Consider the following 72,089-nt stretch of genomic DNA (forward strand, 5'->3'; position numbering starts at 1 on the left):
AGCTGCTCTTATAACGGGCTAACCCTAGGGTTTACGTGGGTCGTTTGGGTTGGGTTTGGTCAACCCAAGACCCGAACCATATATGATACTTCGGTTTGGGTGAGATAAAATAACCACCCGTTATACTATTGGGCCGGTTTGGGAAAACCCACTAATTTCTGATTTGGGTTGGGTTGAGTCGGGTAGTGGGTTACCCAAATTATATTTTTGTTTATTTTCTTCTTAATATTAAATTAACAAATGATGAATCCCCTTATTTTTTCATAAAAATTACTCAACTTTTTTTTTTAAAAGTTGTGTAACTTATTTTCACTATATTTTAGCGTCATAAAATAATAAATGATAAATCAAATAATAAATTTAATTTTAAGTGCCTGATAATGATAGAAAAATAGTAATTATTTTTTATATTTGTGTATAAATATATGAATGACTATACAATTCAAATAACTGAGTCTAAACAATGCATTATCTCACCTATTTTTGATATGCCAAGGTATTAAGAGTAGAATTGTTGAAGGCTTGCACCACCAAGGAAGAATTGGTTTCAAACCAAAAGAATTACATTTAAGTTTATAATAGCACTTTTGGATGGTGGTTCGGTTAGTGATTTAGTAGCATAAAGAAAATTTTTCATATGCGAAATTACGTTTATAATAACATGTGCTTGTGCACGTAGAAAATAGAGAGAATTTGAAGTGGATTTCAACAATTTTACATGAAGATCTTGAAGACTACGTTGAACACAAATAAAACTTCATTTCAAACATGTAAAAGGTAATAAGTAACAGTTATACACATTCTATTAGTTTTTAATATTTATTTGACAGTATCAAGGATCAATTTGATAGTTAAAATAAATAAATCAGGGGATGATTTGATAGGGAGAGACATATTTCAAGGACCATCTTGTTTTTTAATGAATAATCCAGGGATCGATTTGACAATGTAACAATTTATAATTACTTTCATTTCAATAAATAAAAATGTCAAAAAAATATCAATTTTTTTTTTATCAATTTCGTCCATGAATACGTGACTTCTGAGTTGTCAATTCACATAAACACTTTGTTAGAACAAGGATGGTGCATACAAGTCCTCTAGGATTTTGATGATAACAAAGTATTGAAGAACAATAGAAATACTAACATATGTTCAAGTGTGCAAAATCTATCTATCATGAAGAAAGAACATATGAAGAACATCAGAAGGAACTGGAGAAGCTTATAAGACTTTGATGGAAGATCAAAAAGAAGGTCAACTAGAAGTCAACGTCCTTTGAAGAAGGATGCCTCACAGAAGTTGGAGAGTGATCTGAACAGATTCTGTGAAGGTCATCAGTCACAGAAGCTGACTGGCATCCTTGGATCTGAGGGACCCATAATCCACGTAAGATTTTGTCTTATTTTGTTAGTTGTCTCTATCATAGTATCTGATAGAGCAGTTCTTTTGTCTTATTTTTTCTACGTGTGCAACCGGACAAAGGACAACAAGAACAAAGAGAATGCAACAGATAATTCTTCTTTTAGCAAAGGAAATTCAAAGGACTTTTCAACGGAATTATCCATATTAGGCGAAGGACCAACATTATTAATCAAAGTTTCTCAACGATTCTATTTACGTTGGCACTCTTCTCCAACGTCTCTCAAATCACTTCCTATAAAAGGAGATGAAGACCTGAAGAATAAGTAACAACACTCTGCTATTTTTCTGTGTCAAATCTTTGTCAAATCAAATAACACAAAACACTTAGGATTTTAGATTTGAAGTTTATATCTTAGAAATCCTTTAGAGTCTGTTCATTTGTTCAGTTTACAATACCATTATTAAATCTAGGGTAAGAACAAATTAACTTGTTTGCAGTTGTGCAAACATTTTAGAAAGTCTCTAGCCTGCATGCTTGAGCATATAAGTCTCTTGGTGAAACCTTGAGCACCTAGAAAGTCTATTGGAGTTGTCCTTAAGCAAATGAAAGTTTTAAGCAGTTGTGCTTAAGTAAAGGGAAGTCTCTTGGAGTTGTCCTTGAGCAGGAAGTCTTTAGGTAGAGTCCTAGAGCATAGAATTCTCTTGCAGTTGTGCTTGAGCATTGAGAAGTCTCTTGGAAGTGTCCTTGATAAATTTGTAATCCAGTATGATTATAGTGAATTCCCTTGGAAGTGCAAGGAGATTGGACTACTGCTTGATTGTAGGAGGTACCGGTTGTGTATGCTTTCTCTTTCTCTTTATCTTTGTGCTATGAACTTAATCTACTGCATTCAGACTCTGTATACCTCAGACTCCGATCAAGTCTTAACACTCAGAAAAAGAAACAACAAAAAGCCAACACATATTTCTATTGCTTTTTTCCCCTGTCTGCTGCATTATTTTAAGGAACTTGTTGCATATTATTGAAGGAAATCAGCTCTTTACCCAAATCTTTCTGCTCATTCCCAAAGTAAATGTCCATATTGCCCCTGCGTGAGTTAACTTGCGCTGCGTGAGTTAAGTCACGCTGCGTGAGTTAACTCACGCTACGTGATGTTATTTGCCCAGACAGAGCCTCATTTCCTCATTTCCAATCAAATCTCTCTCAAATTACCCAAATCCGAAATTCCATCAACTTCAAATCAAACAACACTCCAACAACAAGAACAAGTAAGTTTTCACTTAAATTATGTTGGTATGATTGATTTTTTCACTTAAACTAGAATTTATTAGGTTTAGTGTTTTGCAAAAATTTTTATTTTTTTTGCAAGAAATGATAGAATGTTACATGTGAATGACTTATAGTGCTTAATTGTTATAATGTTTAGATGTTTGCATGATTATGTTAGATTTTTTACACTTAGATTAGATTTTTTTAGTTTTAGGGTTTAGTTTAAATTTTGATTTTTTTGCATGTAAATCACTTATATTGCTTAATTGTTTAGATGTTTGCATGTTTATGTTGTAGTTATCATTTTTAGGGTTTATGTATAATTTGCGCTCCAAGTGTTTAATGAAATGTTTGAATGAGTTTTTCATTGATTGTTTTTAATTTCTTATTGTGTATATTTGAAGCAATGGTCGGGTGGATCGACGTTCATGCACAATTCAACGGCGGAGAACCTCATAGGTTGAAGGTTCGGTGCCTTGGTGTAACGTTAAGAGGTCTCATGGATGAACTGAATGAATTCAACCAAGGAGTCAACCCCGGAGACATAAGGAGGGTGGAATACGTTCGGTATAAACGTCCATCACTCGACGAGGGGAGAGTATAATTCAAAAGCATGTTTTAGGAGCACAGCATGTTCCAGTGGATCGATATGCGTGTAACGTTGCTGGGATGAACTGAAGATATCATCAAAAGTTTGATTCCGCCAAAAGTTCGTGATTAGGTAGGGAAATGCACTTTCCAACTACAACAATTGTCTTCCTTTGAATGGGGTAATTCAAACTTGTCAAACGACAGTTCTCAAGCATTCACCCAGAAGTTTTATTATTCATTTCAAAAGATTAAATTCTTGTTAGACTGGTTTAAATGAAGGTATTGAAGTGTCAAGGAATGCACCTCATTCTTTTGACATTTGAATACCATCATTTAAACCAAGCATAACAAGAATTTAATCTTTTGAATGAAACAATAAAATTTCCGAGTGATTGCTTGAGAGCTGTTGTTTGGCAAGTTTGAATTTGCCCCATTTAGTGGTAAGACAATTGTTGAAGTTGGAATGCACATTCCAACTACAACAATTGTGTTACCCCGAAATGGAAATTCAATCTGGCTAAACGCCAGTTCCCAAACATTCGTCCGACATTCCCATTGTTCATTTCAAAAGATTAAATTCTTGTTAGTTTGGTTTAGATGAAGGTATTGAAGTGTCAAGGAATACACCTCATTCTTTTGACAATTGAATACCATCATCTAATCCAAACTAACAATAATTTAATCTTTTGAATGGAACAATAGAGATGCCAGACGAATGTTTGAGCCCTAGTGTTTGGCCAGTTTGAATTTATCATTTCAGAGGTAAGACAATCGTTGTAGTTTGAAGGTGCAACCCGAATGTAATGTAATGTAATGATAGGACATATTTATGAACATATATAGTTGACATACATGTCGTTTATCTAATGTAATGTACCTTTTATTCGAATTTATTCAATACACGATTTTTATTCGAATTCACGCTGAATTTATTCTAATTTATTTATTTACTTTATTGGAATTTATTAATTAAATACGCAGTCATAGAACAAATGCAAAAATTAACAAAAGTGTGTAAAAACCATTTACAATGCATGAACAAACGGCCACAGTAGCGTGACTGAACTTAGGCAAATTTTAACACTAGCGTGAGTTAAGCCACGCCAAGGTTAACACTAGCGTGACTTAACTCACGCCAAGGTTAAAACTAGCGTGACTTAACTCGAGCTAGGTTGGCCGGTGGTATGTGTTCAAGAACATGCTTTTTTGAAGTTGGTCAGTTATTCCACCTTCAATTTAACTCATTTCTACACGTTTTTTCTACTCTTTTGACTGCATTCAGTACTAATAAAACCTATGGTACCCATTTCTCACTATAAATACCCCTCCAAAACTCACTATTTCCCCACACCATATGATGATATGCTGTCATTACGTAATTTTTAGGACTTATTTTGACAATTTAATAGAGTTCCCAAGCAACTATAAGGGTCCAGAAGTGTTAAAACAGCAAGAAAACATCAAGAGCTTGAAGGCTTACATCGCGGCGCGTTTACAGGCAGCGCGACGCGATTTTGAGGAACATAGAGACATGTTTTTTATCTGCTTATATCGTGGCGCGATTGTAAGACAGTGTGACGCGATTGAGAAGAAGGACCTGGAATGACTCGAGGTTTTTGGATCATCGTGACGCGATTGTAGGGTAACGCGACGCGATTTGACAACTCAGGAAAATATTTCCTATTTAAACAGAAGTCTGTCTAAGAAACAAGGGTTACGATTTTGGAGAACAAAAGTACGATTTTGAGACCTGAAGACTGCTGGAAGGGCGATTTCATCATCCTTTACTCAGTTCATGTATGTTTTAATTATTTCATTGATTATGCTATTTGTAAACTCAATTATGAGTAGCTAAATCTCTCAGAGATTAGGTCAGAGATGAATCTATGTAACCCTAATTGTTCCATGTTGCTGTGAAACTCTATTACTTATTAAAGATATTCTAGTTTTTATTCAATTCAATTGTTCTTAATGCTTTTTATATCCTGATCAAATATAAACATGATTTAGTGAGAACGAATGACTACTGACCATAGCTTTCGACTTAGACCTAATTGAATTGTTCTAATAAACATGGTTAGTCTAGGAATGGATAATCGTTTGTTAGTGATATTAGGTTAACGTGCTTAAACCTTTGATGATTATTAGACCACCTAAGGAATTAGGGGTTGTAGTTTAAGAAGAGTGTCCTAACTCAAGGGATTGATTAGGGCAAATTTGTTAACTATCGTGAAACTAGAGAATCATTAGTAATAATAGGTGCAGTATACCAATTAGGGGAACCATAGAGGATTCGACAGACCTGATCTCATCTCTCTCCATATTTTCTTAATCAATCTTTATTTTCCGTTATTTGATTTCATAAAATCAAACCAAATCTTCTGCCTAGTGGCAAACTAAAAATTACCTTTATACATCCTATTTCTATAACGCGATTGAATTATTGAGATTAAAAACAGTCCTCGTGGGATCGATATTTTTACTACTTCGATAGTTATTGGTACACTTGCCAAACGTCTATCAAGTTTTTGGCGCCGTTACCGGGGACTGTTGATTTATTTCAACAAGGCAATTACGTTATAATTTAGAATTTATGCAATTTAATTTTCTGTTTTTAAAATTTTTCTGTTTCGGTATTCATTTGATTACTTTGTATTGTGTAGTGCTACTAAGGTATTTTGCTGTTTATGCGAGGTAAAGTGAGCTCCGACGATCTAGAGTTTGATCTAGAAATAGAAAGGACTGCTAGAGCATTACGGAAAGCTATACGGTTGCAACGGTTGTCTCAATCGGTGCCACCTAGTGCACGAATACCGTTACCGGAGCCAATCTCTACTGAATCTGAAACAACTGCTTCTCCTAAATCTGCTATCATGGGAGAACCTGTACCACCAAGACCGAAGCTAGGAGACTATGGGTTAGCAACTCATCGTGGTCAACTGACCCACACTTTTCAACCAGCTAACCCCGTTGCCTTCGACATCAATACCACCGTTCTCAACGGTTTGAGAGACAAACATTTTGATGGGACTGAAGCTATGAGTCCACATGAACACTTGAGCCGCTTTGCTGAAACTTGTGAGTTTTGTGTGCAACCAGCCACCGTGACTAATGCACAAAAGAAACTCAGGCTATTTCCTTTCACCTTGACGGGAAGAGCGAAAGATTGGTTGCTAACGATACCAAACGGGACTGTCCAAACATGGAAAGAGTTAGAGCTGAAATTCCTAGAGAAGTATTTCCCTACGTCTAAATATTGGGAAAAGAAGATGGAGATTTCTAACTTCAAGCAAGGGGAGAGTGAGTATGAAGATGACTCAAGGCAACTTTGAGGAGATGAAGAAAAGTCAAGAAGCTGAAAGAAAGAATAATGAAGCCTCCAGGAAGATGCTTGAAACTCAACTTGGGCAATTAGCTAAGAAATTGGCTGAACAAAACAAAGGCGGATTCTCAGGTAACACTAAAGAAAACCCTAAGAATGAGTCTTGTAATGTTATTGAGCTGAGAAGTAAAAAGGTGTTGACACCTTTAGTTCAAAAAAGTTCCAAAGAAAGTTGATGAAGTAGTGGTGGAGGTGGAAGAAGATGGCGAAGTTGAAAAAGAAAGTGAAAATGGTGTAGTTGAAAAGGAGAATTATCAAGGAGTAGTTGAAAATGAAAAGAAGAAAAAAATAGAGGGAGAAAAAAGTGAGAAATTGATAGATGAAGATTCAATCTTGAGGAAGTCGAAGAGTCAAATATTGAAGGATGGAGATAAACCACAAGTTATTCCAACTTATGTGAAGCTTCCCTACCCTCACTTATCCAAGAAGAAAGAAAAGGATGAAGGTCAATTCAAGAAGTTCATGCAACTTATCTCACAACTCCAGGTGAATATTCCTTTCAGTGAAGCTCTTGATCAAATGCCTTTGTACGCCAAGTTCATGAAAGGCTTATTGACTAGAAGAAGGAAGCCTAAAGATGATGAGAACATAGCACTTTCTGAAAATTGTAGTGCCATTCTCCAAAAGAAGCTACCACCAAAGCTAAAAGATCCCGGTGCTTTTACTATCCCTTGCTCCATTGGACCGGTAAGTGTTGGAAGAGCTTTATGTGATTTAGGGGCAAGCATCAACTTGATGCCTCTTTCAATGATGAAGAAGCTTGAATGTGGTGAACCAAAACCAACAAGAATGACCATTACTTTAGCTGATCGGTCAATCTCTTATCCTTTCGGTGTACTTGAAGATGTGTTGGTCAAGGTTAATGACTTAGTGTTTCCAGCAGATTTTGTGATCTTAGATATGGTTGAAGATGAAGAAATGCCACTCATTCTAGGAAGACCCTTCCTTGCAACCGGTCGTGCTTTGATTGATATTGAGATTGGAGAGCTGATGCTGAGATTCCATAAGGAGCAGGTAGTGTTTAATATCTTTGAGGCAATGAAGCACCAAGATGAGAACCCCAAGTGTTACCGGATTGACGTTGTTGAAGAAATAGTTGAAGACGACTCTCGTGAACATCAACCACCACACCCTCTTGAAAGAGCAATTGTGAATTCTATAGAGAGTGGTGAGTCCGATGAAGATCTTGAAGTGAGTGATTGTGTCAAGCAACTTGAGGCAAGCAAGCAAGATTTGGGAACGGTAAAAATTGAAGAGCTAGTAGGTAAAGACTATACAGATGCACCTACCTTGAGTGGAGAAGGAGAGAAAAATCCAGATTTAAAAGAACTTCCTTCTCACTTAAAGTATGTTTTTCTGACCAAAGATGCCTCTAAGCCAGCAATCATCAGCAACACCTTGACGCCTTTAGAAGAAGAAAAATTAATGAGGGTGTTAAGGGACAATCAAGGAGCTTTGGGGTGGAACATTTCCGATTTAAAGGGTATTAGTCCAACTTATTGCATGCACAAGATACACATGGAGGCTGAATACAAGCCTGTGGTTCAACCTCAAAGGAGACTTAACCCAACAATGAAGGAAGTGGTGAAGAAAGAGGTGCTGAAGTTACTAGATGCAGGTATGATTTACCCTATCTCAGATAGCTCATGGGTAAGTCCAGTTCACGTGGTGCCTAAGAAAGGAGGAATGACGGTGGTGGCTAATGAGAAAAATGAATTAATACCTACCCGCACCGTCACTGGTTGGAGGATGTGTATTGATTACCGGAGGCTGAATACCGCAACAAGGAAAGACCATTTTCCTTTACCATTCATGGATCAAATGATTGAAAGATTGGCTGGAAAGCCCTTTTATTGCTTCTTGGATGGGTATTCGGGGTATAATCAGATTATGGTGACTCCAAAAGATCAAGAGAAGACTGCCTTCACTTGTCCATTTGGTATATTTGCTTATAGGAGGATGCCCTTTGGGCTGATAATGCGCCGGCGACCTTTCAAAGGTGTATGCTCTCTATCTTCTCTGACATGATAGAGAAGAACATTGAGGTATTCATGGACGACTTTTCTGTTTTTGGTAAGTCTTTTGATCATTGCTTGTTCCATCTAAATGTTGTACTTAAAAGATGCACCGAAACTAACTTTGTTTTGAATTGGGAAAAATGTCATTTTATGGTAACCGAAGGTATAGTTTTGGGGCATAAAATAAGTGCTAAAGGCATTGAAGTGGACCAAGCCAAGATAGAGGTTATAGAAAAACTTCCCCCACCTGTTAATGTTAAAGGGGTAAGAAGTTTCTTGGGGCATGCCGATTTTAATCGACGTTTCATAAAAGATTTTTCAAAAATTTCCAAGCCCCTCTGTAACCTCTTGGTCAAAGAAACTGAGTTTAATTTTGATTCTGAATGTTTAAATACTTTTTCTTTGATTAAAAACAAGTTGGTGACTGCACCAATAATCATTGCACCCAATTGGGATTTACCTTTTGAACTTATGTGTGATGCAAGTGATTATGCTGTTGGTGCAGTCCTTGGCCAACGAAAGAACAAATTTTTCTATGCAATTTACTATGCAAGCAAGGTTTTAAATGAAAATCAAATTAACTACTCAACAACTGAAAAGGAGTTGCTTGCGGTAATTTTTGCATTGGAAAAATTTCGTTCTTATCTAATAGGCTCCAAAGTAATTGTTTTTACAGATCATGCAGCTCTTAAATATCTCTTGACTAAAGGGGATTCAAAACCTCGACTGTTGAGGTGGATCCTATTGTTGCAAGAATTTGATCTTGAGATCCGTGACAAAAAGGGAGTCGAGAACGTGGTAGCTGATCACCTCTCAAGGCTGGAGAATGATGAGGTGACAAAGAAGGAGAAGGCCATCAAGGCCGAGTTCCCATATGAACAGCTGTTTGCTATTGGAGAAAGGCCCTGGTTTGCTGACATGGCGAACTTTAAGGCCGGTAACATAGTTCCTGATGATATGACCTATCCTCAGAGGAAAACGTTCTTCAAAGATGCGAACCACTACTTGTGGGATGACCCTTATCTGTTCAAGGTAGGTACTGACGGTTTGATTAGACGTTGTGTTGCAGGTAAGGAAGCACATAGTATCATGTGGCACTGGCATAGCTCAGCTTATGGAGGCCACCATAGTTGAGAAAGAACAGCTGCAAAAGTTTTGCAAAGTGGATTCTGGTGGCCCACCCTTTTCAAGGATTGCCACGACTTTGTTGCAAGATGTGACAGATGCCAAAGGACAGGTAACATATCAAAGAGGAATGAAATGCCCCTAAAAGGAATCATTGAAGTTGAACCATTTGATTGTTGGGGTATTGATTTTATGGGTCCATTCCCTTCCTCTTACTCTTATCTCCATATACTGGTGTGTGTAGATTATGTCACAAAGTGGGTTGAAGCGATACCTTGTGTTGCTAATGATGCCAAAACTGTTGTCAACTTCCTTCAGAAGAATATTTTCACTAGGTTTGGAACCCCTAGAGTCTTGATCAGTGATGGAGGGAAGCATTTTTGCAATAATTTTCTTGAAAATGTGCTCAAAAAGTATAACATTAAGCACAAAGTTGCAACTCCCTATCACCCACAAACTAGTGGTCAAGTAGAGGTTTCAAACCGACAGCTGAAACAGATACTAGAGAAGACAGTTGCGTCAAATAGGGAAGATTGGTCTAAGAAATTAGATGACGCACTGTGGGCATATAGGACAGCCTTTAAGACTCATCTTGGGTTCTCACCCTATCAGTTAGTCTATGGGAAGGCATGTCATCTTCCAGTCGAGCTAGAACATAAAGCATACTGGGCCATTAAGGCCTTAAATTTTGATCTAGTAGCTGCTGGTAAGAAAAGAGTCTTGAAACTTAATGAACTTGAGGAGATGAGGCTTAGAGCGTATGAAAATGCGCTCATCTATAAAGCCAGGACTAAAAGGTATCATGATAAAAATTTAGTGTCTCGGGATATTAACTGTGGGCAACTAGTTTTGTTGTATAATTTCAGGTTGAAGCTGTTTCCTGGAAAGCTCAAGTCAAAGTGGTCGGGACCGTTCTTGGGTGTGTCACCATATGGATCTGTTGAACTAATGACACCTGAAGGAGATCGAAGTTTCAAAGTGAATGGACAAAGAGTTAAGCCAAATCTGGGTGGTGACCTACCAAAAGGAAGGGTGGGACTTATTCTAAAGGACCTCTAAGGATCCTTGGCAGTCAAGCTAGTGACGGTAAAGAAGCACTTGGTGGGAGGCAACCCACTAGACTTTTCTTTTTAGTACTTTGTTTTCTTTTGTATCGTTTTTATGTATTGTCAAATGTCCGTGAAGTTGTTATTCCCCGTTTTGTAATGTACTTGCACTTGTTTATTATTAACGAATTTGTTTGCTAGTTGACTCTTTACAGTTTAGTAACAATTGTTTGATCAAGTGATATTCCAAAAGTTCATATGGAGGAGTGACTTGGTATTTCAAAGGCGAAGTGTACGGCAGTTCAAGATAGGTAGTCACAACTCCCAGAAATCTCAGCCATAAGGTTCATTGCCAAATTTTATTTTTCAATTTACTTATATTAGATTATTCCATGCAACTACATTTCTAGAACTTGCATTGTTTCTTTACTGTTGATTGATCTTTGTCATATACACACTGAGGCAAAAGTGCTTGGTGTTGTGAGCCTTTTTGAAGCCTACCCTGATATTAATTGTTATTTTTTTTTTCCTTTTCTTAGCCAAATTGAGCCGGTAGGTTTAGATCTTTTTGTTCGGTGACAAACTACATTATAAGCTTAAAGACTTTTAGGATTTATCCTAAATTGTATTTCTGAGTTAGGCATTGTAGAATATTGCTAAATAATAAGTTTGGGGTTGCTATTGGAATTTGCAACCAACTAAGTTTGGGATGGGGGTACTAGAAAATAAGAGAACAAAGAATGAACTGAATCGTGAAAAATACACACAAAAATGGTGTATGAAAAAAAAATGATGAATGAAAATGAAAATGAATGATGAAAAAAAAGGGACAAAACATTGAAAATCCGAGTAACTTCAAACTCGATTGTCCCAACTGTTATAAATATTCTCTAGTACCTTTGTATTAATTGTTGTTCCATAAGGTGAATAAATGAAGGATTGAATTTTGTGCTTTAACTTCGGTAGGAATGCCTAACTCAAATTTTGTGTAGCCTACTTATCCAAATATTATCCCACCTTCACCTAAGCCCCGTTATAACCCTTAAATACCTCAAAGTGTGCATTGACATTGATTTTGATTGACGTTTATAAACTTTTCAAGCGTATGGTAATATGTAGATTGCACGTCGACTGTGAACCCTATTAAATTTGTTGCGTGGGGTTGTGAATTGGTGGATGCAAACAAGTCAAACTAGCTCATCTTTAGCTAGTAAGGTGTTGAACTTTTGGAAGTATTATTTGATCAGGTTATTGTTATTTTACTGTCGACTGTCAATGTGCAAATGAATTCCTTGAGGACAAGGAATGGTTTAAGTTTGGGGTTGTGATGACATGCTGTCATTACGTAATTTTTAGGACTTATTTTGACAATTTGATAGAGTTCCCAAGCAACTATAAGGGTCCAGAAGTGTTAAAACAGCAAGAAAACATCAAGAGCTTGAAGGCTTACATCGCGGCGCGTTTACAGGCAGCGCGACGCGATTTTGAGGAACAGAGAAACATGTTTTTTAGTTGCTTATATCGTGGCGCGATTGTAAGACAGCGTGACGCGATTGAGAAGAAGGACCTGGAATGACTCGAGGTTTTTGGAGCATCGTGACGCGATTGTAAGGCAACGCGGCGCGATTTGGCAACTCAGGAAAATATTTCCTATTTAAACAGAAGTCAGTCTAAGAAACAAGGGTTACGATTTTGGAGAACAAAAGTGCGATTTTGAGACCTGAAGACTGCTGGAAGGGCGATTTCATCATCCTTTGCTCAGTTCATGTATGTTTTAATTATTTCATTGATTATGCTATTTGTAAACTCAATTATGAGTAGCTAAATCTCTCAGAGATTAGGTCAGAGATGAATCTATATGTAACCCTAATTGTTCCATGTTGCTGTGAAACTCTATTACTTATTAAAGATATTCTAGTTTTTATTCAATTCAATTGTTCTTAATGCTTTTTATATCCTGATCAAATATAAACATGATTTAGTGAGAACGAATGACTACTGACCATAGCTTTCGACTTAGACCTAATTGAATTGTTCTAATAAACATGGTTAGTCTAGGAATGGATAATCGTTTGTTAGTGATATTAGGTTAACGTGCTTAAACCTTTGATGATTATTAGCCCACCTAAGGAATTAGGGGTTGTAGTTTAAGAAGAGTGTCCTAACTCAAGGGATTGATTAGGGCTAATTTGTTAACTATCGTGAAACTATAGAGGATTAGGGCTAATTTGATTAGGTGCAGTATACCAATTAGGGGAACCATAGAGGATTCGACAGACCTGATCTCATCTCTCTCCATATTTTCTTAATCAATCTTTATTTTCCGTTATTTGATTTCATAAAATCAAACCAAATCTTCTGCCTAGTGGCAAACTAAAAATTACCTTTATACATCCTATTTCTATAACGCGATTGAATTATTGAGATTAAAAACAGTCCTCGTCGGATCGATATTTTTACTACTTCGATAGTTATTGGTACATTTGTCAAACGTCTATCACCATACCTTCTCTTCTCCTCCTCACTCTTTCACCTTTATAGTTTTAGTTTTTTTTTTTAGCTTTTTTGGGGGCCAACTTAGTGGTAAAAAAGGGTCAAGGAAGGGGGTAAAATAGACCAACCGACTTGAGGCACACAGATGTCAACCCTTGGGAGTAAAAGTAAATTTGTTTCTTATTACCCCAAAACTTTTTACCATGGGTAAAAAGACTCTTTCTTGGGGTATAAAAAGAACCACATTTACATTTACCCCCAAAGGGATGATGTCTTTTTGCCCCAAGATGTTTGGTCTCTTTTACCGCCAACCTTGATCATCTGTTACCCCTAAGTTGGTCTATTTGTACCTCAAAGAAGCATATTTACACTATTCCAATAAAATGTATCAAATTATGTATTATGTAATTGTATCAAAGTATTAATAAAATGAGGTTTTATTATGTAATTGTTGAGAACTTATATTACCATTTATATTATTAACATTGATATTATTTATATTACCATTTGAATAATTATTTATTTATATTACCATTTGAATAATTATTTAAATTTGAAAAAAATTGCAAATTATGTAGCGTGAGTTAACTCATGCTCCAGTATTTGTGGATTAACACTGGCGTGAGTTAACTCACGTAGCTTATGTTAACTCACGTAAATTATTCACTGGTGTGACTTAAGTCACGTAAGGGCATTTTGGTCAGTTCACCTGGAAATGAGAAAAACCGTTTGGGTAAAGAGCAGAATTCTTGTTGGAGCTCTATGCTCATGTGATCATATATATTTGGGCCTTAATATTAATATCAAATTACGACGATTGTTGCTCTTTTGACCCCTGTAATTATTCTTTATCTTTAAAAACAACTTTTCAAAGTTATTTCCTGAACCTTTAAAAACGCAAAAACTATCGTTCATGAGTTATCTTCCGAATAATTTGTATAAAATCTATTGAAAGTTGGTGTCTAAGGCAATGCCTTACGTGTCTCGGGCCATGTATTGATGAGTTTCACACCACAATGTAGTATGAAAATTGTTTTTCTCACATCAAGTTTTATTTAAAAACACATGGAAAATACCACTCTACCCTCAAGTGCAGTTAACTACCATTCGGTAAGCGAGTTGTAGTTAACTACCGATGAGTCAACTGCAGTTAACATCAGCTGGATTAGCTGCACTTAAGAGCAATTCTTGGCAGAGTATCAAGTGCGTGTAAAGAAAAGTGAACTAGAGGTTAAATGTTTTCACGATTTTTTGCACACATATTTAGGACGTAAAAACAACATCTCCCACAAAAAAAAATGAATTTTTCGACAAGGGACGGATTAAATATGAATTTTTAATGCGCCTAAAAATCAAGAAACCAAAACATCTAAACATCGACCTAGAAATCAAATTTTGAGCTATTTTGTTTTTACAGACACCTCTATAAAAATACATATAAAGGATCTAAAAAGTGGCGTAGCATTTTGACTAAGCCTTGATTTATTTTGATTTTTCGACCGAAACGCCTAGTGCGCGTCTGGAAAAGTGACTTAGAGGTTAAATTTTTCATTATTTTTTGCACGCATGTTTAGGACATAAAAACATCTGCCAAAAAAATTAGAATTTTCAAATAAGGGACGGAATAAATATGAATTTTTAATGCGTCAAAAACTCAAGAAACCAAAACATCAATCTAGAAATCTAATTTTAAGCTGGTTTTTTGCAGACACCTCTATAAAAATACATATAGAGGATTAAAATGTAAAATTCTTGAGTAGTCTACCTCCCTTCGAACGAAGAATCCTCTAAAATAAAATTTTTAATAAAAAAAAGTAAAGTTCCGTTGCATTTTGAATAAGACTCAATTTATTTTGATTTTTCGACCGAAACACGCAATATCACAATTGATGCTCTGTCAGGAACTATGCTTAAGTGCAGCTGAGTCAACTGAAGTTGGCTCATTGGTAGTTAACTACAGCTCGCTTATCGAACGATAGTTAACTGCAATTGGAGATAAAATAGTATTTTACATGTGTTTTTAAACAAAACTTGATGTGAGGAAAACAATTTTCATGTACTCATATACTTATCGCACAATTATTACACTTTTCTTTTAATTTCTAAATTTAACATACCCAAATATCTAGACAATAGCAAAAAGAAATGTTAATAGTTAAGAGCAATGTTCCACAAATTGAGGGTTAACTCGTTGAGTTTACCGAGTTTACGTTTTTAGGTATCAAAATTGTGTCAACTCGGAGGTAAACTCGATTTCTGGTAAAATCGGAATGTTTGACGAGTTTGACTCGAGTTAACTCGGTCAAACTCGGGTAAACTCGAGTAAAATCGAAATGTAAGTCTAAATTTTTTTTTGATAGTTTTAGTAACAATTTTATGAACTTGTGAAACTTGCCTTTTTGGATGGTTAAGACTTAAGAGACTTATGATTTTGCAAATTTATTTTGTATTTTGATGTTTAGTTGAACATAATGCTTTATTATGGTGGTTGAAAACCTTTATAATTTAGTCATATTTTGCACTATTGGACTATTTACAATATTATTTTGTATTTTGATGTTTAGTGAACATAATGCTTTATTATGGTGGTTGAAAACCTTTATAATTTAGTCATATTTTACACTATTGGATTATATTAGTTTACATTTGTCATGGAAATAATAAATTTTATTTAATTTTTAATTTTAGGTAAACTCCTATGAGTTCTCGAGTCGAGTTTACGAGTCGAGTTTACCTAGGCAAAACGAGTTGAGGTAAACTCTCGAGTTGTAAAACCTTGATCAAGAGCAACCATTCCTTCAAAACTTTATTTCGCACACTCCATTTTAATTCAAAACTTTAAAGCATTGAATTTATAGATTCTCATACTTATATATCGTTCAACCATTATTTTTTTTTTTGTTTTTTTGTTTTTTAATAATATGAGGCTTCTAACTCGCATTTCACACAATAAATTAACTATAGTTTTGTATAATAATATAACAGACGACAATCACATAATTGTATCATATGATTTTGTCCTTATGTATAACTTATTCCTTTCAACTGTACCACAAGAATAATAGCATAAATCATTCAATCATACAAATATGACAGTCAATATGTAAAAAGACTTTTTTTTTACTACGTACTAGCAAAAGACGTGTGCATAAGATTATATAGGATACCAACCAAAATAATAGGAAAAGGAATAAAGTTGTACTTTGGTTGTACAAACCAAATTCAACTCTTGGAGTTCTTTCAAAAAAATAAAATAAAAAAAGCAACTCTCAGAGCAAAAGTGAATTTAGAATATTGATTGCACATATATCCTACACATGGAGCATGAAATTCGCACAACTTCACATATAGAGCATGGCGCACTCAGAAAAATAATTCGGGTGTGTTATTAAAAAAAACTATACTATATAAGTTAATTATGTAAACTATACTATATAAGTTAAATATGTAAATTATATTGCATATACAAGATTTAGGTTGTAACTTCTTTAAAAAAAAATTAGGTTGTAACAAAAGTAAAATTGATTGGTAATAAAGAATAAAGATTGATAGACATCCTTAATGTGTACATCCCTTTGTACCACTCGCGAAAATTTCAGTTAACCAAATATATGGTCTGTGTGACCACATTTTTTCAGTTGCGTGACCGCCACTATTTTTCCACTTAGATAACCAAATAAATTCTGGAAAAATAGCGGTCACGTAACTGAAAAAAATGTGGTCACACAGGCCATATATTTGGTTAAAATTTTCGCGAGTGGTACAAAGGGATGTACGGATCAAAAGTGTCTATCTATCATTGCTCGGTAATAAATAACAATTTAAAATCAACAACAATCTTAACAAAACACACTTCATGAGTTTAAAAGGCTTTTTTTTTCTTCTTTAGTCTTCTCTGTTTATAAAAAAACATGGGCTAGCTTAACTTGACGGTAGGTTGAGACATAAAACCGGGCAGCACTTCAGTGCCATAGTGATATGGTGCCTGATAGATATCTGGCAAGTGTACCAAAAACTATCGAAGTAGTAAAAATATCGATCCACAAGGACTGTGTTAATTTCAATTGTAGCAAGCGCGTTATACGTTAGGATGTGTAAAGTTTGTATTAGGTTGCCCTAGGCAGTAAGGTTTGGTTTTAATCAGATTTGATTAAAGTAGAAAGAGTTTGAAAGAAAATTATATTGAGATGAATGGTTAAGCCGGTGAATCCACTATTGCTTTATATGAAAAAGTCTTCCTCTCTCTACTCTCAATTACTACTCAGTTTTTACGATAAATTAACTAAGTGGCTTTGATCAATCTCTCGCATCAAAGCCCTTTCCTAAGTTATAACCCTATTAATCTCTTAACGTGATTGAATAACCGCGGAAGCAATTTTGGAACGTTAATTCATGTATCATAACCCTCAATTTCCTATCTCTAGGCTCCTAGTGTTGAGTTAGACAAAATTACTATTTCAGGATTAAAAGCTAGGGCTAGTAGTCATTCAATTCCTAAGATCAATTCATGTGACTGCAAGAAGCTAGGGCTAGTAGTCATACAAAACAATAATCATGAAAAGCAATAAACACAAGTAATTCTGAATAAAAACTGAATAGCATTGATTATAGAGAGAGTTCAACTACAAAATCATATATTACAAAAGTTTCATCATGGCTTAACCAAACTAAAGGTTAAGCTACTCATAGCTAAACAATCATAAGAAATAACAAGAGAAAACATACATAAATCTAACCAACGAGGTGTTGGTATGAGATTCAGGGCTCGTTCCTTGGTCTCCTGTCGTCCTTAGTGCTCAAAATTGCAATAATAATCTGTACCAAAACCCTTGCTAGCAGCTGCATATTTATAGAAAGAAATTAGGGTTTCAGAAAAAGCCCATCATCGTGCCACGTTACGGGCTGGTCGTGGCACGATGCTTCATTTATCCTACGTGGCAGCAGACAAAATCAACCATCGTGGCACGTTGCATATTGCTTCATGCCACGAAATTTCCAGAGCTGAATCCTTTGTCCCACACTTCCTTCAACATGCCACGAAAGTGATAAACGTGGCACGATGCTTGTATTTTTAGGCAATTTTCCTTGGTTTCTTGAAGTTTCTTCTTTTGAGCTCTTGTTCCTGTTTTGGCTTGATTCCACCATGAATTCATTGCAGTTGACTCTCTAAATACTATAATAAAGACCTAAATATGACTAAATAACTAGTGTTGATGCACTGTCATCACAACCCAAAACTTAAACCATTCCTTGTCCTCAAGGAATCAAATTTGCGAATGGAAAAATCGCAGTGAGATAACAACTTACCAACCAATGATATGCTTAAAAAGTTCACTCCTTTCCGATGTAATGATGTACCGGATGCCTAGATCTTTCCTCCAAATCCACAACTCCACGCAATTGTTTGAATAGGGTCACACAATCATCATGCAGGTCTGCTGTATTACCATAAGCTTGAAAAATTTCTAAACTATCAATCAAAGTCAGAGTCAAGTACACACTTTAAGGCCTTTCAGGGTTATAACGGGGCTTAGGTGAAAGGTGGATATAATTTGGGAAGTAGTGTTATAAAACAATGAAGTTAAGCTCATACTACTTGGATATCTTTGATAACAACACAGAAAACCAATCTCCTTCCTTTCAAATTTAAAACAGAAGAGTACTAGAGAACTAATTCTTTTGAGACATATAAACATTGTTGGTCTCATACACAAGATTCTTTTCTTTTCATTCATTTTTTTTCCTGCACATTTTCAAGTGCTTTTCAAGAGACAAAATATAATATTTAGCCATTTTCCTTCTCTTGGTTCTCTAGTACCCCCACCCCAAACTTACTAAGTTTCTAATTCCAGAAGCAACCCCAAACTTGAACATTTCACAACCTAAATAGCTTACTTCAAACAAATAACTGGGACATGTAATCCTAAGGTCTTCTAGGTTTGTAATATGGCTCGTCACCGAACAAAAGTGATCTATACCTAATGGCTCAAATTGGCTTTACAAAGGATAAATAATTCATAAATCAAGGTAGGCTCAAAAAGGCTCAAGGTACCAAGCACTTTGCCTTAATGTGTACAAAACAAGACCAATCAACAAATAGAGAAATATCGCAAGTTCTAGAAACAGCAGTTGCATGGAACACTCATATATGTAAAATTGGAAAAATAAAAATTTGGCTATGGACCTTACAAGTTGAGATATCTGGGAGTTGTGGCTACCTATTTCCTTTGCCGAACACTTCCCTTTGAAACAATTAGGCATCATCCTCCTTGAACTCTTTGGCATATCATTGGTATAGCACTGTTATGAGACTGATAAATTTCCACAAACAAACAGATTCGTTAATAATAAACAAAGGAAAGCATTACAAACGGGGGCAATAAAGTCTAAACAACGACACCAACATAATGTTCAAACAGAATGAAAAGTACATCAAAATAAAAAGAACAAAATAGAGAAAGCTGAAAAGTAAAATTGGACTCCAAATCCATCACTGCTCATCATCATCAGTGGCCTCTGGATCACCCTGCAAGCCGGCATAAAACTCATTCACGCTCTGATCACTAGCTGCCTTCCCACGAGCAAAGTCGGATCGCAGACGACCCTCTCTCTCACCAGCACATTATGGTCAGATTTCCTATAGGTAGGTTCTTGTGGCAGTGTGGTTGATGGTTGGTTGTTGGTTGTTCTGGAATGTTTGTTGAATGCAGAGGTCATTTGTGGAGTTAAGGTTGACGGTTTTTAGATTTTTATGAACTTCGATGCTTTTAAGGGTAATGAAGATGAAGATTTGTTAGTGAAGGGTGAAATTGAGGGTTAGGGGACGAATGAGAGGAGATTTTTGGCAAGGTTTTGATAAGGGTAATTGAGAAAATGGTGAAAAATTTGTGAGATGGGTATATAAGGGAGAGCAATCGTGCCATGATTTTTAGCTCTAGGTAGCATCGTGTCGCGATCATAAACCATCGTGCCACGATCATAGTTTCTCCAGCAAACATGCCACGATTTGGAAACACTCGTGCCACGAAATTTCCAGTGGCTTCCATCCTGATTTTAGTTTCCAAATCGTACCACGATGAGAAACTGGCGTGCCACGATCATGAAAAAAAAATTTTTGCTTTCAGCTTTCATAAAAATCTTTTTGTTGTTTTTGTTTTGTAAAATGCAGTAAATAATCATAAATAATACCTGAGCGGACCTAAATCCAATGGGTTGCCTCCCATCCAGCGCTTCTTTACCGTCACTAGCTTGACTTATGATGACCCCTAAGGATCATTCAACACCACTCCCGCTCTATTCTTAGGGAGTTCACCTTCATGGTTCAGTTTCAGCTGTTGTTCTTTACCCTTCAAAGTTTCTTGTATACCAGACTTCCTCAGCTTCATAGTTTCATAAGAAGGCTTGTTCCTTACCGCCCCTTTGTTATAATACCTCCTAGCTCTTTCTATTGTATCAGAGAAATTGAAAGCATACACCATTGAAAGGTAACTGGCCCATTATCCATCCCAAAGGGGATCTTCTTATAAGCAAATATACCACATGGATCAGTGAGAGTAGTCTTTGTCATATCGTTCCAAGTTTCCGATCCCCCATACTTGTTGTCAATGGTTTCTCCAGATGATTGTTGCTGCTTTTGTTCCATGCTTGCTTTAAGTTGTTGAACACACTTCTTCTCCTCAACATCTTCAACCACTTCTTCACTCTCTATAGATTTAACAATTGCTCTTTCCATAGGTGGCATGGGTTGAGGCTCATGGGAGTCATCTTCCACTATTCCTTTAACAACGTCAATCCGGTAACACTTTGGGTTCTCATCTTGGTGCTTCATTGACTCAAAGATATTGAACACAACCTGCTCCTTATGGAATCTCAACATTAACTCTCCCTTCTCAACATCAATCAATGCACGACCAGTTGCAAGAAAAGGTCTTCCTAGTATGAGTGGTATTTCTTCATCTTCAGCCATATCTAGGATCACAAAATCTGCTGGAAACACCAAGTCATTAACCTTGACTAGCACATCTTCAAGTACACCGAAAGGATAAGAGATTGACCGATCAGCTAAAGTAATGGTCATTCTAGTTGGTTTTGGCTCACCACATCCCAACTTCTTCATCATCGAAAGAGGCATCAAGTTGATACTTGCTCCCAAATCACATAAAGCTCTATCAATGTCTACCGGTCCAATGGAACAAGGGATAGTAAAAGCACCAGGATCCTTCAGCTTAGGTGGTAGCTTCTTTTGGAGAATAGCACTACAATTTTCAGAAAGTGCTATGTTCTCATCATCTTTAGGCTTCCTTCTTTTAGTTAACAAATCCTTCATGAATTTGGCGTACAAAGGCATTTGATCAAGATCTTCACTGAAAGGAATATTCATCTGGAGTTGCGAGATAAGTTGCATGAACTTCTTGAATTGTCCCTCATCCTTTTCTTTCTTCTTGGACAAGTGAGGGTATGGAGGCTTCACATATGATGGAACAACTTGTGGTTTATCTCCATCTTTCAAGATTTGACTCTTCGACTTCCTCAAGATTGAATCCTCATCTATTAATCTCTCACTTTTTTCTCCCTCTATTTTTTTCTTCTTTTCATTTTCAACTACTCCTTTTTCACTTTCTTTTTCAACTTCGCCATCTTCTTCTACCTCCACTACTACATCATCAGCTTTCTTTGGAGCTTTTGGAACTAAAGGTGTCAAAACCTTTTTGCTCCTCAATTCAATAGCATTACAAGACTCATTCTTAGGGTTTTCTTTAGTGTTACCTGAGAATCCGCCTTTGTTTTGTTCAGCCAGTTGCTTAGCTAATTTCCCCAATTGAGTTTCAAGCATCTTCCTGGAAGCTTCATTATTCTTTCTTTCAGCTTCTTGACTTTTCTTCATCTCCTCAAACTTGCCTTGAGTCATCTTCATAAAGTTCATCATAGTTTCCTCAAGAGCTTAAGGCTTTCGTTGTTGTTGTTGTGGAGGAGCAAGCATTTAGGAGTTCAAAGTGTTGTTATTTGAGTAGCTTAGATTGGGATGCTTGTTGATTCCTGGAGTGTAGTATTGATTTTTCCTTTGATATCCTCCCATGTAGTTGGCTTCTTCACTAGATCCTTCGGGCACACACTCACCATTGGGATGTTCCTCCCCACATAAATCACACTTGATTGCAGCTACTTGTTGTTGCTTGTGAGCCAAAGTGAATCCTTGAAACTCCTTAGTTAGAGCCTCGATTTGCTTGTTCATGGCTGCCTGATTAGCTAGGATAGCAGTTTGCTCACTCACCCCACCAAACACTCCTCTTTCTTTCTTTTTCGCTTCAGCACGATATTCATTACCCGCCATGTTTTCGATTAGGGCTTGAACTTCATGATCAGTGATGACACTAGGTCATACAGTTCTTTTATCTCAGTTTTTATGTAATTTTAGTTGAGTTCAGGTGTTTTTGGCATGAGTTTGAAGCTAGAAAGGACAATTTTATAACTGAATGAAGCAGGAAAATCGTAGCCCGATAATTGGCATCGTAGTCCGATTTATGGATGGAAGTTGGTGCTGTGGCTACGTAAAAAATCGGACTCCGATGTGCACACATCGTGCTCCGATTTGGAGGAGCGTTTGACTTAGATTATGCAGTCAATGATGCATCGGACTCCGATAGAACAGATCGGGCTACGATTTGTCGAGCCCATAATTTTTTTGTTATAAAAGGCAAACTGTTTTCTGTGGAGAGGGTTCGAAATTTTGGAAAAGGAATCATACTTTTGGAGCTGGATCACTGAGCAAACGGTGGAATACCACCAAAACTCATAGCCGGTCACCAATTTTCATGTAATGAATTCTCTTTTGTATTTGGTTATTTGTGTTTTGATCATGAGTAGCTAGATCCAATTTGATTAGGTCAAGAGATGAGTCTGTACTAGCTTACATCATTGTAACCTGAAACTCTTATTGTTTTATGAATATTAATCTAGTTTATTCAGTATATCTTGTGCTTAATGCTTTTATGATATTGACACTATATAATCGATCTTAGGGTTTACTTGACTACTGACAATAGCTTGTAACTCAGACATAGATATGCTGTTCAATCTAACGGACAATCTAGGGATAGAGAGTTGTTAGGTTGTGACAATTGGATTAACGGACTTTATAGCCTTTGATAATTATAGGTTCACCTAAGGAATTAGGGAATTATAATTAGATAAGCAGATTTAGGATCAAGGGATTGACCTAAGTTAATTTGTTAATTCGTCGTTGACTTTGTAATATTCGTAAAACATATGAATCAGGTTGCTAGTAAGTGAAATGCAGATGAATCAAATGACCTAGTCATCTCTCTAAATCGATTTTAAACCAAAGTTATTTTCTTGTTATTTAAAATTATCATTGCAATTAAACCAACTGCCTAGGGCAACCCCCATATTTAAACATCTTAACGATAACATTCTTGTTTAGTCGAAATCATAACAGTCCCTGTGGATACGAATTATTTTATTACTTCGATATAAATTAGTACACTTGCTAATTTTTTATCAATCAGTTTTGCTCTTAAGACTACCTCCCGCGGAAGCATCTAAGAACATCCTAGTGTTTGGTGTCACCCCCTTAGTAAAGATTTGGAGGTATTGTTTCTCCGTGAATTCATGATTAGGGCATCTTTTAAGAAGCAAATTGAATCGCTCCCAAGCATCATACAACGACTCACCTTCTCCTTGCTTGAAGTTAGAAATCTCCATCTTCTTTTCCCAATATTTAGACATAGGGAAATATTTCTCTAGGAACTTCAGCTCTAACTCTTCCCAAGTTTGGACAGTCCCATTTGGTATTGTTAACAACCAATCTTTTGCTCTTCCCGTCAAGGTGAAAGGAAATAGCCATAGTTTCTTTTGTGCTTCAGTCACGGTGGCTGGTTGCACACAAAACTCGCAAGTTTCAGCAAAGTGGCTCAAGTGTTCATGAGGACTCATAGCTTCAGTCCCATCGAATTGTTTGTCCCTCAAACCGTTGAGGACAGTTTTCTTGATGTCGAAATCAACGGGATTAGCTGGCTGAAAAGTGTGGGTCAGTTGACCGCGATGTGTTGCTAACCCATAGTCTCCTAGCTTAGGTCTCGGTGGTACAACTCCTTCACCTTCCATAGTTGCAGATTTAGGAGAAGCAGATGTTTCAGATTCAGTTGAGAGTGGCTCCGGTATTTGTTCTCGAACACCCGGTGGAACGGAATGAGATAACCTTTGCAACTGGGCAGCTTTCCGAAGTGCTCTAGCAGTCCTTTCAATTTCTGGATTAAATTCGAGATCGTCGGCGCTCACCTTACCTCGCATAAACAGCAAAATACCTTAGTAGCACTGCACAATACAAAGTAATCAAATGAATACTAAAACAGAAAAATAAAAATTGCAGAAAATTAAATTGCAGAAATCCTAAATTAAACGTAATTGCCTTGATGAAATGATTCAACAGTCCCCGGCAACGGCGCCAAAAACTTGATAGATATCTGGCAAGTGTACCAAAAACTATCGAAGTAGTAAAAATATCGATCCACAAGGATTGTGTTAATTTCAATTGTAGCAAGCGCGTTATACGTTAGAATGTGTAAAGTTTGTATTTGGTTGCCCTAGGCAGTAAGGTTTAGTTTTAATCAGATTTGATTAAAGTAGAAAGAGTTTGAAAGAAAATTATATTGAGATGAATGGTTAAGCCGGTGAATCCACTATTGCTTTATATGAAAAAGTCTTCCTCTCTCTACTCTCAATTACTACTCAGTTTTTACGATAAATTAACTAAGTGACTTTCATCAATCTCTCGCATCAAAGCCCTTTCCTAAGTTATAACCCTATTAATCTCTTAACGTGATTGAATAACCGCGGAAGCAATTTTGGAACGTTAGTTCATGTATCATAACCCTCAATTCCTATCTCTAGGCTCCTAGTGTTGAGTTAAACAAAATTACTATTTCAGGATTAAAAGCTAGGGCTAGTAGTCATTCAACTCCTAAGATCAATTCATGTGATTGCAAGAAGCTAGGGCTAGTAGTCATACAAAACAATAATCATGAAAAGCAATAAACACAAGTAATTCTGAATAAAAACTAAATAGCATTGATTATAGAGAGAGTTCAACTACAAAATCATATATTACAAAAGTTTCATCATGGCTTAACCAAACTAAAGGTTTAGCTACTCATAGCTAAACAATCATAAGAAATAACAAGAGAAAACATACATAAATCTAACCAACGAGGTGTTGGTATGAGATTCAGGGCTCGTTCCTTGGTCTCCTGTCGTCCTTAGTGCTCAAAATCGCAATAATAATCTGTACCAAAACCCTTGCTAGCAGCTGGATATTTATAGAAAGAAATTAGGGTTTCAGAAAAAGCTCATCATCGTGCCACGTTACGGGCTGGTCGTGGCACGATGCTTCATTAATCCTATGTGGTAGCAGACAAAATCAACCATCGTGGCACGTTGAATATTGCTTCGTGCCACGAAATTTCCAGAGCTGAATCCTTTGTCCCACACTTCCTTCAACGTGCCACGAAAGTGATAAACGTGGCACGATGCTTGTATTTTTAGGCAATTTTCCTTGGTTTCTTGAAGTTTCTTCTTTTGAGCTCTTGTTCCTGTTTTGGCTTGATTCCACCATGAATTCATTGCAGTTGACTCTCTAAATGCTATAATAAAGACCTAAATATGACTAAATAACTAGTGTTGATGCACTGTCATCAGTGCCATTGTGCCATAGGACCAATCAAATTTTGACACGTGGCACTGGTTATTAAAGTAATAAAAAAAAACAGAAAATGGAAGTTTTAAAGAGAGAAAGCAAAACGCATAGCAACACATCACAAACAGTCTTCCCCCTTCTTTCTCGCGACGCCTCTTCATCCCAAATTCACCACCATTGGTTTTCTTCGCCGTCCACCACCATGACCTACAACCGCCGCACCGTCGAACATCAATTTGGCAACCTCTCTTTTCCTGTGCTGGTTTTTTTGGTTCTGCTATAACTGAATTTCAAGTCTGTTATAAGTGACTTAATACCACTTTCTCAAGTATGCTATAACAAAATTTCAAGTCTTTTACAAGTGATGAGATTTGAATTAAATGGTGCTGCAATATTGCATTACAAGACTAAGTACTCCTATTCTATATTGGCCCAACTTTGGTTAGCAGAAGTAATTCCTAGCTGCTTATCTGATGTAAGGCAATGCCAAATTGTTGATAATATGCATTATGAAAGTGATTTTGGGTATGGTTTGACACAAGCAAAATACAATCCTCCACACAGCTATGCAGCACACAAACAGAACCAAGCAATAACATAGGTAAACAAATTAAGGCCCACACACTACTAATAAGCAAAGGAACCAAAGAGCACACTAACTAACAACAACAGAACAGCAGCACCATTGTTCTACAATTGATTCAAAACAGCACCAAACCATTGTTTTCAATCAAGAGTAACCATTGTTGTGAAGAAATCATGAGAAATCATAATACTCACCAAAAAATAAATTGAAAATGATTTCATTGATGGATAAAACTTAATTTCATATACACATTGAGATCCAAATTACATAATAGCTTAATCTAAAATACATGTAATCAAAATCAGACTTAATTGAATACACATAACGATCTAAGCCTTCTTTGGAGACTTTCCATCTCAGTAGCAGCTGTCCAGTCTTCCTGTTCAAATTGATGTTCGACGGTGCGGCGGTTGTAGGTCATGGCGGTGGACGGCGAAGAAAACCAATGGTGGTGCCTTTGGGATGAAGAGGCGTAGCGAGAAAGAAGGGGGAAGACTGTTTGTGATGTGTTGCTATGCGTTTTGCTTTCTCTCATTAAAACTTCCATTTTTTTTATTACTTTAATAACCAGTGCCACGTGTCAAAATTTGATTGGTCCTATGGCACAATGGCACCGTATCACTATGGCACTGAAGTGCTGCCCCATAAAACCTGATATGCCTGACGTAGGGTAGGCCATAAAACCCTATATGTCGGTCCGAGCTTTTCAAACTACTAGTTGAAACAGATCACGATACTTTGCACTCTATTTATAAAATCAAACACTAGAATAAGTAATGGTGTAAGAACTTACAAACATGTACAATTTGAAAATTAATTCCAACATGATAAACCGCTAATTTACATAATTTATCACCTAATGCAACATAATTGTCTGTATTTATCACCTATATGAATGCAAAATATTTGCCTGGTCCTTTTATTATGTCCAACTCGTTTTGTGAACTATTTATACCCCTTAACCTGGAATCAATATTGGATTCATAACCCTTTGATATAAGCAAAGGGAATAGTGCATAATTCTTAACCTAAGGATCTTTGATTGGTCTGAAGCAAAATGCGATTTCCCAACTTCATTATTGATCTTGAAGAAAATCAAGCTAAAGCTTGGTTACATAAACTCAAATTTATTTTATCAACAATGATTTTTATACATTTCCAAAAGTTGGTGAAGCAAAACCACTGCAAGTGTGATTGGTTGTATGGAGAAAGTGGAAAATAAGAGTGCGTGAGAAGAAAGAAAGAGAGAGATGAGAAATAAAGGTTTGAAAAGAATAAACAAATAAATGGAACAAGATGGGAAAGAAGGACACTGGTATTTAGCTATATAGGCGAACGAAGCACAGTCAGGCGGTATATTCAACCAAACATGTCTTTCATCACATGTATTGCGGTAAAAAAACGAATTCTAGTGTGATTTTTAACAACATATGTCTGTAAAAAGTTATGCCGACAATGATGGGATGGATGGAGCTCGAGAAATCTATTACAATGATAAAGACAACAGGTTGCATGGACGACACATCTAATGAACATACAATGATCTAGAGGCGAATAACAGAATAGATTTAGAAGGGACACAAACCAGACTCGACAAAAAAAATTATCGTCACTCCCAATCAATGGTCATAAGAGGATGTTGGTACTTGAGATTAAGTGGCCAAAGCGTCGCAATAGAAAAACAATGAAGTCTTATCACACAACAGATGAAGTTGGTTACATGATAAAATAATGATATTGTGCTATAGGCTACATGACACTGAACCAGGCTACTTGAAAAGATGACACTGAAGAATATTTATCAGAAATTATATTTTTGACAACACAAATGTTGTCATGACGCCATATAATGACAATGTTGTGGGTTTTTTTTCTTGAACTTTCCTCTCTTTCATGTCCGGGAACGGTTTTGAATTTGTTATGTTCAAATTGTTCAATATTTATTCACTGAAAAACAGGGTACAACATCGAAAAGGAGTGAGTAATATTTGTAAATTTGCGAGTCAACAGCTAAAACATCAACAATCAATGTAAATATACAATAATATGGTAAAGGCATAACAATATTAGGCTACTGCAGCACACATTGTTTCTATCTTCCTCTAAAACCCATTAGGCCTGCAGCTATATGGTTTCTATCTTCGTCTAAATCCCTAGTTATGGAAGGAGCATTCCAAAAACTTGTGTAGCTCTATCACCTGTAGGTTGGCTAAACTTAACTGCTCACTTGGCTTACTTGTGAAACACGTCGACTTAATTTCTTTTTCTCTGTCTGAATAAATTCAACAATTAATTTGATAGTTGAATCCGGTCTTTCCAAATGAGGAATATGCCCACAATCGGGTATTTGGCGTAGAATTGCATCAGGTAACTCACAATGTAGTTGCTGCAAGAATAAAAGTTTAAAGTCAACTTTAGTTGCAGCATTAGTGTCAAATATTGCTATGTAGCAGTCCAATAAAGGGAAAAATATATCAATATGTTTCACGACCATTACTTTCCAGGATAAAAGTATTGTAGATTTATTGTTAATCACATGCTATAAAAGTAGAGCTACATGATAACTAACCACTGCAAGCTTATTGCTGACAATGCGGTCATTTTCACCCCATATTATCAGTGTTTTCTGCTTTACCTGTTAAACAAATTCAAAAGATCTTATTGAAAAGGAAATCGAGCTTGATGAAATAAAATGAAATCTAAGGTGTGGAAAATAATGAAATAAACTTCTTCATTTAACTAACTTGGTTTTTCAAGTATACAAAGCATGTTTTTGACATTAACTAACTTGTAGAAACTTCTTCATTTTTTCAAGTATACAGGCATGTTTTTGACATTAACTAACTTGTAGAATTGTTTATTTTTCTATGAAAACTGATACTTATGTCAAGCTCAAATTTCATCCTCAATTGATTAAGACATAATTTTTATTGTTTTCCTAACTAAAAGGGGCTATGTTTTCACTTTGGTTTACTGTACATCTAAATTGAATCAAGAAGCAACATACAAGTAGAAAAGCTACCATGCAACTTCAGCTTGTGTCATCAATAGTGATCAAAGTAATGACGAAAACATTCCATACAACCCATGGCCTGTTTGTATTAGATTTGGGTAAAAGTGCACGCAGTTTCAATGATGTGTTGGATTGACTCTCAGATTCTCAAACAACACAAGCAACTAGTGTATATAGCACTTACATAGAAATTTCAAATACTATTGACGAAGGATATGATTGCAAAATTTATAAGCATTTTCATTGCAATATATAAAGAACCTAAATTAACCGGTGAAATTATAATCATGTACAGCTAAAGCCTCATGCTTACAGAAATAAGTTTTTGATTTCATTAAGAATTAAGGAAAAAAACATAACGACGACTAAGCCTTGTCGTACTAGGTAGGGTCGGATGCATTGACAACACAATCACAGTACTTACCGAAGAAAGTACAGTTAAGAAATATGATGCTTTGTGTTACATAAATTTTCTAATGCTGCAAAATTGACAAGCAGTCAACAAGCAAGTGACTACTGTCATCATACCCCATGGTAAGAAGATCCGATGCGAAAAAAATCATATTTCAAAGTATTCATTTGTTTCGAAGGTGATGCACTCCAAAATCTATATAATTAACATAAAATGTTGCATATACCTTTCTTATGAGGGGTGCAATTTTGTAACCGCCACTAGTCATAAAATCAACAGTAGCATCATCCCACCAAGGCAATAAGCAATGCAAGCGGCCCACCTATAAAGAGGATATATGAAAAATGTTAAAACATATTGGGTTGTTAAAACTCTCGGCTATCCTATTACCAACCAAGCACAAAGTACTTGACCACGTGATGTCATGTTATCAAAGGGAACATGTGCATATTGTCCCAATATGAAGACAAAATGTAAACAAAATACAAAAAGTAGTAATTTTACAGACATGAAAACTCACATTAGTCCCGTCAAGGATGGTGCGTAAGGACATGTTAGTAAAGGTCAAATAGTTGGCATATAAGCGTAACGGAAGGCTCTTCAATAAATATACCTGATTCCAAACAGTGTCAGCATTGAATTATAATGACGATGATCAATATTAGCTGAATGTTTTAGTAAGATGCGGAGATATTTACCCCAGCATAGGCTACCGATCTAGGTAAGGTTGCTAAGTTTCCAGTTCCCTCTGCATATACACTAGCGTCAATCAAAATAAGTTTTTCCACCTGAAAAGATGAACTGCAAATAAATCACTAAAGTCATTTCATGAACTTTATTTTAATGAAATCTTTCCAAAAACTGTGCCGTGGTGGATATTAAGACGTGAAATTATTGGATGGCACATACAGCTTCTGGATAATTGACAGCAAAGTCAATGGCAACAGCAGAGCCGAGGCTTGGTCCAACCAATATCATTGGCCTTCTGATGTAGGACTTCCAAAACTGTTATAGAAAAATACAACTCACCCTCAACACAGTGTGAAACAATGCAAAGAAAAGAAGAGATGTTGAAAGAAATTGACCATCGGTGAAGACAGCCAATTCTTCAGATGATAGTTTATGAACAAGTCAAAGCCAATAATTTAACTGATTCGATACTATGTAGCACTGACGCATGTGGTTACACTCAATCAATTCCATTCAATTATCTTGAATTAAGTGTCATTGTCACTGTTGTGTCGGGTGCTCGTGTCTGTGTCAGTACTTTATAGGTTTGATCAACACTCGGGGATACAAGAGATACATTTAAGTTAAAAGAGTACATAAGAACCTGATAGAAGTGATTGCGTTTTGATACCACGTCACAAGGAGGAAGATTTTCTGATGGATAAAAGAAAATTTTGAGTTGAAAGATAAAAGAAGCCTTACAGAGTAAAGGAACAAGTTGCATTAAGCAAAGTAATAGAACAAACCTAAATCAGAGAAACCCCAACCAAGAATGTCAATAGCCCAAGTCTCGAAACCAGATTCTTCAAGCAATGGATATCCATATCTCCATTCTAAACATGAACTGAATAAATAAGACAATATAAAATTCAGGATCAACTTGAGCATAAAATGTAAAAACTAATTTTGTCTCTTGCAAATTTTGAGCACCTATCGAAACCATGTAGAAGAACAATTGGAGGTTCCTTGTTCTGCACCAGTGGCTTGACACAACTGCTCATGATGGGATTTTCAACAAAGCTAACCTAATCATATCATACGAAACAAATCACACATTAATTAACAGCAAAAATTAATTGCGGGGAAAGTTTATTCTTACTACAAACACAAATCAAACATTCTTTTCGAGTGATTGCTATTCGAAATAAAATTGGCAGATAAGCCGTTTTTCGACCAACAGAAATTGAAATGAAGATCATTAATCCAAAGAAATAGTAATTTTGTTAATTGTGTATAATATTTCCACCAACCAACAACAAAATTTGATAGTTCCACCAACCAACAATAATTCCAATTGTACTAAGGATATATATCTTAACAACTTGGATTAGACACATTCTACAACAACAAAATCAGTTTTATATAATGTTTTGTACGGAATTTCGGAGACATATGTTTGCTGAGTGCTGACCCACAATAAATAACAACCACCACCACCACAAGAACAAAAAAAAATGCACAATATTACAGATTCAACAAATTTCCAGGTCTTCAAATCAAAAACTTTCAGTCACTGATTATTTTGAAATAAAAAGTTACCATCAGAAATTTTACAAGACACATTTTTTTTGATTTATGATCCGGTCTAATCAGAAAACTTTCAACAAACAACCAATCATTGTCCTGTTTGCAACTGCGGCCGGACAAGCATTTATTTTTTCCACACTAGAATGTCTCAGAATTGACCTTACAACCACTTTGTTAAGGTACACTCAACAACCACAAAAATATTCTGTTTTGGGAGATATGTGTCTAAAATAAATAAATAACAGCAACCACCACAATCAAACAAGCTAAAACAATACCCAACCACTTAGCAACAATGCCAAAATTTAAAAAATGAAGAAATGATATTTGTACAATAATTTTAGTGATAATTTTTGAACAAATCTCCTGCACACTCAAATTATGTTTGAACAACCCTCTCTCATATTCGGGTTATGTTCTTACTCTCGCTCTTCCATTTTCTCTGTCTATTGTTTTTGATCAATTAGAAGAGAGAAAAAGAATGTTGTCATAAATAATTACTCAAAAAAAAAAATGTACCCAATTACAGATTCTACAATTATTTTGAAATCAAAAGATACCATCACTATTTCAGGAATAAAATAAGCAAAAAAGTAAGTGTATGTTTGGTTCAACTTTTACATGAATTGATTCCGTAAATTGATTCTGGATAAAAGTAAGTTAAATGTAAAGTGATTTATATTTGGATGTGTTTGGATGTATTTATGTAAAAGTAAATTTAACAACGAATTTAAGGCTAAAATCAATTGTAGAAGCCAAAAACTACAAATTGTAGCTTCCAGTAAAATCAATTCTACAAGCAAAATCAATTATACTTTAAATCATCCAAACATCATAAAATCAATTCTACAACCTCTAGAATCACTTTTGATCCTCTAGAATTGAAAGCAAACACATGCTTAAATCATACAAATCAGTGAGCAGAACAAAAAGTAAATGTACGAAAATCAGAGTAACAACAAAGTGAAATGAACAAGTACATAACACTTAACTTCAATTTATTATTATACCGTACACACTTAACTTTATAAAAGTGAACTTTACACAGTAAATTTTTAATATTTTTTTAATTAAAAAAAACAGTGAGAGAGAGAGAGAGAGTATTACAGGGACAGGTAATCTCTGAATCCGCATTGCGAACTTTCGAGCAAAAGGGTCTTTGATTGTGTGAATTTCTTTGGGAAGAAAAGGAGGGAAAGGTTGTTGAGAAGAAGAAAAAACGGTGAAAGGTTTGAGTTTGAGGGTGTTGCATTTTCTAAGAGGTAATGAAGGAGAAGAAGAAGAAGAACCAAAAGGTTGAGAAAAAAGTGAAACCATAGTTAATGCAAGAGAAAGGAAGGAAAGGTCGGTGTTTTAACGTTTAGCATAATAAGCAGAGTGAGGGAGTGAGCAGAAGAAAGAAAGATGTCATGTGTGTCAGTCATGCAAGGCAATGCCAAGTCAATTTGAATTCGTCACCCGTCCCCTTCTTCCTTAACTGCCAGTTACTGTACTACTATTGCTTTTAAAAATACTATTTAATGCCCTTGTATTGTGTTCATACTTGATCTAGTCCTTGTTTTTATTGTGTTAATGCGTATAAACTATGAATAAATTTTTTTTATAAAATTTTAATTTTGATTAAAATTATATGAATAGATAATAAATATTTTGTACTTTTATATTGTAACACACTATATTAGTCTTTGGGTTATTACATGTTTACTTCTCTGTAATATTAGTGATCTCCGGTTTATCCCTTGTATAAAAATTTGTTTAGATTTCAACCTTGTAATTTGAAGATTCTTTGATTTTGGACCTTCATGACATCAAATTACAAAACTTAAGGTACTTTTACCCCCTTGTAATTTGAGAGAAATTTGGTTTACCCCTCAGCCATATCATTGATATTTCAATTTACCCCCTGTTATATCATCGATTTTGTACAATCAAAATTCATGAAGGTTGCAAACCAAAAATCTTCAAATTACAAGGTTGGAATCTAAACAAATTTTTTTACAGGGGGTAAACTGGAAATCACTAATACTACAGAAGAGTAAACATATATTAACCCTTATTCTTTTTTAATGATAACAATATAACAAATATACTTGTCAAAAAACAATATAACAAATGTAATATAAATTCTTATCTTCTTGAATGATACCAATAAAATAACAATGAAATTTGTTTAAGACTATAATTGAAGATGAAAAAAATCAGTTTAAAACTGTGTGTGTGTGTGTGTGTGTGTGTGTGTGTGTGTGTGTGTGTGTGTGTGTGTGTATATATATATATATATATATGGGTTAATTAAGTTTTTAGTCCCTATAAATATTCACTGTTTTGTTTTTAGTCCCTACAAAATAAAATCACACTTTTTAGTCCCTGTGACATTTTCCTTAAGCATTTTAGGGACCAAAAATGTTGATGGAAATTTTTGACAGGGACTAAAATGCTGATAGAAATTTTTTATAAGGACTAAAAATGCTAATGGAAAATTTTATAGGGACTAAAATGTGTGATTTTATTTTGTAGGGACTAAAAACATAATTCTGAATATTTATAGGGACCATTTACTTAACTAACCCTATAACTATATATATATATATATATATATATATATATATATATATATATATATATAGTTTTTAGAGAACGTGGAGTCTAACATTTTTTTCTCATTAATCACGATAAATTTTCATCAACATTTTTGAGCAAAATCACTATTTTTAATCTTTGTAAAAACTTTCGTCAGTATATTTTTCGTCAAAATTTTTTAGATAAAAATGTTACATGGACTAAAAAAATACAATTTTTTAAGGATTAAATACAATTCATAATTTTTAGGGTGAATAGTGTTTTTCACCCCAGTAATATAGGTCATTTCCGGTTTTCGTCCCTGTAAAATTTTCGGTTTGAATTGCATCCTTGTAAAACTTTTTTTTTCCAGAAAACACCCCTCCCCATTCCAACTCAACAAATTCGCTTACGTGGCGCTGATTCTCGAATTAAAAAATTCTGAAAAAAAATTTAATTTTTAAAAATCTGGATACAAATTTAGAGGGTTTTATAAAAGTCGTGGAAATTCCATTTTTCCTAGAATTAAGCTCTTCTTTAGAGGAGGTAGAAATCATAAATCTTATAAAATCTTCCCACGACGATGGCAAAACCCTATGATATTATTTGAGAATAAAAAATCTTATTATAGCCCAAAAATGGAGTTTTGGTAGAATATGATATTATTTGAGAATAAAAAATCTTATTATAGCCCAAAAATGGAGTTTTGGTAGAATCATTAGGCAAAAAAAAAATTTGAGGAATGAAATGATTTTTTTCCCAATATTTTATTAAAATTGTGGTATAAAATTTTCGAATAAAAAATCTGAATTTTTTCTATATTTGGATACAGATTTTTAAAAAAAAATTCAGATTTTTTTTTTTCAAAAAATCGGACCTCTTTTGTAATTTTGAAAATTAAATTCCAGAATTTTTTAAAATTTTTTTAATTTTTAAACAAATCTGAATATATTTTATGATTTTTTCGATTTTTTAAAATATTTTTTTTCGATTTTTAAATTTTTTGGAAACGAATATGACTATTTTTCTATGTTTTTTATATTTCAGAAAAAATCTTAATATTTTTTCTGAATTTTTTTAAAAATAATTTCAATTTTTTTAATTTTTGGAAAAAAACTGAATATTTTTATGATTTTTTTATTTTTTAAAATTTATTTTCAAATATTTTAAAAAAAAAATCTGATGTGGAATTTTTTTTTTACACCTGGCCATTTAAAAAAAATAAAAAATGAAAAAATTGCCAAATCAGCACCACGTAAGCGAATTTGCTGAGTTGGACGGGGGAGGGGTGTTTTCTGGAAAAAAAAGTTTTACAATGATGCAAATCAAACCGAAAATTTTATAGGGGCGAAAACTGGAAATGACCTATATTACACGGGTGAAAAACACTATTAACCCTAATTTTTATAGAGACTATTTATCTAGTTAGAAATACATAAAATCAATCATACGAGCCTTGTGGATCGGTGGTGGACAATCCTCTTGTGTGGAAAATTGGGTTCTCCCCATCTAGTGAGGGTAATACTCAGGTCATGCTGGAGTGAAGTTAGGAATGTTGAAGTTGACGAGTAATATTTTGGAGGAAATCAAAGAAGGTCAGAAAGCGGATTTGAAACAAGTAGATCGCTTGGTGTTGATTAATCAAGGTAAGAAGAAGGACTTCAGATTGGATGAAATTGGAGTTATTTCGTGATCGAGTTTGAGTACCGGATGTATCCGAACTTAAGAGAAAGATTCTAGATGAAGGTCACAGGAGTAGTTTGAGTATTCATTCTGGAGCGACGAAGATGTATCAAGATCTTAAGAAGTTGTTTTGGTGGTCAAGAATAAAGAGGGATGTAGCTGAGTTTGTGTACGCTTGTTTAGTTTGTCAGAAATCAAAGATTGAGCATCATAAGCCGTCTGAAATGATGCAACTGTTGTTTGTGCCAGAGTGGAAAGTGGGATAGTATTTCGATGGACTTTGTTGGAGCTTTGCCGAAGACTGCGAAGGGTAGTGACTCGGTTTGGGTTGTTGTTGATCGGTTGATGAAGTAAGCACATTTTATTCCTATTAAGACCGATTTGTCTATGGTGAAGTTAGCGGAGATCTACATTGAGCAGGCTGTCAGATTGCATGGTGTTCCGTCTAGCATTGTGTCAGATAGAGATCCGAGGTTTACATATAAGATTTGCAGAGTTTGCAAGCAGCTTTAGGAACTAAGTTAAGGTTGAGTTTTGCTTATCATCCTCAAATGGATGGTCTGTCGGAGAGAACTATTCAGTCTTTGAAACATTTTCTAAGAGCTTGTGTTTTGGAGCAAGGTATAAGTTGGGCTGAATATTTACCGTTGATTGAATTTACTTACGAAAACAGTTTTCATTCGAGTATTGAAATGACGTCTTTTGAAGCATTGTATAGGAGGAGATGTAGAACGCCGTTGTGTTGGTATGAGTAAGGAGAGAGTACTTTGATTGGACCGAAAGTTGTTCAGCAGACAACGAAAAAGGTTAAGATGATTCAGGAGAAGATGAAACCATCTCAGAGTAGGTATAAACGGAGGAATGATATTGAGTTTCAAGTTGGAGATCATTTTTTTTCCAGAGTTAACCCCGTGACTGATGTTGAGCGTGCCTTAAAGTCTAAGAAGTTAACACCTCGTTTTGTTGGTCCTTATGAGATTATAGAAAGGATTGGAGCAATGACTTATCGGATTACGTTACCACCATCGTTGTCGAATCTGCATAGTGTGTTTCATGTGTCTCAGTTGCGGAAGTATGCGTATGAGGCGTCACATGTGATTCAAGTGGATGATTTGGAAGTAATGGATAATTTGACCTTTGTGACTGTGCCGTTAAGAATTGAAGATCGAGAGGTTAAGTGATTGAGTGGTAAAGAGATTGTCTTGGTGAATGTGGTTTGGATTGGACCTACGGGAGACAGCTTAACTTGAGAATTGGAGAGTCGAATGAAGGAATCGTATCCGAAGCTATTTCTTTCAGGTAATTTTTGAGGATGAAAATTCTTCAAGATTTTATTTATTTAATTTCTTTATTTATTATTTAATTGTTTGGTGTGTTATATTTGTTGGTTAATTAGGTTTTAGAGGAATTAAGGGTATTTTAGTACTTATGGGTATGAAGAGTTATTTAATGAAAATAGTGGTAACTTGAGGTGATTGATAGAATAATGGTGTATGAGTAATAGAGAGGGTTTTAATGAAGTAATTGTGCAGTAACATTTTATGAGTGGTAGAAAGTTTCAAAGCCCATTAGTGAGTGTGACTAAGCCCAAGAGTATATAAAAGAATAGTCTTTTTGAAAATTAGGTCAACGAGTTCATTTGTTCATTTTAGAGAAAAGAGGCAAAGAGAGAGAAATAGAGAGAAAGAGGTAGAAAGATGATTTCAAGAGAAAGGGAGATCTAGCTAGGAGGAAAGCTCAAGAGGGAGATTAGAGTGAAGATTAAAGTAGCTTTTTAAAGGTTAAGAAAAGAGGAAAGTTTATATTCACCAGTTAGAGATTATGAGTGATAGAGTGATTATGGGTCATGTTTGATTATATGATTTTCTTGAAATTAGTGTTATGTTAAGTTGATTTTTGTGCTAATTGATTATGTTAATTATGGGTATGTTGAACTTTGTGAAATTAAGTTGTTTAAGTGTTTAAATTCATGTTTGATGATGTAGTATAAGTTGTTCTTGAGATTTTGTCTTAAAGGTGTGAAAATTATGTTGTTGTTAAATGTTGTTAAATTATGTATGTTCTTGATAAATGATTGGGTATGTGTCGGTGTTGTTTGTATGCAATTTAAGTGATGAATTCATGGTTTAAAAGTGGTTATGAGATATTTGAGTTTTGAGAAAATTGATGAAGAATTTATGAATTTTGAAATTCTGGTACGCAGTAATAGATGTCGAGCACGATGTCAAGACACGCGGGATGTCGTGTACAATTTCAAGACATCATGACAATACAGATACCTTAACACAATTAACTAATAATGAACAGTAATAAAGTAAAGTGCATGGAAGGAAGAACACAAGATATTTGTTAACCCTGTTCGGTACAATGTCACCTACGTCTTGGGGCTACAAATCAAGGAAGGAAGTTCACTATAATATTATCAGTTTGAAGCATGCATAAAAACTATCTCCAGTCTACTAGCTTCGCACCTAATCACCACCCGTGTAATTTCTATCTAAGACTCTCCTAGATATGAGACCTCCATCTCACTTCCCAATGATTGACTCAATCAGTTATAACAGAAATGGAGACACACTCCGTGAAAGACATAATCTACTCTTGTTTAAAAACTCACAAGTGATTCAAAGCTTACAACTCAACTACAATCCAGCTCTAGTATCAAGACGATACAAGAGTGGCTCACAAAATAACAAGGACAAACTAAAACCCTAAAATGACACTTTTGTAAATGACGACTTCCGTGGTCTTCACGATGGTTTGAGTCCTCCTTTTATATCCTTTCATCAGTCAAAATATATTTGTATTAAATATTTCTTCATATGATACAAACATATATTTACCTTCATAAATATATTTTTATCTACAATCTTCAGGAAGCACGAACAATTATTTAAAACAAATAAATTATATTTTTGGTCATAATCTTCACAGGCTAAACAATCAGCAGACCAAAACGAATAAATGGTATTCACAATTTTCTAGGAGCAAATGTATTATTTCCTTAAATGTCTTGACATCCATTTTAGGAAATATGGTAATGCATAAACCGACCTCTACAACTTCTAGAATCAGACACTTCTTGGACAACAATCCACGTGAATCGTATCCTCAATAAAACCTTCAATGATCTCACATTTAAAACAGATCTTCCAAGATTGCGAAACAAGGGACGCTGTGATGTTATACTAACATGTCAAGACATCTTGCTAGAACACTTGTTTTAACAAAATGCGGCCAACTATAGTCTACAAACCTAACAATCTCCCCCTTTGGCAAATTTTGGCTAAAACAACCTTTGCAGCTCCAATCTTCAAAAACCAAAGAACTTTGCATAAAAACGAGCAGGAGAGAATTAGCCGTACCTTCTTTCACTTTAACAAAGAACTCATCATGAAAGAATGTAAAAATAAACTTCAGCATTACTTCAAAAGAGACAACTTTAAAAATATTGCATAATTGGACATGTTGAGACATCATCCGGAACATCAAAGGCATACACATCAGAAATGAATAGAACGCATCCTCACAGATGGAATGAACAGAAGATATAAACTCCATAGAGAGAAATAAACTCTCACTTGCAACCAATCTTCAGAGAAAAAGATATTATCACAACAGGATGCCAAGACATCGGGTATGACAATAATACACCAGAAACACAACACACCCAGATTCAACCATACATCAAGCACATAAACTAGAATTTTATTGTCATGGCATCACCAGGCTAGTTAAAAATAATACTCCCCCTCAACAGCAGATCAGAAATGCAAATTACTCCCCCTCAGTCAATACTCTCCCTTAATAGGCATATAGGCATAAAATGGAAGCTACCAATATCATATCAATATCTACTCCCCCTTTTTAGCCATAAATTCTGACAAAAACAACCATGCATTTCATAGCAGAAAACAAAGAACAGAAGTAGCATAGGTTTCCTCACTCCCCCCAAAAGCCTGTTGATCACATCAGGAGAAAACTCCACAAAATTTGGTCATTATCAGTTACCATCTTACTTTGGGATTTTTCATTATTAGAGGCAGACTCAGACTCTATGTGATCAGGTTGAGTCGAGGATGTTGTAACATCCGACGCAACATCATGTTGGATCAGGGTTTCCTTAAGAGATCCAATAACAACAACTTTAGATGGGACATGCAAAGGGTCAAAAACAACAGTTCTAGAAGGAGTCATAAGAATACTTTCATCAATAATATTATCAATAGCTGGTTTGACATTAGGGTTTTTGAGGGGTTCAACATATAAACTTGACATGGAATGGGGCATATTGACGCCATGTACAGACTCAACAAGGTTGCCAAACTTAGTCAAAACAGGTGGAACACCAATCGACGCAAAGGAAGTCATAGAAAAACTTACATTTGGAGTTTTGATATTTCTTGCAGCAAGACTTTTGGGTTTCCATTCTTTCCTAGCTTGAACAATCTTACCACTGACCTTTGGTTGAACATGAGGTTGAGGATATCCATACAATTTATAATAGTATGGCCTTATGTGACCGTATCTACCACAATAGTGACATCTCCAAGGTGATTTCTTTTTGTTTCTTGGTTGGGGAGATGTTGGACAGGAAGTTGAGGCATGTGATCCAACATAACAAACTCAGTCTTCTTTTCAGAAGGAACAAACTTCTTTGTGAGAATTTTGATTTCTTTGTTCACAGTGTCATAGTCAAAACCTATTCCTTTCATATTTCCAAAAGTCTTCCCAACTTGCAGTATTTCAGCTAACACATTAGAACCATTGTTCAACATTCGAACATATTTGGTCTTTTTTTCTAATTTGGAATTTAACAAGGTGTTTTTCTCTTGTAGGCCAGTGATAATTGACATAAGTTTATCTTTTTCCAGACGAAAATCATTCTTCTGTTTCTCTACTAAATTGCAATCTTCTACCCACAATAGTTTGCAAGTCTTAGCTATCTCTCCATCAGACATGTCTTCATCACCTGACTCATTATTAGAATCAAACTTTCCTGTAAAAGCCATTACCCGTTTTGATGTCCCATATTCACATTTTCTTTCAGAATCTTGAGCATAACAAGTGGGTGACATTCCCCCTTTGCCTTTGTTTGGTCTTTCTTAAATTTTGTTTGTTGGTCTATATGGCTAGATAGTCACCAAGCTGGGGGGGGGGGGGGGGGGGGGAGCTTTTTAAAAAAAAATTCGGAGTTTTGATAAAAACAAGTTTTAACGAAATTGACTATTGGATTCGTGTTCAAACAATCACAATCAATGAATCAAAAAGACAATAATATGTGAATTAAGATTTAATCTTAGAATTGAGAGATTCACGATTTAAATCTTATTATACAATCAAATGTTAATATTCCTTGAACAAAGTACAAAACAATATACAATTTCAAACCAAACCTATATGAACAAAATGACTAAGCTATCAAATTAAAACACAATACAAGTGAAATTGAATAGATGTTGCAATCAATTGATCTAAGAGAAGTGTTTAAACCTAATTCAACGAATTAGACAATTTTCAATGAAAACTACTTAGATCAACACTAACAAATTATTCTAACAATTATTCAATTAATCACATGCAATAGCTAAAATTAAAGAGGATAGGGAAAGAGAGATAACACCGATATTGTTTTCTATTCTGGGTGTTGATCATGAGCCAAGTTAAGGATGATACTCCATAATTTTCTATTCTATTAAATTAACTATACATGTTATCACATCGAATTGCTTCGTATAAGAAGAGTGAGACGTAAGGGGAATGCATTTCTTAGATGTTGTTTTGAGCTTGATCATACTCTGTTGTCAATTGAAACTTGTTAGTTGACAGAGCAATATGATTGAGTTCAAAAGAATATATTTGAATGCATTCCTTTATGTCCCTACTCATCTTATATGAAGGAATTCGATGTGAGAACATGTATAGTTGATTTGAAAATGTGTTCTCTTCATTATTTTGAGTTTTCATAGAGTTTTGCAATTTTTTACACTAAGTATAAGATGCTTCAATGCCAACATTTTTGAAAAACTTTCATGAATTTAATTTAAATCCAACATCATGATGATATCACATCCTTAGGGAGAATGTAATGTAACATAACACTTCGTTTATTGGCCGATTTGAACGAAGATCAAATTAAAACTAAATAAATATGTCGTATTTTATTATTTGGAATTGATTTTGCACGTACTTGTGTATTTTTAGTTAGGATTTATTTTGGAAATGAATGAATTGATCTTTCTAAGACATGCTTACCATTGATCAAATGAATGTTTTAAAAAAATGTAGTGAATGATTGGAAATTAAAAAAATGAACATAAGGTATTGTGAATGAATGAATGTAGTGATAGCCGATGATAAATATTGTGAAAAATGCACGTTTAGTGGCTTAAAAAAGCAACATCTCTGTCAAGACACTTTCTGATCAGTTTGAGTGTGAAACAAGTTTTCAAGTTCTCTTATGGCGAGACAATTTCTGCTTATAGTGTTTCTACTTTCTTTGATCATCCTTTCATTGTTCATGCTCCGAACAACCAATCAGGTTTGGTAGTCTCATCTCATAACATATTATTCTACATGTTGTGAATTCGTTGAAAAAATCACACCAATAAAATACTTGACGTGTGGAGCAAAGTAATCAAGAAACCAAAACAAAATGGTAACAGTTATAAACACAAGCAAAAGTAAAAAACAACGAGAGAAAAGAAGAGAGAACACACGGAATTTGTTTACCCAGTTCGGTCCAATACTGACCTAGTCTGAGGGAGAGAGCAGCCCTTCGTTCCACTATAATGGTGAGTAACTTTACAAAGAGATAACAAAAGGTTACAATAATTAGTCTTCAAACCTAATTTTACCTGAAGTCCCAATCTCTTCTCGTGACCAAGAGACTCAATCCTAATAGTGTTTCCCAAGGTGAATCAATCCCAACCCTAGTGTTTGTTGCCAAGAGAAAACTCTATACAAACCCTAGTTTTCTTGTTGACTTATAAACCCTTGTTTTCATACTTTCTACCTCAAGGTTTACTCTGATACAAGTTCTATATTTTAGTAAAAGTATTCCTAAAAAATTGGAACAAATCTGAGCCCAAAAATACGATTTTATTTTATTTTCTGCTGTCAAAATCGGGCCCCGATCTTACCCCTTCGGCCACCTATTTTTCGCGTATGAAAAGGCTGAAAACACTGTCAAAATCGGCCACCGATTTTGCCAAGTCGGTCCCCAATTTTGGCAGTTCCAGAAACCAATTTTGAGTTAATTCTACAACACTACATATACGACGTGTATAATGTGTTTAGAACCTGTTTACGTTTTATTTAATTATTTGACAAAAAATTATGCCTCAACGATATAGAGTCCAGATCTGCCCTTTGGGTTCACATGACATGACCGAATCAAACCAGAGACTAGGGTTCCCGGTCAACTGGCTGGATTACAAATCAAAATAACATTTGACAAACCGTCATGTATAACTGCTCAAAAAATTTAAACGGATACGGATGTACATTGCAATATATAACCAACATTCAAATCCATTTCATTGATTCACAATCACCAATATTGTATCACATCACACGCTCTTCACAAATAATCAAATATGGAACAAACTCAACAAGAAATTGGAATCAAAGTCTACAATGCAACACCACCACCGCAAGAGGCCATAGGCGCCGCCACACACCAGCCTTCCGATCCACCGGAACCTGGCAAGAAGCGTCGTGCCATAATGGCAAAAGGTGTCCAAAAAACCCTCTCAAAAACTTCCTTACTCGGAAACTTCCTTCCAACAGGAACACTCATCACATTCGAAATGGTCCTTCCTTCAATCTACCGAAATGGTCAATGCACTCATGTTCATACCATCATGATCCATTTCCTCTTAATCATGTGTGCACTCTCTTGTTTCTTCTTCCACTTTACCGACAGTTTTCACGGCGCTGATGGTAACGTTTACTACGGTTTTGTTACTCGGAACGGGTTGTCTGTTTTCAAACCGGGACTCACTGTTTTGGTTCCTGATGATGACAAGTACAAAGTTGGGTTTCAAGATTTTGTGCATGCGGTTATGTCGGTTATGGTGTTTGTGGCTATTGCCTTTTCGGATTATAGGGTTACTAATTGTTTATTTCCTGGACATGAAAAAGAGATGGATCAAGTTATGGAGAGTTTTCCTTTGATGGTTGGAATCATTTGTAGCGGTTTGTTCCTTATTTTTCCTACTTCAAGGCATGGAATTGGATGCATGTCTTCCTAATTTATTAGTATATATGTTTTCTATTTGTGTGCTTGTTTAATCTGTTTGCTAACTTTATGTGTGTATATATAATATGTTTAATTTGTGCCAAAACGATGTGATGACTGTATAATTTTATGAATATTGATTGGAGCAAATTTAGTTCAGTTATTTCACAATTTTTCCGAGTCTAACAATTGAATATGCGTGTGTAATAGCAAACACAAAGGCACCGATTGCAGTTTGTTATTGTGATATATGTATATGTGTATAATGTGTATATATTCAAATGTTTGAACCTATGATGCATAGGTACGGGTATGGTACCCGGTACGGGTACTGGTACCGGTACGTAATACGGCAAATTTTAAAAATGAAGGTACGGGTACGTTGGCATAAAACATAAAAAAAATGTTTTTTCATGTTAATTACTACACTTCTATCATCATATTGCTTGAGTTTTATTTTTTTTAATGCATCCCCTCTACTATTTTCATCAAAAGAAAGATAATTTTGGTTATTTTGTCAACGGCCGTACATTTTTGCTACACGAATTACGACAAAATAACTAAGTAAAAATAGGTATGGTTCGACACTAAGTTACGAGTACCATACGCGTATACGGGTGCGTACCCGGTACTGGTACTTCTCCGTGTTTGGAGTACCCATGCTTCAAAGGTTTGAACTAAACATTCATGTAGTAGAATTCCCTGAAGCCTAGGCATGGCAACAAAACCCATACCCGCGGTTACCCGCCCGAACCAAACCCAATTTGACGGGTTTTCCCCGTTTTGACTGGGTTTGGGTATGGGTATGGGTTTTCCCCGATTTCAAAACACGGGTATGGGACGGGTAACGAGTATATAGGTACCCACCCCGAACCCATACCCAAACCCGTCCCAAATGTAAAAAAATATTTTTTGTTGATATGTCATGCTATTTTATTTGATAATTGTCATATTAATAAAACTACCATTGATATTTAAAGGATCAACTAAATCATTTCGTCTAACAAATATTAAAGTGAGCGTATTGTTAGATAATGTATTACAACGTTGCTCTTGGGGATGAAAAAAACTTCTATTTTTTATTAAAAAAAATTATACAATGCGGGGACGGGGATGGGGCGGGGATACCCGAACCCGTCAGGGACGGGGATGGGATTCAATTTTTCATCCCCGTTGGGTATGGGTAGGGTAACGGGTATATATATGAGAATCGGGTATGGGGACGGGGAAGGTAAAACCCGTCCCCACCCCGCCCCATTGCCATGCCTACTGAAGCCCGTTGTTTTCTATTTTTGCCAAAAAAAATATTCATGTAGTAGAAAAAATAGATTTGGTAGTAATTATTAATAATAAATTTAAGTGTGTTCAAAATAGACAATTAAAATAAGGGTTTTGCTAACCAGTGCCCTTAGGGCAATGGTTAAGGAATCAAAAAAGGAAATAATTGTGAAATTTCATGTAGAAAAAGTTGCTTTTTACTATTTCAATAAGTTAAATGCACAATTTCCAAGATAAAGTTACTATTTTAAGTTTCTTATCAAGTGCCCTTACCCTAAGGGCACTTGTTAGCATTTCCCTTAAAATAATTCATAATAGTACTAGTATGATATGACATAGGATTAGTCTAACATACTCAAGAGCAACCAATGAAATTACATATAGTGTTAGTCAATTTGCACACATAATCAAATCCACCAGCACTAATATCACTAGGCAAAGATTACTATGTGGAATGGCCAATACTAAGAGGATTATAACGGATTTGTAAGTGGAATTGAAATCAGGAACATATACATATGAATGTGCAGTGCAAATGTGCAATAAGATTATGTATTACCTTATAAGGATAATAAGCTACATGACATGACGCGATGGTACACTAATTCAAGGGAGGTGAGTGTATATTTTAACAGAAGGGTGGAGGAGTGCAATTTGTTCATTCAACGATATCGATGGTTGTTGGATCAAGATCAAACGATGCTGATTTTTAATGAATTTGTTAGAAACCAGATTATTATTATTCAGTCTGAGGAGAAGCTAAAGCTATACATATAATTTGAAGAAGTAATTTTCCTCTAGAAGGGTCTACTTTTAAATAACTGTTTAAATAATTGTCAAGTAAAAATATTCATTCAGCAATTTTTCGATAATTGGTGTCTGAAATGTTTTTGATAACAACACTGCCCTTCTAATGAAAAGATAATTAGAAGCATATGTCTCCAACAAACATCCAAGCTCCAACAATTTCACCAAAAAAAGAGAAGAAAAATGAAGTTCAATTTATGGCCTAAATCAAAATGTTTGCATCGGCTTAATTCTCTTGTTAATTAATACTCCCAATTGCAAAAAAGAGTTTCAGCTTCACACAAATAAATTTGGGCACCTGAAACAAGAATCATAATATTGCATGAGTATTTTAGTTAAATTAGTATACTAAATGAATGAAACACCGAAGTTAAAATTCTATGTAATTAAACAAAACTCATACATCGACAAATACATGAAATGAAATTCTCTTCATTTTGATGCGAAAATTAATTAAACCTGATCAATATATAATTCAAGTAGCCATAATTAAGTTTCCCTAATTAACTTGATCAATGTATAGTGAAGAAATTGATTAATGATAGGAAAGATCCAATGATGATGATGATCATAACTACTAACCAAACTCGATCATGGTTACGGAGGAACAGGGAACTTATTTCTTGATGTTGATTCTGACGAGTCCAGTGAAGAACTGTTAGGTCTTTTGATTCCAATGAAGAAACATTTTCTTGCAGAGACTGAGAAGAATCGGGCGGTGGAGAATGTTCTGGATGAATCATTTCCCATGGTCTTTTGATGGTGATGACTGTTCCGCGGACTGTGACTGAACATTGTGTAACTGATTCCCGTCGTGGAGGCAATTCAGGTAAGAGAGGAGGAGACCATCCTCTTAGAGTTCCGGGCAGTTTTTCATGCGAGTCTTGCGTTGATTGTGGCCGAGGGTCTTGAACTGATGATTGTGACAGAGGGTCTTGGAATGTTGATTGTGGCATAGGGTCTTGAACTGATGGAGAGTTTCATGGTGATTGTTGCGGCTACGATTGTGTCTGGTAATAGTGGATGCTAGGGAGGACGAGAGTGTGGCGATGGAGGTCGGTCGGCTAGTGATTTCCCTGAAGAGTCAGGCTTCGGTTGTTGTGGCGGTGGAGAGTTGTTTGGTGGTTGGGATGGTGGAGGGTAATCAGGTAGATACAGTTCTTCTTCAGGTGAAAGTTGTTGTTCTTCCTTATTAGGATCCATGGGTTGATTTCCCACTTAACTTCTCAAGAATTCAATGGTATCTTGGATGGAAAGTAGGAGAATAACATTATAATGTTAAAGTTTGATTAGATGATATAGTGTTTTAGAGTTTCAATTAACTAACTAACGGTATTTTAGTCAAGTCTATGTGCTGATATAGTGTTTGGTAGATAACTTTTGAACTTCAAATTTAGAAGGAAGCTGTGATTAAATTTAACATATTGTCTTTATGCTCGTGCTTTTCGTGCGTTGACTATTTCGTAACAATAAGCATTGAGCTTACAAAAAAATACACCTAAAAAATGAACCTGATGCAAACAGAAAACATGAAAATCTCTTTATATATCCTAGGTACCAAATTACAATTGAAACTGAAAATCTCTTTAGAATCAAACAGAAAACAAATAATCAGCAAATATGATTAGCAATAATCTCTTTACAAATATTATGGTGTCCAGAATTAGTTTTGTAATTTGACATGTACAGGTTGGCACAATAATGTTGTCCAGAATTGTTGAGACAATAATGTTGTCCGGAATTTCTCTCTAACAAAAATGTTGTCCAGAATTTGAAATTAAGAAGGTATATACTATACAGCAGTAATTATATCTTCCTGGAAGAAAAAGAAAAAAAAAACAAGAATAGAACCCTAGATTATAATGAGTTTTTGCTGGCATTGAACAGACCAAAAAAGAACTATATGGATAAAACTTATTTAGAAAGATTATTATGATCGTTCTGGTGACTTATGCGATGGAAGAGGGTTTGCTCAAGGAACTGTTTCGAGTTATGGATGTCGGGAAGAATCTCGACCAGGAAATATTTCTTGAAACCATGACTGTAGTTGAGAATCTTTTATTTCATCAAAAGAATTGGGTTCTGATTCTTGCGGCAGCGGCTGAGAGACTTGTGGTGGTGGTTGCAACAGTGCAGAGGATGAGACTTGGTTGATGGCTGCTTTAGTGTAGGAGAATTGTGCGGAGAATCCTTGAATCTTATATATCGATCACTCTCTCAATTATGTAATGTTTAGTGGTTTCTTGGAGAGAAAGTATGTGGAAAATATTTCATGTCATGATAGATAGATAGAGTTAGTTAGTATGCATTACTAGTACTGAATCTCTTGATCAATTTAACAAACCATAGTTATTTGGTTAATGTTTTTATGTAATCTACTAATTGTTCTAGAGTTGCTTTAATTCTTCTTTCAGTGTGTTTTGATTGTAACCAATAAAAGGCTTTCTGTTATATAACTTGAGTATTTTCCTGTACTCAAATTTTGTTGGTTTAGTTTGTGTCTGTTATATGCTTGTCAAGTTATTGATTTCTTGAAGCAAAGTGTTTGTTGCTTATCGAGCTTAATGATGTTGAAACGAGTGTTAATTCTTACAAACTATGAATGAATTAATTATGCACTATTGATGTTTGAAATTGTTTTACAATTATTTGATAGGATTTTGTTTGAAGAGAAGCAAAATATTAAGTTGGGGGAGAGTTGAGAGGTGTAAAATTTACTTGAAATCCAATTCATTATTAGGGCACTTGATAGCTTGTTTTGCAAGAAATCTTATGAAATTCCCAATTCTCCTATTACAGCTCTCGAAAATGAAAAGAAACGTTTAAATTTTACTTGAAAAAGTACATGGAGTATACCATTTTCTGTATTTCGATTTGTTTGAAACTACATTACTATTGCTCTTTAGAAGAGAAACTACACTTTAATTCAAATAGGAATTATTTTAGAAGGGTTCACTTGTCATATAATTGTTGGTGATGTCATGTTACCCTTGAGGAATTGCAAGTAATTTACACAACAATGAATGAGAATTAGCCATATGAATAAATTTGCAAGTGATATCCACAAACTAATTTTTACTTCACTTACAAATTTACTTATGTGGCTAATTTTCATTACTTGGACAAATTTACTTATGTGGCTCTCATAGTAACATAATTCGTTGAAACTCCAACGAACCGCAAATTGGTTAACCAGTATCGGTCCATGATACTTTTTAGGTATTGGTTCACAAAAATTTAGCGACAATTCACAAAAAATGGAGTATAAAAAACCACAAATATCATGACATGACATTACTTTTTGAAACAGATCTATCAACGTTTTTTATAAGAGGCAAAAGAATTACGAAGCGTTGTGAGCTGCGTATCCGACCCAATACCATTTACTTAGAAAAATCATATTTGTTTAGTGGTGATATCCATAAACCTATTTTGCTACATCTAAAACAGTTGGTTAACAACAGTAAAAAAATGTGGTTAATATAGTTGAGTAAATAATTGTTTTGATTACGATCTTATAAATTCAACTACATGATTAACTACAATTACATATTTTTGAGCGTGATTTAAATGAACCATTTAGTGATTTAAAGAAAAGGCAAAACTCAAAGCAATATTTATGAACTAGAAGCATACAATTAATATGAAGAAGCATACATCAATCTAGAAGGGTGCATTTTATTATAATCAACATAACCCTTCTAATGAACAGATAATTGAAAGCATATGTCCTCATACCATGGTCATTAGCATATATCACCCAAAAAAAGAGTAGAGAAAAATAAGGTTTCAAGTATCACCCTAATTTGTACCAGAAATGCATTATTATAAAAGAAAACCTACAAAGTCACTCAAGATTAATTCTCTTGCTAAGTAATACTCCAAAGTCCAAATTGCAAAACATAGTTCCAGCTTCACACAAATATATTTGGGGACCTGAAACAAGAATCATACTATTGCATATGAGTACTTTAATTAAAATAGTATATACTAATGAATGAAACACTGCATGAGTTAATATTCTTTGTAACCATTTTGAACCCAATAATGTAAATTTCAAGAACTCATGCATGGAGATTAATTAAACTTTAACTATCACCTTCAATAACATGAAATTAAATTCTCTTCATTAAGATTCTGAAATTAATTAAACTTGATCAATATATAAATCAGAAAGCCACAATTAAGTATCCCTTAATTAAATTAATCATGAAGAATGTTCTGATGGGTCCAATGATGATGAAAACAACTAACCGGACTCGGAGGTGGTATTTGCATCTGTCATGGTGACGGAGGAACAGAGGGATTATTTCTTGATGTTGATTCTAATGAATCTGGTGGAGACTCTGATGAGACGGGTGAAGGGTCTGATACCGAGACGCAAGGTTTTAAAAAACGGTCGCGGTCGCGGTCGCGTTAAGGTTTTCGCGATTTCGGTTGTAATGGACGTTGCGATACAAATAACGGTCTTCGCGGTGTGAATTAACCACAACATTGCACAAATCTTATTAAAATTATTTATATTATAATATAATGTATAATAACTTAAATTAATCATTTTTCCATTGTTATATAATAATAAAAATAGGCTAGTTCAAAATTAGAAAACCAATGACCTCGTCTTATATTGTCAAAACACACACAACACATACAATCTAATTTTCCTACACACATCAACACAAAACACACACAACAAACAATAAATATCAGAGTCACATAGACAAACAACAAAATACGCAGCACACAACAACACAAAGGGGGTCAGTCACCAACTCTCCAACTCTATCTATCATCATTCATTTATTCTGTTTTTCATTCCCATCACTAACAGAGTCACAACACAACTACAGTCCCAATTTTTTTCTCTCTAAAATCTAATCTAATTTTTTGATACCCAAGTTAAGAGATTGAGAGTCAATTTTAAATTACCTTGAGGAGATCTGGATTATGGATCTGGAATATTAACCACAAGCAATTTTAGATTTCTGAGTTTTTTTTGTCGTAACGGCATTTCGCGGCGGTAACGGTGTTTCGCGTCCGTAACGTTGTTCGGTAACGGCCGTAACGGCGTTTTTTCTGCGAATTTCTTTCTCAGCGTTAAAAGGGGCAAAAACGGTAACGGTGGCTGCCGATACCGTTTTGTAACGGCCGTTTTTGCGGTAACGCCCCGTTTTTTGAAACCTTGCCGAGACGGGGTCTGAGGAGTTCAATGAAGTGTCTGATGAGACCGGTGAAGGGTCTGACGAGGTCGATGAAAGGTATTTGGCGGTGATGCCTAGCAATGATCCTTGTGACTGTGAACTTCCTGGCGGTGGTTCTTGGAGTGAAAGATGTCGCTTTGGTGATGGCAGAGGATCTTGAAGTGAAAGTTTTCGCTTTGATGGAGAGTTTTTAGGTGGTTGTTGAAGCTGCGAAAGTGTGGCTGGTGATGGTTGATGCTGCGACATGGCGGCTGGTGATGCTTGATGCTGCGACGTAGGTAATTGCGCCGGTGATTGCCGAGGAGAGTTAGGCTGCAGTTGTTGTGGCAGTGGAGAGTTATTTGGTGGCTGTGGAGAGTTGTTTGGTGACTCTGGTTGTTGTTCAGATGAAGTTTGTTGTGGCGGTGGAGAGTTGTTACGATCCATATGGTGTGATTTCTGAAGCATTCAATGGTATCTTGGATTTGCTTATATAGTGTGTGTGAGTATGAGATCTTCAATTAACTGACTAACGGTATTTTAGTTAGTTAGTTAGTTGCATATATGTAACTGACTCAAATGCTGCTAGTGCTTCAGTTAGTTAGTTAGTTGCATATATATGTCACTGACTAACTGTATTTTTGTTAGTTACATTTTAGGCATATCCAATACATAGTATTTCCAATTCATTTCAAAATATACACATCTTTTAAACTGGAACTTCATATATTAATTGTTTAGAGAGGAACTTCATATATTAATTGAAATTGAAAATCTCTTTAGAATCAAAAAGAAAACATGAAATCAACACATATGATCCCAAGGGTCAAATCCAAATTAACCATAAGGAACTTAAATTTGTTTTATGCGCATTATCTTTCTATTTAACCATGTAATGTTAATTGCTCGAATAATAGGACGCTTCGTGCCTAGAGGGAAGGAAAGGAATAATTTACCTTTAAGTCGGTCTTGTTTTCAGATCGGATCGGATCATGTCACTGTCATAGTTGTATTACAATGAGAATTATGAGTTTCTATGTCTAGAGACAACATCGCTATGATGCTTTAGAACGTGCTTATAAAATTTTAGTTAAATCAGTGATAAAGCATCAACTTCTGCTACAGAATTACAATGAAAGATGACTTCAATTAGCTTCACAAAATATTACTTCAAATACAATGTTTGTAGTCCCATTATTCAGCTTGTTAGAGAACCGTTATTCAGTTATACAACAGGTAAACTAACTAACTATCAATAAAACCGTTAGTGAGTTAGTAATATCAGAATATTTTATAAATTTTCCTCAAAGAAACCATTAAGTTGTATCGGTGCTTTTTGTGATTGTGAGTCAGAAACCTCGATGGATCCAAAGGGCAAAGCAGTCTCTGAAGAACAACCTCCACAGAAACGATTACCACGCGATGACTCTCCACAGAAACCATGAAAATTTACAAACTTTAAAGCTGCATTACTTTCAAACCAGTAGCACTTTCCGATGAAACTTTCTCTCACGGTTTCGTATGTTTAAAATGTCTTGAAAATTAGAATACAAAAAAAAAATTAGGATCTCATTGCAGCTATGGTTCAAAATTTGGACCCGGGTAAAATTAGATAAACATATACTAGACTTAGATGGGGGCACCTTCCACAATTTTGCTATTCCAAAAGAACTGTGATAGTGATACCAAAATCTAAAGCCAAGAATAATATATCTTAAAATGTCTTAAAATCTCATAGCAACAATGCTCTTTCTGGTTTTTCTTAAAATGTTACTGAGGAAAAGCAATAGCTTAAATTTGGTACGTGATTATTCTTGATTTTTTTGTTACCGAGGACAGCAGCTGGAAAATGTTCTTGCACCACCACCTCTTCCTCATCATTCTACATCACCATTGCCAAAGCAAGCGGATTCGTCTTCGTAATAACCTTGTTTGGCTTATCATTAAACTTTGTGCTAGGGTTGTTGCGTTCTACTATCTTTTGCTCTTTAATTATTTCTTTTCTAATTTCTTATTATTACTAAGCAAGCGGAAAATTTCATTATTATTTGACTGCATATATAAGGAATTGACTTGTTTTAGTTTTTTTTATATCGAAATTAGTGTAAGATGAATGGAATTAATAATATCCTAATCTTAATCAATTAAAATTTCATATCAGTCGCCCAATAATTGAAATTGAAATCGAAATCAAATTGATTAGTAATAATTAATTTCATACCATAAAGAATGATGGGCAAATTATGGCAAACTTCATTTTGTTTGTGGCATCTTGAATTTGTTTTAAATAAATGAAACAAAAATAGTCATTGAAAAATCACACAAGATGATATCTTGAAATTTTTATCGAGTCTAATTAAATAATTTCGGGATCACAGTGACGATAATTTCTCTAACTTCTTATTTTGGTGCACTATAAGTTCTCAAATTATATAGGCTTTTTCATTTCATTTTTTCCGAAGGAGACTTTTTCATTTCATTATTTGTAGATGTACGACCTAGTTAATAAATATATGGATATTCTATGGATTTGAATCAAATTAACCTTTTTTTTTTCTAAGCAAGGAGTAAGGACAAACATCGGGAGGAAACACCGACATACCAACTAGATTGGCACCCCGGAAAACCTCCGTCCTACGTCGCCAAAGTCTAAAAGTTTATTAAAAAAAGGAAAAATATATACAAGAAGGGGGGGACTAGGGCAAAACCCTCAGAAGAAAACAACAGAAAATTGCTGAAATAAACTACTACAGACTATGGAGATCTGTAATTAGGAAAACCAACTCTATCATAAAAGAAATCCATATGCAACTCTGTCAGGAGCGTTTCTAACCAAACTGAACCCTGAGCGGCATGACTCTCTATCATTTATACAATATTTCGACACTCCAATACTTTCCCAATACCAAGAGGGAAAATGTTCCAAAGAAACCATCGGCTCCACAATTATGAGTCAGAAATAAATTTTTAAAAGCAATCCCATATAGGGCAGTACCAAAATCAGCTATAATTGGCTCCATAACAATTATTATGGATATATGTGTAACACCCACAACGTGGTACAGTAACAGTGGCGGAGCCAGGCCGGCCCCGGACTTAAGCGGGATGAGTCGGACCACCGGACTGTTACAGGTACTATCGTTAATAACAGGAACCGAATCACATCGGAATGAGAGGGATCCGGAGGCCGTGTAGGTATGGGACTACAGGGTTGAAGGAAGGCTTATAAGAATTGTTAGGTATTACCCATATCAACAAGATGCATCTTCTTTTCGGTAGCTCAATCCATAGGAACTCCACAGTTAAGCGTGCTTGGCTTGGAGTAGTACTAGGATGGGTGACCTACCGGGAAGTTTCCCGGTAAGCATGTGAGTGAGGACAAAACATGCTGAAAAGACTCGTGTTGGTTTGTGGGGTTAGCCGGCAATCCTAAAAGCAGTCTGGGATGTTACAATATGCTAGTCCTTCAGCAATTCCAACAACCATGTTAAATCTTTTCATGTAAAATGCTAGTCCTTCAGCAATTCCAACAACCATGTTAAATCTTTTCATGTAAAATATCATGAAGGCTTCCATTTTCCATGAAGACTAAATCATATTCCTCTCCAATCCAGTAGTATGTGTGATGCTTATACATTCCAAATACTTCAATTTCTTTACACATCATAAGTAGCCGCTTCTACCTAAGACAAAAACAGACACTTCATAGTCCAATCCTATGACTTCTGAGAAATGCACTGACTTAGGAGTTAGAATCATAAGAACACTAGTAAGATATCCATTGGTAAATCCAAGCAGAAATGTAAGAACTGTCATTGGCACTTCTGTTTTCAACCAACTTGGAAGCCAATTCGGATTGCCAATCAAAAGCCATGGCAGGGCTTGTGGTAATTAGGGCGCAAAACGGCAAGAAAAAGTAGAAGAATAGAGACTGCTGTGGCCAAGACCTAGGAAACCCTAGCAGAGCTAAAAAACAAGCACATAATAAGAAATAGTCCATCAAATTAACCTTCATTAAACAAAAATATGTGAAAGAACTTTAACTAAATGCATGTTTCATTTATTTTGAATTTTGACTAAATATGTTTCATTCATTTATAATTTTATATTCTCGCAACAATATTAAGGGATGGTGATTATTGTTTCAGGTATTCACACATATAAATCTTTGACAACGAGTATTGAAGTCAACATTAAAGTTATTGAGCCCAAGTAAACAAGCTTGAGTCACTTTGTAGGTTCTTGAAATGATTTTATTTTTGGATGAATCTATGGCTATATACTTGGAGCATTCATGAACACAAGTAGTGGACTCTTTTGATAATGTAACTGATCTATGCATGGTTACCAACTTACAACTCCTACCTACATGCAATTTCCCTTTGAATTTGTCGGTATTTAATTTTAATTAAGTATTTTTAATATTAGAGAGGAAATTAATAACGTATTAATTTTTACTTGAGTTTATATATATGGTTGTAGAGGAAATTTTATTTGGTGACAACTCTCATATGTATGTAGAGGAAAATTTAGTTGTAAACATGTGTTGTGTTTGGATCAATACCCACATTTCTTTCTTAACTAACTAACCTGAAATTTTTAAAAAAACTTGATCAATGCATAAATGATAAAATAAAGTAACAATCGTATATATCATGTTGGAACACTAGTTAATTCTAGTGAAGAAAATTGGAAAGAAAAACACTATGAAAAAAACTAGTGTGTGGGTGTGACTTAAAAATGTCCCACATTGAAGGGTCACCCCAACTAGTAAGTGTTTATATATGGGCAAAGTGACCTCCAAGGGTGTGCCCTTGGGGTACCCAATTTTGTGAACGGGTGAACGCTTACAAAATATATATATCGTGGGTTAAAGAATAAAAAATGATATATATATTTTTTTGTCACTTGAAAATGTTAAATTAATTAATTAATTAATTTAATCATTATCCGTAAGCGCTACGCGTAACAAATAAATTTGTTACGTTCCGACCCGATCCAAACCCGTATCCAGAAGCTTCCGGATATTTCCAATTAAGAAAACGCGTTTGCTTGATGATTAAGCAAACTTAATCCCCAAGTCACGCGTAAAACGCGTTTGCTTAAGGATTAAGAAAACTTAATCCCCAAGTAACTCTGCCTATAAAAGGAGAGCTCGCCCCACTCATTCTACACACCAAAATCTCACAGTTGATGCTTCCTGTGCGGTTTTCTCTCTTCTCCCTTTCGATTTTAACAAATCGTTCTTCTTCTTCTACTCCTTTCTGTCCCTTCGGTATTAAGAGTGTTCTTAAGACCATAGTCCCTTGGTCTTAGGTTCATATTCCCTTCGATAATATATGATCTTAACAGTATATATATATTATTTTAAAGAGAAATGGTGGTATCACCATATTTGAGTGGTCGTAGTGCCATATTCATGTTTTGGAGAAGTTAGAATGGTGGTAACACCATATTTGAGTGGTCTCAGCACCATAATAGAATGGTAATAATACCATATTAATTTGAACGGTTTCGAATAGAGCGGTTACGTACCGTATCGAGTGGCTTCGATCAAACGATTGAGCCATATTCTGAGGGTGTAATTCTCGAACGATTTTTCTACAGTGCAGTAGTTAATCGAACAGTTGTAGCTGGGCTTGTTTTATCCTGGAGGCGGCGTGGTTGATAGTCTACCTTGCACAATTTTGGGTAGTGCCACGAAACGTCTTAAAGAGAGCGACCTGGTCGTGACTCAACCTAGTAACAACTTCGGTAGATGATAGAATTTGGAAATTCAAATTTAACAGTTTGGAAATCCAAAATACAACAATTTTAAGACGTTTTTATATGCTATGTCTACCGAAGAAGTTACATATTGAGGTTAAGTTGTCCCTAAATACATTAAGGATAAATCAAGCTATAGATTTACATCTTTCGAATGAAACGATGAAGTGATTGTTGTTTCAATCAACAACACTAAAAAAATTTATTTGATGAAAACAATAATTTGTTACAAAACAAATTATTAGTTACTAAAAATTTATTTGATGAAAACAATAATTTGTTACAAAACAAATTATTTGTTACAGAACAAACAAATTTAGTTTGTTACAAAACATAAAAAAATTGTTTGGAGCAGAAAATAAAATAATGCAAGGCTGTTATTTTGTTATGGTGAATTCTAAAAGTGTTTTGTTTAAACATTGATATCACGTACTGGTTTTCAAATCTTTAACAAGAATTGATAAACATATGCATCGATCGCTTTAAATAATCCAAACTTATAAATATGCAATAAGGAAAATAAATGGAATTGTGAAATTCTATTTATGTTTAAGAAAGAATCTGAATTTCAGATTTCTATTGAATAAGACTGAGTTGACTCAGACTTAAAGAGAGACTTGTGTACCATGCACTCTTGTGGAAAAAGATTGCACTTTGATGGTATGTTAAAAAATTAAATTCTCCTTCTATGTTATTAGTTGTGTGATTTTAATATTTGACATATCAAAATTGATCACGAACAAGTGTTTAATTTTAAACTTGAGTAACTTGGACTTAATTCCAAAGTTATATAATTAAACAATTTTATTTATTGCAGTCAAGATATATGAATCAAAAATTCATATAAATTAGAATTTAGAGGATATGAATCTCTAAACATAATGATATGTGTTAATTTAATGACACATAAATTAGAAATGATAAAATGATATTTTTATCATATTTATTGATGACTGTAAACTTTGGAAAAATAAAATTGATATGCTTGAATGTTCAATTTTTTATAACGAAAATTGAAATTTATAGAGTACCCAAGTCTAAGAACAAAAATTCTAATTAAGAAATTTTTGAAGAAAAGACAATCCAACTTGTCTTATTTTTCGAACTTGGGATTGTCTGGACTATATTAAGATCCTGGACCCCAAGAGAGTTGAACTCACTAGTAGAGCCTATGAATATGTATTCATCGGGTATGCGATAAATAACGAAACATATAGGTTTTATGACCTAAATGTTAAAGTGATCATAGAATTTAAAAGATGTTGAATTCTATGTAAATATTTACCCCTTTAACTAAAGAATAGTGGGGGCACTAGTGGGGGCTCTAATGGGAGCACAACATTAGTGGGGGCAAATTAAATTCCCCTTTAAAAATTAAGAACTAGTGGGGGCACTATATCTAATCACATTCATGTAATTAGAAATAGTTATGAAAACATCATACAAGATGTTATAGAACCTCAAGGAGGTAAGAAAGCTAAAATTGCTAAAGAGTATGAACTTGGTTTATACATTGGAAGAAGATTCATTAAGCCTTAAAGAAGTTATATCCTCATTGGATGCTGAATTATGGCAAAAGCAATAAACGATGAAATGAATTTTCTAGAGTCTAACAAAACATGAAACTTGGTTGACTTGTCTCATAGTTGCAAAACCAATCGGTTGTACTTGGATTTTTGAAAAAAGAACTAAAACCTGATGGTACGGTTGATGAATACAAGGCTTTCCTTGTAGTCAAAGGTTTTAGACAAAGAGAAAAATATAGACTTCTTCGACATTCATTCACCAGCCACGAAAATCATATCCATGAGAGTACTAGTCCCTTTAGCCGCCGTTTATAACTCGAAAGTACTCCAAATGGATGTGAAAGTTGCCTTTTTATGGTGAACTAGAAGAACAAGTCTATATGGAACAACCTGAAAAAGTTTGCAATTCATGGACAAGAAAACAAGGTCTGTAAGTTAGATAATTATTTGAATGGTCTAAAATAAACTCCTGAGGAATGACATGAAAAATTTGACATTATAATATTATCGAATGAGTATAAAGTGAATGAAAGTGACAAATAATATTTGCACGATCATATGTCTCTATGAAGACAACTTGCTCATATTTGATTTAAAGATTCATGTTATGAATTATGTGAAATCATTGTTTATCAACAACATTGATAAGAAAGACCTAAACAAAAATTGAAGTAATTCTTGGTTTCAAGATTACTAGATCAGAAAAGATAACTTTTTTGATAATTCTCACAAAGTTGAGAAGATCTTAAAGAAATGTACTTATTTCACCGTAAACTTGCAATCACATATTATGATCCAAGTGTAAGAACACTTGAGATGGAATTAGAAAAACATAATATACGAGCATCATTGGCAGCACTTAGGTATGCCACTGAATGTATTAGATCCGACATTGTCGATGTCGTAAAACTCTTGTGCAAGTTTACTAGTAGACGGATGAGAAGCATTGCCATGCTATAGAAAGAGTCATGAGGTGCCTTAAGAAGACTATGACTCTAAGATTACTTCACTAGGAGTAACATATTGTACTTAAATGGTACAAGATATAGAATTGAACATCTTTCAGATGAATATTTAGTGACTAGTGTTTGCACATTGAGCATCACTAGAGGAGTTGTTTGTTAAAACAAATGATATTGACTCAGTCCACTATGGAATGAATCTGAGATGAGAACACTAGAGAAAACTAGTGAAGAAGCAAGTTAGCTAAGATTCTTGCTAGCTGAAATCCCTTCATGGGAGAAACCGTTACCGGCTATGTTAATTCATTGCGATAGTACCGCGGCTATTGCAAAGATTAAGAATCGTTATTACAATGGTAAGAGACGACAGATAAGGCGAAAACATAGCACGATTAGAGAGTGTATCTCTAAATGGAGCGGTTGGAGTTGATTTTGTACGTACGAATGAAAACTTAGCTGATCCTTTGACGAAAGGACTTAATAGAGAGAAAGTCCAAGAAACATCCAGTAGGATGGGACTAATGCCTATAGCCCACAAGTGATGGTAACCCGACCTACATGACTGGAGATCCCAAGAAATAGGTTCAATGGGTAAAAACAAGTCATGAAGTGGTAGAACATGCTATGAGAAAAAGAATTTAGAAAGCATGATCCTGCAGCGAAAGAAGGATGAGGTAATAGTAACTCTTAATGAGATCTATACTCTATGTTGAGTGGGGTACACAGCTACAGGAGTACCCTTGATAGACTCACCTATACGAATGTGGAACTTAGGCCGGTCCTATGGAATTTCGAGGCAGAATTCCTAGAGCATTCGTTAAAACCGGGATACACGTGCAGGGCCTTAAAACGCACGGGCTTTTAGAATACACCTATGAAAAGGTTTGTGTGTGGATTCTATGTCTGAGATAGAGTTCAATGCTGTAAGCAACTCTTGTTAAATCAGAATACCTTCCACTATGCTAAGGTTCAAGTTGTTGGCGACACCTTTGTATATTAGCAAATCTTATGGAAACGTTTTACGTTATTTCTCGAAACCATTTTGAAGTCAAGTGGGGGATTGTTGGAACACTAGTTAATTCTAGTGAAGAAAATTGGAAAGAAAAACACTATGAAAAAAACTAGTGTGTGGGTGTGACTTAAAAATGTCCCACATTGAAGGGTCACCCCAACTAGTAAGTGTTTATATATGGGCAAAGTGACCTCCAAGGGTGTGCCCTTGGGGTACCCAATTTTGTGAACGGGTGAACGCTTACAAAATATATATATCGTGGGTTAAAGAATAAAAAATGATATATATATTTTTTTGTCACTTGAAAATGTTAAATTAATTAATTAATTAATTTAATCATTATCCGTAAGCGCTACGCGTAACAAATAAATTTGTTACGTTCCGACCCGATCCAAACCCGTATCCAGAAGCTTCCGGATATTTCCAATTAAGAAAACGCGTTTGCTTGATGATTAAGCAAACTTAATCCCCAAGTCACGCGTAAAACGCGTTTGCTTAAGGATTAAGCAAACTTAATCCCCAAGTAACTCTGCCTATAAAAGGAGAGCTCGCCCCACTCATTCTACACACCAAAATCTCACAGTTGATGCTTCCTGTGCGGTTTTCTCTCTTCTCCCTTTCGATTTTAACAAATCGTTCTTCTTCTTCTACTCCTTTCTGTCCCTTCGGTATTAAGAGTGTTCTTAAGACCATAGTCCCTTGGTCTTAGGTTCATATTCCCTTCGATAATATATGATCTTAACAGTATATATATATTATTTTAAAGAGAAATGGTGGTATCACCATATTTGAGTGGTCGTAGTGCCATATTCATGTTTTGGAGAAGTTAGAATGGTGGTAACACCATATTTGAGTGGTCTCAGCACCATAATAGAATGGTAATAATACCATATTAATTTGAACGGTTTCGAATAGAGCGGTTACGTACCGTATCGAGTGGCTTCGATCAAACGATTGAGCCATATTCTGAGGGTGTAATTCTCGAACGATTTTTCTACAGTGCAGTAGTTAATCGAACAGTTGTAGCTGGGCTTGTTTTATCCTGGAGGCGGCGTGGTTGATAGTCTACCTTGCACAATTTTGGGTAGTGCCACGAAACGTCTTAAAGAGAGCGACCTGGTCGTGACTCAACCTAGTAACAACTTCGGTAGATGATAGAATTTGGAAATTCAAATTTAACAGTTTGGAAATCCAAAATACAACAATTTTAAGACGTTTTTATATGCTATGTCTACCGAAGAAGTTACATATTGAGGTTAAGTTGTCCCTAAATACATTAAGGATAAATCAAGCTATAGATTTACATCTTTCGAATGAAACGATGAAGTGATTGTTGTTTCAATCAACAACACTAAAAAAATTTATTTGATGAAAACAATAATTTGTTACAAAACAAATTATTAGTTACTAAAAATTTATTTGATGAAAACAATAATTTGTTACAAAACAAATTATTTGTTACAGAACAAACAAATTTAGTTTGTTACAAAACATAAAAAAATTGTTTGGAGCAGAAAATAAAATAATGCAAGGCTGTTATTTTGTTATGGTGAATTCTAAAAGTGTTTTGTTTAAACATTGATATCACGTACTGGTTTTCAAATCTTTAACAAGAATTGATAAACATATGCATCGATCGCTTTAAATAATCCAAACTTATAAATATGCAATAAGGAAAATAAATGGAATTGTGAAATTCTATTTATGTTTAAGAAAGAATCTGAATTTCAGATTTCTATTGAATAAGACTGAGTTGACTCAGACTTAAAGAGAGACTTGTGTACCATGCACTCTTGTGGAAAAAGATTGCACTTTGATGGTATGTTAAAAAATTAAATTCTCCTTCTATGTTATTAGTTGTGTGATTTTAATATTTGACATATCAAAATTGATCACGAACAAGTGTTTAATTTTAAACTTGAGTAACTTGGACTTAATTCCAAAGTTATATAATTAAACAATTTTATTTATTGCAGTCAAGATATATGAATCAAAAATTCATATAAATTAGAATTTAGAGGATATGAATCTCTAAACATAATGATATGTGTTAATTTAATGACACATAAATTAGAAATGATAAAATGATATTTTTATCATATTTATTGATGACTGTAAACTTTGGAAAAATAAAATTGATATGCTTGAATGTTCAATTTTTTATAACGAAAATTGAAATTTATAGAGTACCCAAGTCTAAGAACAAAAATTCTAATTAAGAAATTTTTGAAGAAAAGACAATCCAACTTGTCTTATTTTTCGAACTTGGGATTGTCTGGACTATATTAAGATCCTGGACCCCAAGAGAGTTGAACTCACTAGTAGAGCCTATGAATATGTATTCATCGGGTATGCGATAAATAACGAAACATATAGGTTTTATGACCTAAATGTTAAAGTGATCATAGAATTTAAAAGATGTTGAATTCTATGTAAATATTTACCCCTTTAACTAAAGAATAGTGGGGGCACTAGTGGGGGCTCTAATGGGAGCACAACATTAGTGGGGGCAAATTAAATTCCCCTTTAAAAATTAAGAACTAGTGGGGGCACTATATCTAATCACATTCATGTAATTAGAAATAGTTATGAAAACATCATACAAGATGTTATAGAACCTCAAGGAGGTAAGAAAGCTAAAATTGCTAAAGAGTATGAACTTGGTTTATACATTGGAAGAAGATTCATTAAGCCTTAAAGAAGTTATATCCTCATTGGATGCTGAATTATGGCAAAAGCAATAAACGATGAAATGAATTTTCTAGAGTCTAACAAAACATGAAACTTGGTTGACTTGTCTCATAGTTGCAAAACCAATCGGTTGTACTTGGATTTTTGAAAAAAGAACTAAAACCTGATGGTACGGTTGATGAATACAAGGCTTTCCTTGTAGTCAAAGGTTTTAGACAAAGAGAAAAATATAGACTTCTTCGACATTCATTCACCAGCCACGAAAATCATATCCATGAGAGTACTAGTCCCTTTAGCCGCCGTTTATAACTCGAAAGTACTCCAAATGGATGTGAAAGTTGCCTTTTTATGGTGAACTAGAAGAACAAGTCTATATGGAACAACCTGAAAAAGTTTGCAATTCATGGACAAGAAAACAAGGTCTGTAAGTTAGATAATTATTTGAATGGTCTAAAATAAACTCCTGAGGAATGACATGAAAAATTTGACATTATAATATTATCGAATGAGTATAAAGTGAATGAAAGTGACAAATAATATTTGCACGATCATATGTCTCTATGAAGACAACTTGCTCATATTTGATTTAAAGATTCATGTTATGAATTATGTGAAATCATTGTTTATCAACAACATTGATAAGAAAGACCTAAACAAAAATTGAAGTAATTCTTGGTTTCAAGATTACTAGATCAGAAAAGATAACTTTTTTGATAATTCTCACAAAGTTGAGAAGATCTTAAAGAAATGTACTTATTTCACCGTAAACTTGCAATCACATATTATGATCCAAGTGTAAGAACACTTGAGATGGAATTAGAAAAACATAATATACGAGCATCATTGGCAGCACTTAGGTATGCCACTGAATGTATTAGATCCGACATTGTCGATGTCGTAAAACTCTTGTGCAAGTTTACTAGTAGACGGATGAGAAGCATTGCCATGCTATAGAAAGAGTCATGAGGTGCCTTAAGAAGACTATGACTCTAAGATTACTTCACTAGGAGTAACATATTGTACTTAAATGGTACAAGATATAGAATTGAACATCTTTCAGATGAATATTTAGTGACTAGTGTTTGCACATTGAGCATCACTAGAGGAGTTGTTTGTTAAAACAAATGATATTGACTCAGTCCACTATGGAATGAATCTGAGATGAGAACACTAGAGAAAACTAGTGAAGAAGCAAGTTAGCTAAGATTCTTGCTAGCTGAAATCCCTTCATGGGAGAAACCGTTACCGGCTATGTTAATTCATTGCGATAGTACCGCGGCTATTGCAAAGATTAAGAATCGTTATTACAATGGTAAGAGACGACAGATAAGGCGAAAACATAGCACGATTAGAGAGTGTATCTCTAAATGGAGCGGTTGGAGTTGATTTTGTACGTACGAATGAAAACTTAGCTGATCCTTTGACGAAAGGACTTAATAGAGAGAAAGTCCAAGAAACATCCAGTAGGATGGGACTAATGCCTATAGCCCACAAGTGATGGTAACCCGACCTACATGACTGGAGATCCCAAGAAATAGGTTCAATGGGTAAAAACAAGTCATGAAGTGGTAGAACATGCTATGAGAAAAAGAATTTAGAAAGCATGATCCTGCAGCGAAAGAAGGATGAGGTAATAGTAACTCTTAATGAGATCTATACTCTATGTTGAGTGGGGTACACAGCTACAGGAGTACCCTTGATAGACTCACCTATACGAATGTGGAACTTAGGCCGGTCCTATGGAATTTCGAGGCAGAATTCCTAGAGCATTCGTTAAAACCGGGATACACGTGCAGGGCCTTAAAACGCACGGGCTTTTAGAATACACCTATGAAAAGGTTTGTGTGTGGATTCTATGTCTGAGATAGAGTTCAATGCTGTAAGCAACTCTTGTTAAATCAGAATACCTTCCACTATGCTAAGGTTCAAGTTGTTGGCGACACCTTTGTATATTAGCAAATCTTATGGAAACGTTTTACGTTATTTCTCGAAACCATTTTGAAGTCAAGTGGGGGATTGTTGGAACACTAGTTAATTCTAGTGAAGAAAATTGGAAAGAAAAACACTATGAAAAAAACTAGTGTGTGGGTGTGACTTAAAAATGTCCCACATTGAAGGGTCACCCCAACTAGTAAGTGTTTATATATGGGCAAAGTGACCTCCAAGGGTGTGCCCTTGGGGTACCCAATTTTGTGAACGGGTGAACGCTTACAAAATATATATATCGTGGGTTAAAGAATAAAAAATGATATATATATTTTTTTGTCACTTGAAAATGTTAAATTAATTAATTAATTAATTTAATCATTATCCGTAAGCGCTACGCGTAACAAATAAATTTGTTACGTTCCGACCCGATCCAAACCCGTATCCAGAAGCTTCCGGATATTTCCAATTAAGAAAACGCGTTTGCTTGATGATTAAGCAAACTTAATCCCCAAGTCACGCGTAAAACGCGTTTGCTTAAGGATTAAGCAAACTTAATCCCCAAGTAACTCTGCCTATAAAAGGAGAGCTCGCCCCACTCATTCTACACACCAAAATCTCACAGTTGATGCTTCCTGTGCGGTTTTCTCTCTTCTCCCTTTCGATTTTAACAAATCGTTCTTCTTCTTCTACTCCTTTCTGTCCCTTCGGTATTAAGAGTGTTCTTAAGACCATAGTCCCTTGGTCTTAGGTTCATATTCCCTTCGATAATATATGATCTTAACAGTATATATATATTATTTTAAAGAGAAATGGTGGTATCACCATATTTGAGTGGTCGTAGTGCCATATTCATGTTTTGGAGAAGTTAGAATGGTGGTAACACCATATTTGAGTGGTCTCAGCACCATAATAGAATGGTAATAATACCATATTAATTTGAACGGTTTCGAATAGAGCGGTTACGTACCGTATCGAGTGGCTTCGATCAAACGATTGAGCCATATTCTGAGGGTGTAATTCTCGAACGATTTTTCTACAGTGCAGTAGTTAATCGAACAGTTGTAGCTGGGCTTGTTTTATCCTGGAGGCGGCGTGGTTGATAGTCTACCTTGCACAATTTTGGGTAGTGCCACGAAACGTCTTAAAGAGAGCGACCTGGTCGTGACTCAACCTAGTAACAACTTCGGTAGATGATAGAATTTGGAAATTCAAATTTAACAGTTTGGAAATCCAAAATACAACATATCATATCATATCATATACAAACACAATAGTATAATTCTTGTTTAGGTGCCAAATTTAGTTGTATAAAGCTAGCACTGTGTTTTGCAAATTGTAGTATTGATTTACAAGAGAAGCTGATGCAAAAAGTAATAATAAAAATATTGAGGCCATTGTTTGAGTGACTATGTTCTTTAATTGTTTTGAATTTTAGATGAAAATAAGGCGATTCTCGGAAATTCTTTTTCTTTTTTCTTATTTGGGTGAAACATTTTAAAACTTGAATAGACCTATTTCTCTAGAAACCCTTAAACTACATCCTATTTTTATTTGTAAACCTACTTTTTCTATCAAACTAGTCTTCGGCATGTGGACGATCAACATACCAGATGAGCTCGCTCGTATATGCAAGTGAAGAACCCCATATATTCGATGAAGTCTGGATAACAACACTTACTTCTTGATCAAGCTCGCACATGCAAGCCATAAGTCACGTAGCGCTGCAACAAACCGAGAAGTTAATCAGATAGATTCCTTGTAGCCCAAGAAACCTAGTATTGACCAATTAGCTGAGACCACATGATCCTCAAACCTAGATTCCTTTTTTAATACAATCGAGTTAACAACAATATATTGAATCAACAAAACACGCTTAATAGAGGCACAAACTAGACATGGTTCTGGCTAAAAACTATTTCGAAGACATAACCTGAATTTGATCACTATATCGTTGAAGATCATGGATCCTATATTAGTGAAAATACAACCATTGTAAAACAGTTACCTCCCAAGGAGCAAAATTCATCCACATCATAGTTGAGAGCAGACTACTGCATATCCCTAGTTTCACTCACCATTCATGTTCACCACACAACATTTGATAAAAATTTATAAGTAAACTTGAATTTAGTATTTTGAATGAGTAAACATAAATTAAATGAGTAATCTTAAATTTATTAGTTTGAAGTTTGAGGAAGAGAGCATTCTTCGTTATTGCTTTATGGCTGCCAACACACGAACCTTTAAATTAAATCTCCTAAAATTCAATAGGATCTACAACTAAGTGGGGAACATTTATTTGTTTTCTATTGAAAATATATTTTACTATATCATTTTCCCATTAATTATTCCTAACATTACATTTAAAAACACAAGATGATATGGTTTTTGTAGCTTCTAATTTCTTGGCCTGGTACTCTGATCACTCTATAAGGGGTTTTGGTATATCTTTGAATTGAACTGAAAAGACAATAATGTTAACAATAATTACAATTTCCTCCTGAATTTTACATTTCCCTGCACACTCTAATGTATTAACAACAACGCTGAGTGAAGCACTAGCAGCATTTCTGTGTGTTACATATATGCAACTAACTAACTAAAATACCGTTAGTCAGTTAATTGAAGCTCTCACACTCACACACTATATAATGAAATCCAAGATACCATTGAATGCTTGAGAAATCACACCATGGATCATAACAACTCTCCACCGCCACAACAATCTTCATCTGAACAACAATCACAGCCACCAAACAACTCTCCACTGCCACAACAATCGCAGCCTAACTCTCCTCTCCAATCACCGACGCACTTACCTACGTCGCAGTATCAACCATCACCAGCCACACTGTCGCAGCTGCAACAAGTCTCTCAGTCGCAGCCAGAAGAATCAGAACCCAAGTCATTTGATGAAATAGAAGATTCTCAAGCACAGTCATGGTTTCAAGATATATTTCCTGGTAAAGATTTTCCACCATGTCTTCAACCGGAGCAAGAAAATTATCAAGATTCTTCCCAACTTCCACAACTCCAAGAAGTTCGTAAGGCAAAACCTCTACCATGGCATGAGTCACCAGAACGATTATTATTTCTTCAATATTATCCTAATTTTGCTTATCTATTTACTGATGATGACTCACATCTCCGACACCACGGCCAAGTTGTGGCGCCACCTGTCTCACCACCACATTCACCGCCGAAGCAGGAAAATGTTCTTGCACCACCACCACAGCAACTGGAAAATGTTCTTTCACCGCCACCACAGCAACTGGAAAATGTTCTTTCACCGCCACCACAGCAACTGGAAAATGTTCTTTCACCGCCACCACAGCAACTGGAAAATGTTCTTGAACCACCACCTCTTCCTCATCATTCTACATCAGACCCTTCACCCGTCTCATCAGGCTCTCCACCGGATTCATTAGAATCAACCGCAAGAAATAATCCCTCTGTTCCTCCGTCACCATGACAGATGCAAATACCACCTCCGAGTCCGGTTAGTTGTTTTCATCATCATTAGACCCATCAGAACATTCTTCATTAATTCTTTTATTAAGGGATACTTTATTTTGGCTTTCTGATTTATATATTGATCAAGTTTAATTAATTTCATAATCTTAATGAAGAGAATTTAATTTCATGTTATTGAAATGAAATTAAGGTGATAGTTAAAGTTTAATTAATCTTCATGCATGTGTTATTGAAATTTACGTTATTGGAATCAAATTGGTTACAAAGAATATTAACTCATGCAGTGTTTCATTCATTAGTATATACTATTTTAATTAAAGTAATCATATGCAATTGTATGATTCTTGTTTCAGGTCCCCAAATATATTTGTATGAAGCTGGAACTATGTTTTGCAATTTGGACTTTGGAGTATTACTTAGCAAGAGAATTAATCTTGAGTGACTTTGTAGGTTTTCTTTTATAATAATAATAATGCATGCTGGTTCAAATTAGAGTGATACTTGAAACTTTATTTTTTTCTTCTCCTTTTTGGGGTGATATATATATGCTTCTAATTACAAGCAAGACTTGATTGTAGAGGAGAATTGCTTCTTCATATTAATTGTATGCTTCTGGTTTATAAATTGCATCGAGTTTTGGCTGAAATTATTTGTCTATTCTTTTAGGGTGAAATTGTTTGGATGTTTCATGGAGACATATGCTTCTAATTAACTTTTCATTAGAAGGGCTATGTTGATAATAATCATAAAAATTGTTTCATGCACACCAATTTTCCCTACATATGTGACACCTTGTTAATTCACTTGCGTAAATGATCGCCCAAAATTATGTGATTGTAGTTAATCATGTAGTTGAATTTATCAGAATTTTTATCCTAATTGAATTGTTTATTTACTCAATTACATTAACCACTTTTTTAATCATCTACTCAACTATATTAACCATATGTTTTAATATGATTAACCAACTGTTTCATATTTAGAAAAATAGGTTTAGGGATATCACCACTAAGCAATTATGATTTTTATGTTACTTTTAAAGAATTGTCGGTATAGTTACACGCTTCGTAATTTGCTTTAGTAACAAAATAACTTTTTTATTTTTCTCTTGGAACATCATAACAAAATACTCAAAACCTAGTTTTTTTTTTTTTTGAGAGAACTCAAAACCTAGTTATCTAATAGGAAAATGTTGTTTTTAGGGAATTTTTTTTCAAAAAAACATAACGACCGCTATTTCTTTTGCTATGGCAACTCTCATGTTTGGTATGTGGGACCTTTTTTTTTTTTGTTTTATTTTTTTGCTACAACTGCAGTTTTTGTTTTCTTGAGGTATTCGCGAGAAAACTCTTGCGATATATAGCATTACTGTATCTAATATTTACGAAGAAAATGGGAAAATTTATAAGATTTCTTGCAAAACAAGCTGACAAATGCCCTAGTAATAAATTAGATTTTAAGTAAATTTGACACTTATCAACTCTTCCTAACTTCAATTTTTTCTTGTCTTCCAACAAAAGTCCTATTAAATAATTTAAAACAATTTCAAACATCCATAGTGCATAATTCTTTCATGGTTTGTAATAAATCAAAAAATTTATTGATTTTAAGTTTTGCATAATTAATGAAATGCAAGTTCAAAATACAAAAACTAAAATATCGATGAATCAAAAACTAATATTAGCTGATTCAAAAAAAAATATTGATATAAAACTAAGCGTAATCACAAAACATGTAATCCATCATGAAACACTAATATGTTTGTTAGGGCTGTAATGTAGCTAGGCTACAATCAATCTTTGTTTTTATCTTGAAATTCAAAATAAGTAAGCATTTATTTATTCACTATATACACAACACACACTCTCAATTGATTAGTCAAGACAGCATTCTTTCATATGTTTTTCTTATTATCACCATCATCAATCTAACATAAAGGACTTCATTTCTATGTTTTTCTCAATTGATTACTTCTCTCGCTTATTTAATAAAGTTCATTTCTCCATTAAAAAATAAAGGACTTCATATATAATCAGCTAATTTAAGAACAAAATATATCAACGATTTTTATTTGAACGGATCAACCTTTGTTTATTTAAAAAAGAAAAAAGTTTCATCCTTTTTTTGTACAAACAGATCCCTTGTACATAATGAGCTAAAAAAGAAAAAAAAAGCTACTACAGGCTTCTCCAATGCTAAAAAGGAAATAAAAGAAAAAGAAAGATCATATCCACTAAAAATGTAACTAATATGTAATTTTTTATTTTGTTGTCAAAAAAAAAATAATAATATAAATTTGAGCAAAGGGAAAGGAAATAATTAAACTTCAATCGCTTGATCATCTTCAATCACTCCTCATTCTTGAAGTTGCATATCAAGTTTTTATGTCTCTGATTACATCATGGATGATTAAATACACCTGAAACAACAATAATTAAACTTCACTATCATCCAATTCTTTATATTTATTTATATATATAGAAGATAAATAAATAAATATATTAGAAATAAAGAATGAACAAAAGAAAATGAACTCACGTACGATGTAAGTCATATAGATAACACAAGAAGTTACGGCTATGGCTATACAGATGTAATCTTTTATTTTTGATGCCTTCGATGAATATGATTCATCAGATGGTGATGGTGATCGTGATTGTGATCTAGATGGTGTTATCCACATTGAAGAACGATATCGTGGTGGGATGAAA

At 34.8% G+C, this 72,089-nt stretch overlaps 1 protein-coding gene, 1 long non-coding RNA gene, 1 other non-coding gene and 1 pseudogene across 4 annotated transcripts in view; 2 read left to right on the forward strand and 2 right to left on the reverse strand.

Annotated features, from left to right (window-relative positions):
* The first annotated feature begins 23,914 nt into the window (after positions 1-23,914).
* Positions 23,915-24,020, forward strand: LOC146921782 (small nucleolar RNA R71). Its single transcript, XR_015013056.1, has one exon. It is a non-coding gene; the product is annotated as a small nucleolar RNA R71 (small nucleolar RNA).
* A 4,535-nt stretch (positions 24,021-28,555) lies between these two features.
* On the reverse strand, positions 28,556-33,748 carry LOC146921783 (alpha/beta hydrolase domain-containing protein VTE7-like). 2 transcript variants are annotated; one of them, XM_085715072.1, is made up of 10 exons: positions 33,377-33,748; positions 31,673-31,767; positions 31,489-31,586; positions 31,347-31,396; positions 30,923-31,018; positions 30,712-30,801; positions 30,534-30,626; positions 30,240-30,335; positions 29,158-29,223; positions 28,556-28,974 (listed from the first exon to the last, which is right to left on the reverse strand). In XM_085715072.1, exons 1-10 carry the CDS (start codon positions 33,584-33,586, stop codon positions 28,804-28,806), a joined length of 1,065 nt encoding a protein of 354 aa, XP_085571198.1. In that variant the 5' UTR covers positions 33,587-33,748; the 3' UTR covers positions 28,556-28,803. The 2 variants fall into 2 exon arrangements, with proteins under 2 accessions (XP_085571198.1, XP_085571200.1); XM_085715074.1 differs by lacking the exon at positions 33,377-33,748 and adding an exon at positions 32,282-32,481.
* A 10,339-nt stretch (positions 33,749-44,087) lies between these two features.
* On the forward strand, positions 44,088-44,789 carry LOC146921784 (protein DMP9 pseudogene; annotated as a pseudogene).
* Positions 44,790-71,418: 26,629 nt separating this feature from the next.
* The window catches only part of LOC146921785 (uncharacterized), a 1,143-nt gene continuing 472 nt past the window's right edge, over positions 71,419-72,089 (reverse strand). The window contains exons 1-2 of the long non-coding RNA XR_015010800.1: positions 71,921-72,089; positions 71,419-71,797 (exon numbers count right to left, since the gene is read on the reverse strand). The exon at positions 71,921-72,089 is cut by the window's right edge and continues 472 nt beyond it. This is a non-coding gene — a long non-coding RNA (uncharacterized LOC146921785). The remainder of the gene's footprint in view (positions 71,798-71,920) is intronic.

This window comes from Medicago sativa, chromosome 5 (genome assembly GCF_051527215.1).
Source record: "Medicago sativa cultivar Bolivia chromosome 5, Bolivia_mono, whole genome shotgun sequence".
Taxonomy (NCBI): domain Eukaryota; kingdom Viridiplantae; phylum Streptophyta; class Magnoliopsida; order Fabales; family Fabaceae; genus Medicago; species Medicago sativa.

Coding starts and splice junctions, on each gene's coding strand:
- LOC146921783 (XM_085715072.1), bottom strand. CDS start 33,586: ATGGTTTCACTTTTTTCTCAACCTTTTGGTTCTTCTTCTTCTTCTCCT. Junction 30,627..30,711: donor GATCGGTAGCCTATGCTGGG/GTAAATATCTCC, acceptor GTTTGGAATCAG/GTATATTTATTGAAGAGCCT. Junction 28,975..29,157: donor TCAGCAATAAGCTTGCAGTG/GTTAGTTATCAT, acceptor TTATTCTTGCAG/CAACTACATTGTGAGTTACC.